Genomic DNA, 60,821 nt, shown 5'->3' on the forward strand with positions numbered 1-60,821 from the left:
AGTCCAGAGAACGTACGTCGAGCGGCAGTGCAACTCGCGAAAGAGATCTTCAACGAGGAGGAGCGAATAGACTCCTGCCTTGCAAGGATGGACAAGCAGCGCGTTGCGGAGATTCAGAAGAACTTGTGGGAAATACGCCCGACGCCAGCGAGGAGGAAACAGGTGTGGAGCATGGCGCAGAAAGCCATAGACATGAACACTATCTCAGGAAATGCAGGAGGATCAACAGACTGGGTGTGGCTGAACGAGCTTAACACAGGCGCCTGCAGAGGGAGCGAGCGGCGAACCGGCGCGGCGGCGGCTGGCGCGGGTGTAGACGAACCTTTCCTTTCTCTGTTACCTTTCTATGATTTCGATCTTCCACATAATTTTAATCGTCTCTTCTTCTTCTCCATGTACAGATTGTAGATATTATGCAGATTGTTGATATGTTTGTATGTTTCAATGTATACAGATTATAAATTGCCTACATGCGCCTTTTCAGTTACCGTCTTTTTTATGCTTCCTATGTGCATATCTTTCACATTATCTTGCCCAACATCTCTATATCTTCTTATTCCTGCCTCTTCTGAAGCGTCTTTTCTTCTCCTTAATATACAAACTGTATATTGATATCTATGCATGTGTCAATATATACACTGACAGTTTGACGAAGATACAATGACGATGTGCAGTAGACACGTATTGGTTATGTCTGTATATAGTGTGTCTGTATATAGTGTATAAATATTGTTATCATAAGCCTTTGCATACTGAAATACTTTTAAGCGCATACTTCTGAACTGTCATGAATACAGAATTCACAGTAAGCAAACATGTATTTGAATAACTGTAATTGCTCCTATAGCAATGCATGACAAATAATGTGTGTGCACGTGGTTGACTTGAAAGTTTATCTGTGTACTTTTTTTGGTTAAGAATATGTGTGTGTGTGTGTGTGTGTGTGTGTGTGTGTGTGTGTGTGTGTGTGCAAGTGTGTGTGTGTGTGTGAGTGTGTAGCCAAAGTGCATAGCAAATGCCATTGGAAAGCGAATGTGAACAAGATCTGATACATGTCACCAAACCCCCCAAAACATCAAACTTCATGACTTCACGCAGATTCACATCTTGTGATACAGACAAGACAGTTTTTGAAATGTTGAAATACGTTACATTTCCATCTTCATTGGTCACAGCTGAGCAAATCTATTATTTTCTACTAGTCTTTAAAAAAATGGCATCAGGATGCCCAGTTTTCAAGTTTTGTGGAATCCACGCCACTCAATCACAAAAATAGCCCTCGTTATAATCGATTCCTTACATGAATATTACTCAGAAAAGTAATAACATTATTTTATTCACGCACGTATGATGTGTAGTTCAAAAGATATATTATAGAAGACCAGTACAAGCCTTGTATCTGCCATGCATTCATTTGGTAAATATGCTGTGGTGGCAAGAGCACTTCACCGGAAAGGGAGAAAGGCAAGACATGTGAAGTTGAGTGGGAGCAAGCACATTGGTGTACAACCGACTGCCACTGCAAGACGCAGAAGCTATATAGGAAGGGGAGGGTCAAGGCTACATGCAGGGCGGCCATCAAAATCCTCCAACATTCCCGAGCATGGATATTCCTACCCCAATCATCCCAGTCTTCTGCTGTGCTCCCTCTTCCACGCAGAAGAAGAGTGCCAGCCCCACACAGTCTAAGCCATGCTGTCGCTAATAACCAGTCACTTGGTATTCATAACTAAATGATTGTGTAAAGCTGATCATAACATGGACTGATCCTATGAGACATTTTCTCGATCTCCATTTTCAGTTTTAAGTGTTATATAATTGTAGAATCTTCTGGAAGTAGGTTACTTCCATTTTTTTTAAAAGGAGAATGCAACCCAGGCATCATGTGGGCTCTTAGTGAATAGAGATGACCAATAAGAGGAAACAATGAAAGTTTGTGGAAAATTGGACAATTTGTTTAAGAGTTCTGAACTTTGAAAGTTTCAGTAAATCCCTGTTATGGGGATCCTTCAGTTGGCAACTTTGCCAGCACCTGTGAGGTCATTGTGGACAACTCTTAATTCATTTTGTACATAATTTTTCCACCAAAAAAAAAAAAAAAAAAATGATTTATATGAAATTTCAAGTAAGGAATCAACATAATTCTTCCCAAAAGTGCTTTCAGAATTGATATAGCCATGTCATACTCAAACAATAAATCAAAAGAATCTTTATTTTTCTTGAAAATAGAGAAAAAGTTAAATTCTGTGTACAAAATGAATGGAGAGTTGTCCATGATGACATCACAGATGCTGGCAAAATTGCCAATTCAAGGATCCCCATTGTAAGGATTTAATTAAACTTTCTAAGTTTATTACTCTTAAACAGACTGTCCAATTTTCCTCAAACTCTCACTATTTACTCTTCTTGTTCTTCATTCACTGGAAGCACACTGATGTCTGGGTTGCATTATCCTTTAATCTGCTCATAATCATAGAAATATCTAGAAGAAATATCATTATTCATAGCTTGTTGTAATAACGAGCACACAAAGAATTATTGTAATTGCTAAATATCTAGAAGAACATTCTAAATCACTCTCAATGTCTTGTGATACAGTAACTTGCATTAATATGATTTGCAACAATTCCTGTGAAAAGATGTTAAAATAATTGGATGCATACATGTGTCTAAGCTTCTTGAATACCAGTGATTCATTCTTGTTTTGTTTTGTAGCCCCAGCTCATTCCAGTATGTTAATCACATTTCCTACTAGAGCTTTCAACATACTTGACCTCGTATTGCAAAATGGTCTATTTATAACAGTCTGTAGAACTTATGTAATTTAACAAATAAAGAATGTAACTTGTTTACAGCTAAGCCCAGTTGAGAAGAAAAAAAGGGATAGATCGGGAATATTCTAGTTGCGGTACAATTTGTATACAGTATAAGCTGGGAGATTTTTCATATTGGGTCACAATTTATCCAGAATCTATGAGAGGCTAGATCCACATTAACAACTTGTAATACATTGTAACGTTCTGATCTTTATGAGAACTGGCATCGTGGCATAAGTATCTTGATGTAATGGAACAATCACGATGTATTTACTCATGTTTATCGAAGTCCCGCTTATAATGAGATGAAATTAGTGCTTCCATTTGAGAAGACCTTTTTTTCAAAACAGGAACTTTATATTGGGACGCTATGTCTACGTCTTTAATTAGTTGTAAAAAAATTATTCCTTATTTTCAATACACTCAACAAAAACCATGAAACTTATTCAAGTTTTACTTTGGAAATGTGTTACTTAATGTATTTGCGAATGCAATTAGATAAACCATTAAGACAGGAATTTTTTCTAGATCAGTATACACATGTAAATTAATATCTTTTGTTTATTTTAAAATAATGTGTATTCTATCTCATCTTAAGATTAGACAGGTTAAAGTTATGCAGGATTTGTGAAGTCGTATTTCATGAAATATCTGTTTACCTAAATATTTTAAATGAAACGTAGCTTTTCGACTTGCACTCATGAGATTAAATGGTTATTTGTTTGAAGCTATTCTTCAAATTTGTTGTACATCTACTTGTAATAACCATCGTTTCATTTATGTATTGATTTCAGATTCCTAACATGGCATTACCTCTAGTTTTAGGCAACGAATGGGCAACGAATGGGGTGGGGATGACCATAATTGTGTTATACCACTTAGTGATGACAGCAGTGGTAGTGTTTGCGAATGGGGTGGGGATGACCATGATTGTGTTACATGTATACCACATAGTGATGATAAAAGCAGTGGTAGTGTTTATGACAGACTGATAATAGTGGTGATGGTGGTGAAAATGAAGATTGTAATGATGTGATGATGGTGGTGGTAGTGATACATGTATGATGATGGTGATGGTGCGGACATCGATGGACGGTGATAATGATGACTTGTGAACATCCTCTTCTCTTTCCCTATACATGTATATATCTGTTTTTTCCTTCCAACCATCCTTTACTTCTCTTTCCTTATGTATTTCCCTGTTTTTCTTTAATCGATTCTCTTCTCTTTCCCTATGTATTTCATTGCTTGTCCTTCCATCTATCCTCTTCTCTTTCCCTAAGTGTTTCATTGTTTGTCCTTCCATCTATCCTCTTCTCTTTCCGTTTTTCTGTCTTTCCTCCCATCTATCCTCTTCTCCCTTTGTGTTGCTTTGTTTTTCCTTCCATCCATCCTCTTCTCCTTCCCCATTATTTCTTTGTTTTTCATTCCAACCATCCTTTACTTGTTTTTCCTTCCAACCATCCTCTTCTCTTTCCCTATTATTTCTTTGTTTTTCATTCCAACCATCCTTTACTTCTCTTTCCTTATGAATTTCTTTTCCTTTACTCGATCCTCTTCTCTTTCCCTATGTATTTCATTGCTTATCCTTCTATCCTCTTCTCTTTCCCTTAGTGTTCCATTGTTTGTCCTTCCATCTATCCTCTTCTCTTTCCCTATGTATTTCTTTGTTTTTCCTTCCATCTATCCTCTTCTCTTTCCCTTTGTGTTTCTTTGTTTGTCCTTCCATCCATCCTCTTCTCTTTCCCTATTATTTCTTTGTTTTTCATTCCAACCATCCTTTACTTCTCTTTCCTTGTGTATTTCTTTGTTTTTTTATCTATCCTTTTCTCTTTCCCTATTATTTCTTAGTTTTCCTTCCATCTATTCTTCCTTAAACCTCGCACCTCTACCATTATTCTTTGCACCAACTATCATACTTCATCTCTTAATGGAAACCTCCCTTAAACCTCACACCTCCGCATTATTCTTTGCCACTAGCACTGGTAGAGGTCAGTGTTCTTTGCACCTACTTTCATGTACACAAAAACGTACGCATATGACATCAAACATGCATATTCATGACTGCCACTCTGCTATCGATATCGAGCGTGGTCTTTGAGCAAGTCGCTCCGTGGAATAAAATTTGCCGATCTGACGCGTAAGTGGTACGGAAAAAAAAATCCCGAGCGGGACTGTATTTCTTTCATCTCAGTATCTGAGCAGCTTCTTATATATCCAGGTAGAAACTTGAGCTTCAGGATCTGCAAGAAAATAAGAATTAACTAGATGGTGAAAAATGCAAAGTGAAATATGGCTACAAATGCAAAGATTGGAACATAGCAGCTGCAAAAGGTCCTATCCCCTTTCATTACAAGAGACTGTAGATTGCACCATTTGCAGTCAAAGCCCTCTAAAATGCATTTTTCTTACAGAAAGGGGAAGCCTTTGAAAATATATTTACCCATTCTCTGTGGACATATAATGCACCATCTCGACGCAGTGCACTATAATATGTTTGCCGTCACGAAACCGCAAATGTGACGCCGTCGCGAAACCGCAAATTTTACTTTGGAGGCCGACGAACACAAGAGCCCCAGAACAAAATACAGACCAGTGGAGAACCCTGTGTAGGGTTATATATTTGATTGCGGTACAATGTATTACAGGTGAAGGCAAAAACAGAGAGACATGTGGTTAAGGAGGATGAGGACAAGAACATCAATGGACTGCTGAAGAAACAGCAATTTGCTGGACCTGCGGGCCACGTCGTCTATTAAGGACATGTTGGACAGGCCGCGGAAATAGGTGGCCCATATCATCATTAGTGAGAAGATGAAAGAGTTGGAAATGCGGAGAACAGTGCTCAGCATCGGTTCAAGAGCGGATGAAGTACATTCACAAAAGGTACAAAGGTGTGAAAGATAATAACAAAACGAGCAGAGCCCTTAGGACGACCAATCAGTGGTGTGGCTAACCATCCTGATGAATGGGTCACTGTGAAAAAGATGGCAAGAATGATGAAGTCCTAAAGATGAAATAGTTCACATGAACTACACAGACTTCTATGAGCTGAACAGATTGTCAGCTCTCCTAATAAGAAACCGAAGAAAAGACATTGAGGGTGAGACCATTGATTACTTTAAAGTACAGCACATGTGCTATGCAAAGGGCAAGGCCTACTGTACCTAAGTTCTGCTATGTACATCTATGCAGAGGACTTCAGGGAGACGAAAGTCAAGATATCATTTAACCTTCAAATATCATGCGACACTAAAAGCTTGAACAGCTGTACAGTGCACCTTTCAGAAGAGCCTTGTTGGAAATACAATGATGGGAGCAAAATTCACTGTAATTGGTCCTGCTGTTTAGCAGTTATGATACATACAACGTATAATACTACACCATACGTTTTGTGAGGTTGTTATTTTTGTGAATTTTGCGAGTCATGTGCTATATTGCAAATTTCACAACACACAAAATTTTCTCTAGTTTTGACATGAATGCAACATGAACGCATGTACTGGTACACAGTACACAATACAAGACTACATTTGTAGGGTGCATGGCAATTCTTGCTATTACCAATGACGTACATAAAAAACTCCTGCACACGCTAACGAGCTCTGTCACAGGTGCACTGTGGGATATCCATTGTTCGCTTCCAGTTGTCTAACGCGAGTTGCAGTTCCCATATGATTCAATGGAGTTTTTTGTCTGCTTTTCCGTTGTTAGCCATTTTTTTGGGCTATAATTCAGCTTAAAAGAGTCGAAAGTGTCTTTAGAAGCTTTACTGATTTGCGGTCACTGAAGTCATGGTTCACTACTGCAAGGCTTCAATGTGCTGGTCACATGATGGAAAGCGAAGAAATCTTCAACAAAAAATACAGTGCACTCCCGTTATAACGAAATGCTCGGGACTGGCGGTTTTCTTTCGTTATAACGAAATTTCGTTATAACCGAACAAATACAATATACAATGTATAACAAAAACAAGGAAACCACGCATACATCATATTCTGTTTGTTGAATTTTCATCTTACACTGTGCAGATATGTTGAACAGGATGGTACACTGTATACCTTTTAAATTTCGTTTGGATATTACATTAAAGAGAGCATAAAATTGACGGAAACTGCGCGTGACGCATGGAGCGAACACACCATGATGTAAAGCGTTCGCCCATGCTTGTTCCGCTACGAATTTTCGAAAGCGATCCGCATTTCGTTATAACGGAGCACATTTCTTTTGTTTTTCTTTGTCCGTGTGGCTCGGAAAAGACTTTGTTGTAACGAAAATTTCGCTATAACTGTGTTCGTTATAAGTGAATTTTGTACCAAAGACATTAATGGCGATAATTTTGGGACCAGAAGTTTTACTTCGTTATAACGAAATTTCGTTATAACCGTGTTCGCTGTAACGGGAGTGCACTGTACCTCTTTATAAAGACAGAGCGTGTTGTAAGTGTATGTGCAGCCAAAACCGGGGCTAGTTTGCCACATGAGCTGTCCCATAATGCATCTAAAACGCTGCTCTGCGCACGGCACCTACATATTGGCAATACCCTCAATTGCTGTACTCCAGGATCGCAAATTTAACCACTGCAAAAATTGTTGGAAAGTCTTGATTCATGAAAAATGAGATTAGATAGATATATTACACATGTAAACAACAACGAAGATAAACATGCAACGTTGTACACTCTAGTATCATTGTGGTAAAGCCGTAAAAGTCGACATTTACACACATATGTACAGTGTAGCCATAACAATAAAAATATTGTACTTGTATCTATGACACATTTATCACAGTGAGATGCTGACAAATATTACACATCACATCACCGAACAATGAAGTACTGTAGTCTGTATATGACATCTTTGCCATTTGTTGTTACTCGTACGTGGCAAAAGATATATAAAATGCAAAGAGAGCAGAGAGAGCTGAAAACCAGAGACAGAGATAGATGAGATATGGCACTCTGGTCTCTATCATACACATGAGTGAACCATTTGTACAGGCCATCTTATCTATCAACCTTTAGATCTTGGCGTACACAACATCAGAGGCAGTGGTTAACTCTTAATGTGTCACGTTCGCACACCCGATTCAGTCGACGGCGTGCCAACTTTGCATATTCCGCTCAAACGCACATACCTGCCCAAACCGATCCATAAATCGCCAAATGCCACAGTACAATGAAAGCTTTTCTCGCGATTCCGTTCCTCACATATATAGCTTGCATTTTATGTGGTGATTGACTAGCAAGCAGTGTTTCCTACTGGATTTGAAATTCTAAAGGCACAAACATGATGACGTCAAACCTTGTCTTCCTTGACATGACTCCTTCTACAGCTTATATGACCCTGAGAATCACTCCTCCTGAAACCGGACTCTAAATGCACTGCAGTGGACGGTGTAACAGTTTCAGTTTCAGTAGCAGTTTTTCCACTTCTTTGACCTGATTTCAGAGAAATGTCATCCTCTTTGCTTGTATCTTTGGAATTTCTGGCAAGATTTACACGTCCCACACTCCTTGACTTGAAAGTTTCATGGGTAGAAGTGGAATTTCTCTTTCTGTGATGCCCCAAGGGTGAAAATCTTTGTAGTTCGCGGTTCTCATGTTGTGCTCCTTGCCGATTTCCCGATACGACTCCACGAAGAGTATTTCGCAGAAACCTCTTATTTGTGGTAACCTTTCTCTTTTCCCTGGAATTAAAAAAACAAAAAAACAAACAACAAACAACATATGTTGGCAATTATTATGCAGTGAAGGCAATAAAATATATAATACAGCATTTTCTTTCTCTTTGCCTACAATCTGTAATTACGGTACAGTAACATGTACCCCAAATATCCACAAATCATCAGTTCTAACCCAAAGGGCATTGGTATTCACACGGTACATCACCTGAATGGTTAATGCTCACTTGGACTGATGACATTCTGTATGCCACATTTCACAAAAGAAAGGGCATATTATTAGAGACGCACATTATGGTTTATTGGCCCACTTACACAAAAAGCACAACTGCTCTCCGAGTACAGCATTAGTTTATTAGGCCTCTCTTTTTTTCATTGGTCTCACATCCACCACGCTTTCCAGCACTTAACTAGAGTATACATTGTATAAGAATTATATAACAAAACTGAACACAAGAGCAGATTTTAGTGAGCTTCATAACACAGCTAATAACAAGCAATTCTCAAGCAGTCATCTGCAAATGCCCTTCCAGTAAATTTAATGAGTGATGATACTGTTCTAAATGGTTATTAATACATGTACATGTAGCTTTTTGATTTGTTTTCATTTTTGTCTTCTGCTTATTTTTTTTCTTGGGAGGGGGGATTAACACGCCAGAATGGACAACCAAGCCTTTCTCACTTGCAAAATATTACCATAGTCCAAGTTAGTTGGCCTGTATTGTCCACATATGAATACTTACCAGCCGTACGTCCCCATAGATGAAGCTCTTTCCTTCCCTCTCTTGGCTTCTTGCAGTAACTCCTGAACAGCAAGACTGATTTACATGGAGAATCTGTTAACATTATCAAATCTTGGTACATTTTTTACATCTGCCAATCAGTAGATACACACATTAGTCAAAAAAATTACAGCAGGCTAGAAAGGAACTGTATAATTCAAGTGTGATTTACCTCCCCCCCCCCCCCCCCCCCCCCAATCTGCTCACACAATTAAAATGACAGAGGGCTTTCAGTCTTAGTGGCATCAACAGCAGACTCTTGTTGCATATTACTCTCCTGGCTCCCTTCTTGCCCCCATCTTTCCATATATGCTCAGTTATATCTCATATATTTTTTTTTCTCAAAAGACATCAATAAATGTAGTCAATGCAATACCATTCGAGAAATACTATTGTGATACATACAAGCTAAGTCCAAACCCAGTGCAGGATCAATCAGTACTTGAATACCCACCTCAGGGCCATTGAACAAGGGTGAACATATCAATGGTACCTGTATCATTTTAAGAATTACATTCCTAAAACTAATAATCTGCAGTGCAAATTTGCGGCAAAACAGCCCCCAAGAATAGTTTGAACATAAAGAGTAAATTTCAGTCAGTTTATTTTGAAGTCTGCCCTTTGTTTTTCTCAGCCATTAACTTTGTGGCTACAAAGATGCACTATGCTGCATGTTAAATTGCCACAATACGTACTCTGTACATATGCAATATGAAACTTGTATAACTATTGTACATGTATTGTATTCTTACCTCTCCAAATCTGTGTCTGCCATTACTCAGTGGCCAAGTCTCAAGGCAGCATCAGGAACTGTAATCTAGAATCTGTAGATAAGAGATGAAAATGTACATGTATAAACGTTACAAGACTTGTATTCCTTGAGTAAATAAACCAACAGGAAGGCTCTACAACAAAGTAATTCAAAAGTTTCTATTACAGATAAGAAGAACAAGTCTCCGGAAGGCTAAAAGTGTCCACTCATAGCAGTCATAACACGGGTGTTGAATAATTTTAACACTGTAGAGCTAGGTACTACTGTGTTAACCCCGGTCTGTTACTCTATACACATTTACTACTGTGCAATCTGGAAACATGTAGCCTTGAACCTTGAAGTAGCAATCCCTTTCAGCAGTTCCTTGAAACTATCCCGGGATGGTAGAAGTGTCGTGCGTCAGTGAGAGGTGACATGGTGAACAGGATGATTTTAAATGTCACTAATGTACAATAAAAGTGACGGTGCATAGTGCTAGTAAAAAAAAAAAAACGCCTTTGTCATCATGGGAATAAATGCCAACAGGTCAGCCAGACTTTTTGGAGGTTTTATGTATTAATATCAGACTTGTCAACAGGAAACCTCTCCTGTAGCTGAAGTCACAGGCTATTACCGTACAGCTGACATTAATAAATACTAATAAAACACCTACGCTACAGCTTTTACCCACATTTCAGACAAAGAACTCTTGATCTGTATTCTGTATGTAAATTTAGGGCATTATATATCGCGAAATAGGTCCCCACTCCATTCACCGCAATTCATTTTGTCATATGACATAGCCGGAGACTTCTTTCTTTCAACCTCCATACCTGTAGATCTAGTCTATACAGTGGACAGACTTTGCACAAAGGTTCTAGACTAGTGGAGACGCACACGCAGAAGGAGAGGGGACCGATATCACAATTTGGCCGTCTAGACAAATACACTTTTACATTTGTGTCAAAAAAAGAAAAAAAGAAAAGAAAACACAAGGCTGTGGCAGGAATTCGTACTGCTTACTGGGCTGTATCCCTACGGCTACGCGCCTACCAGACAGGGTCTCTCCACTACACTTGCTATCAGCGCCCCGCCGCCCGGCCGCGGCCCCGAGCAACCGGGGTTACACTCCTGCCAAATCCGAACAGTACGAGAGCTTACCTGCAAGTTACAGTACAAGGTTTTTACAGTCAAATAATGACAAGACAAACCTAACAGCAGATTCACGAATTAGCAAAAGGATGCCGTTTTCGAAAGTGATGATAATATGGGTTATTTTTAAAGCACTTACGTGTACAAAATCGTGTGTCTTCACCAGGCATTATTTGCAGCACATTAACTCTACTTGGGATACTGAGTAATCGTGAACAAGTGTTATGGTAAGCTTAATAAGTATGGAAAGCCACTTTATAGTTCGGTGGTACTGAAAAAGGGCTCACACCCATAAATATTTTCCCATTGGGATGTGTGTTAAAAATCAAATTTCAAAAAATTCTGTAAAATAGCTGAGAGAAATGAGGTGTTTCAGCTTCACTAACCTGGATAAGTGAGATATACCCTTTCACCCATCAAATTTTCAGGGTGGATTCTTCAGCCCAAATTCTGTCCAGGGTCCGCAAAGCCAGACTACGAGTTCTTGTCACTCAAAAAAAAATCACCTACTTTCCGTGCACGTACCCAATGAAATATAGTCCCCTCAAATTCCATCAGAAAAGCTTTCATCTTCCAACCAAAATGCAGTTTGTAGAGGAATATTCATACTCAATATCTACAGCTATTCAGTTTTTGCCAAACTACATCATTGATTTTTAATTAATTTTTTTCTTCATTTATTTTGGTATCTTTGGTACGAATTTGTGAAGGGGTCTGGGATATTCCATTGTATTTACGGGTGTGAGCCCTAAAGGCCTCACGCTCCTTTTCCGGGCTCCCATAGAAACCTGTGTTAAATGCAGCATATTCCATAAATCATAAAAAATCAATCGAATCGTATAATTTTTTAAACTGAAGGCAGATGAAGGGAAATTTTCTCTGCTTTCAAGCAAACAACTTATTTTGGGATGTTTTCCAGCTCTAAAAAAAGTTGAGAGCCTCCATACGAGACTAGTCATCCAGTCACTCTCAAAACCGATAAAAATAGCAAATTACCTCATACATCAATAAAAATTTATTAAAAATACAAAAACCCTGATTCATTCAACTTCTTCAGAGCCCGTGCAGAAGCTCCTGTCCTCAAGCAATGTCAAACACCACCAAAGGTGGCAATTTTCTACTTGACTGATTTTTAATGATTTTTTTTTTGTGTGTGTGTGTAAAAAATAGCATTACCTCATCTTTCCCTGTAGGCAATTAATGCGCGAGTTGAATTTATAGGAGCGTGAGGCCTAGTACGTAGATTTACTTCGTAGTTGTATCACAAAACATCCTACAATGGAAAAAGTTTGCAATAAAGCCTGAAATATAAGGACATAATTATCACTATTTTTTCTCAATAAACCATAACTGTAGACGGTTTAGTATGGAAAATTTATCATAACTATTGTTCACATTTTGTATATTTAACAATACATATCATCAATTACAATACTGGTTCAAATTTTCACACTGGTTGTTTCTATCCCAAACTCACATTTTACAACTATTTTGAAGCATGAACGCTTGATTTTTAATGGTTTCATCTGCAAATGGTAAATCATGCCTTTAATGTAACGGACTTTAAAAATCGGGAGATTTTAATTATAACTGTTTAATAAAGATGTTAACAAAGTTATTTCATTGTTTGGTCGAGTGTAAACAGTACAGTTCTTAAATAAAGGAAGATTACGTTATTGACTGTGTTAGGAATAATAATTATCATGAATGTCACTTTTTCGATGCAATAAAGCGGGAAATACTAGTAATATGTCGGGTGGGCGGTTGCTGTTATACAAATGAACTGGTAAAGGTGAAATTTAGGCATACAGGCGTTTTATTTTTAACATTCTATGTTCAGAAAAAAAGCATCGGTATTACTGTTGGTGCTCTGGTATAGAAAACAATTTTGATTACATCTTTTATAATAAAAGGAAATTATCCAGTATAGTGTCTGATATTCGTTTCCCAATGATGCAATGATGCAAACTTAACATCAACCCACATGATACATATAACAATCCAAGAATGATTGCGCTAATACTGTGGCTGACAGAGAATGACAGCCTGGTCGATACTATTTTGATGCTATGGTCTCAGTACGCTTTATCTAAAAAAAGTTCTCTAGTCAATTAACTGAAAGTTATTATGATTTATTAAAAACCCTGCAAATGGAATCTTCTGTGAAATCTAGTTCTGGGAAGTTGTACGTTTCTAATTAAGTTTATGATGTTTATGTAGACTGCGCTTTATAACATTGGCAGCATGGATGATTGACCTCAATTTCATTTATTTCATTTATTGTTTCTACGTGGTACAATTAATCAACAAATCACTCATTTTTAGGAAAATATACATTGATTCATCATTAATCATAATGCGGCTAACTTTGCACATGAGAGACAAAGAAATCATCGTGAGAGAATACAGAGATGATATAATGGGGCAAATTAAAGTACCATACAAGAGGATCCCCAGAACCAAAGCAAGCTTGTTATTTGGGGTCCCATTAAATACACCAAGATATTGATAAACACTTCAAACAAAATAACGGCTAACTACTAACAATTACAGCACACATTTATTTCATACAACAAAATTATTGTCATGTAGGCCTCCACACAAGTAATGCTGAAAAAAAGAAGTGATATCGATAATGGAAGATAATGATAAAGAATAATGAGATAAAGAAATATAAGTCTCCTCGTTCATTGTACATATTGGTACGATACATTGTACAAGTACAACACAATAGCTGTTGGTGCATTCACCCTCTGTTGCCAGGTAACGTCTGTGTGAAGCAAACGGACCAGTTATTTACATGAAAATACATGTAGAAAAAAAATCCATGGCAAGTCTGCACGCAGAAGGCAGAGTATACATGTAGAATGAAGCTGCTCTTGAGACATATTATAGTAACAAAGAATACATTTTCTGATGTAGGGGAACCCGGGGTAAAGAGGAACACAGGGCAAAGTGAAACACCCCCATTAAACCTATGTATATTCAGTCTTGAATCTAAAGCTCATGCACCAAGATCCCTCTAGGGATGCTCCATCTTTTGATATCAGAGCGATGTAAATAAATAATTGTATGTGTGTCTTTAGGGAAAATATCTGTCTTGCGCACCTCAAAACCAACAATTGATGATTAATTGACAAGTAGCTAATAAACCAATCAAGGTCAACGTCCCTTACACCATAATGCTGCAATTTTGAAATATAAGATACCATGATCTAGAGTATTAAAAGTCTTGCTGAGTTCCATAAACACTCCAAACACGTGCTTACGGTCCACCAATGCGCCCGACACTCTGCCGTATAGTTTTAAGAGTGCAGCATCAGTGGAATGTACTTTACGAAAACCATAGGGGACCTGCTGATCATGATTAAGTATTTTTTTTCCGGAGTTATGACAAAAATCCTAATCATGATTACTGTGGTCGCCGTTTGGACCCTCAGGTGTTTGCGTGTTATACTCGGAGGAAACCTTTGTATTAAAACGCCTGTAAGAGAACTTGTGACTTTGACAGAAACTGTGATAGGTATTATGCATAATAATTGTTGTTTGTGTGTGGACAACTATAGTGTTTTACTCGTTCATGGAATACATCAGAGGGATAATTAGGAGACGGCAACTGAAGTCGACTTCAAATTTATTTGGAAAATAATAAATCATCACATTGCATGCCTCTGTCCTGCATGGGTTCTGATCCTGATCGTGAATCGTCGTGTTTTGCTGGCAAACATCGAGTCAGCTTTCTCGAAGCCACTCAATCCTCACAAGTGCTACCTGCATTTTTCTACCAATGATGTGGTGTCTTCCGCACTCGCCAATTGTGTTTGTATTCTCACTCTCTTAGGGTGGGATTTCACGGAGCACGCGAACGATTTGCGAAGGACGCGAATGACAAAATCCAACATTCGGAAAAGTTTTTCTCCGAATGTTTTCCGACAATGAAGCCGAAAACTATTCTTGCGCAATTTGTGCGAAGTTCCCACGACGTATGTGCGATTGTCGTGTGTATCATTGCTAAAGTACAGCATGTTACGTACACGAAGAACACGCGACGGAAATGCGAACAACGAAACATTTTCAATAATCATGGGAGAAAATGTAGCAAGGAGAGGTGGAAGCAAGAAAAAAATCAACTCAAAAAGCTTTCTTGAGTTGATTTTTTTTTTCTTTCCTGTATTTCTCCTTTCTTTTTCTCTCATTTCTCTATCGTGTGTTTGCCTACATTTTTTTCCCCCTAGGACGTATCTCCACTAGTAAAGCATTTGTTCCTTTTTTTTTTTTGCAGTTCCTCCAACACATAATCTCTATAGTTCAAATGAAATTTACATACTTAAAGGGAAGGTAAACCCAAAGAACAATGTGGAGTGAGTGAAAGCAGCGACATTAGTAGAACACATCAGTGAAAGTTTGAGGAAAATCGGACAATCGATGCAAAAGTTATGAATTTTTAAAGTTTTGGTGTTGGAACCGCTGGATGAGGAGACTACTAGAGGATATGACGTATGAGTGGACAACAATACAAAGAAAATATAAAGGAAATTCAACAAAAATTCACTTTTCTAGAATTATGAAAGAGCAATGGACCAACCGCTTTCAGAAAGCAGGAAGAATAATTGCTACCCTTAACATATGTCAATATCAAGTTGATGGAATTTGTAATTTTCATGAAAAATGGATTTTTGCAGAATTTTCTTTATATTTTCTTGGTATTGTTGTCCACTCATACGTCATAACCTCTAGTAGTCTCCTCATCCAGCAGTTCCAACATAAAAACTTTAAAAATTCATAACTTTTGCATCGATTGTCCGATTTCCCTCAAACTTTCACTGATGTGTTCTACTAATGCTGCTGCTTTCACTCAATCCACATTACTCTTGGGGTTTACCTTCCCTTTAAGATTGATTTTAAGTGAATTCTGCGATTTTTTTTTGTATATCAAATATTCTTTCTCTTTGCTAGTCTTTAATTTCTTTCGTTACTATAGTTGTTAATATTTAATTGTTTGATGTTTAGATGTATACTACGATTTTTATTTGTAGAAAACGTACAGGGCATACATCCCTCAAACGTGCGCTAAACGTTCGCGAGAATGTCTCAAAAGGTACGCGAACAGTTCGCGATTACGTCGTAAAATGATCGGAAAAACTTCGCAGATTTCGCGTAACATACGCGAGACATTCTCCGAAGTTTCGGAGTCTGTTTGGGGTTTCACGAACATTTTGCGAACATCGCGCGTGTCTTGCGAAGGTCTTGCGCATATGACGAAGCTTTAAAGACACTTTCGAGAACAATTCACGAGCAAATCCCGACTAAGTGTGCGGAAAAGGTTCGCAAAAAATTTCAAACTTTTTTGAAATTATCGCCGAAGTAAAAACGACATTCGCGAACAATTGACGACGCTTCCGAACCCTCACGTTTGTTTGGCGATCTTTTGCAGACTAAAATGCGAATGCTGGATTTTGCCATTCGCGTCCTTCGCAAATCGTGCTCCGTGAAATCCCACCCTTAGGGTGGGATTTCACGGAGCACGCGAACGATTTGCGAAGGACGCGAATGGCAAAATCCAGCATTCGTATTTTAGTCTGCAAAAGTTCGCCAAACGGTCGTGAGCGTTCGGAAGCGTCGTCAGTTGTTCGCGAATGTCGTTTTTACTTCGGCGAGAATTTCAAAAAAGTTTGAAATTTTTTGCGAACGTTTTCCGCACACTTGGTCGTGATTTGCTCGTGAATTGTTCTCGAAATTGTCTTGAAAGCTTCGTCATATGCGCAAGACCTTCGCAAGACACGCGCGATGTTCGCAAAATGTTCGTGAAACCCCAAACAGACTCCGAAACTTTGGAGAATGTCTCGCGTATGTTACGCGAAATCTGCGAAGTTTTTCCGATCATTTTACGACGTAATCGCAAACGGTTCGCGTACCTTTTGAGACATTCTCGCGAACGTTTAGCGCACGTTTGGGTGATGCATGACTTATACGTTTTCTGCAGATGAAAATTGTAGAATACATCTAAACATCAAAGAATTATTAACAACTATAGTAACAAAAGAAATTAAAGACTAGCAAAGATAAAGAGATGTTTGATATACAAAAAAAATCGCAGAATACACTTAGAATATATCTTAGCTATGTAAAATTTCATTTGAACTATAGAGATTATGTGTCGGAGGAACTGAAAAAAAAAAATCAAATGCTCCTTACTATAGTGGAGATAGGTATTAAGAAAAAGAATGTAGGCAAGCACACGATAGAGAAATGAGAGAAAAAGAAAGGAGAAATAGAGGAAAGAAAAAAATTCAACTCAAGACAGCTTCCACCTCTCCTTGGGTACATTTTCTCCCATGATTATTGAAAATTTTTCGTTGTTCGCATTTCCGTCGCGTGTTCTTCGTGTACGTAACATGCTGTACTTTAGCAATGATACACACGACATTCGCACATACGTCGTGGAAACTTCGCACAAATTGCGCAAGAATAGTTTTCGGCTTCATTGTCGGAAAACATTCGGAGAAAAACTTTTCCGAATGTTGGATTTTGTCATTCGCGTCCTTCGCAAATCGTTCGCGTGCTCCGTGAAATCCCACCCTTAGCAAAATGCCCCGGCAAAAGCTGATGAATACAATTGCTGTCAGTCGGCGGTGCTACTGTTATGTGCTGCATCATGGAGTTAAAGCTCCTTGGCTTACATCAATGGACGATCATGCAATCAAGAGGTGAATAGGACCAGCCTAGGGTATACGTGTATTGTAACATTATTGCCTCACAAACAATCCATGTGGCTACCTAAGGGACATCGTGCATTCACGCTCACGTTATTATGCAGCTCATTTAAAATGTCACGCTATAATCGAGTGGTCTTCTTTGACATCATGATGAACGCATGTCTCACCTCGATATCTTTAACTCTAATCGCGGCGGTGAACGCCGAAAATCCTCGGGTGAGAGTCAATGAGGGAATCCTCGTCGGGAAAACTGTTCGCTTCAGCGACGACACACACATTAAGAAATCTCGTGATATCGACGTGTTTCTGGTAAGTTGCATCTTGAAGTCAACACTAGGGTTCAAAGTCAGGTTGTCTCTCTGTTTTTTTCTAAAACTTCCTCGACCTTTTAAAAGCAGCTGCTTGGCAGAGTTCTTTAGTGATTTCCCAGGAAATAATAACAAAAAATAGAACTCGAACGTTAAAGTACCACGCTTAAAGTCAGTAGTATGCATCGTCTATTGGACACCTCTCCTTAACTTGCCAACCTTCCCCACCAAATCAATGTTACTTTTTGTTCGAGTGGCTGTTGAGGCGGTCTTTGACTTGGTGGTTCCGAATGTCACTCTTTCCAACTGAATTAAATGAATCCTTTTCTACAAGATTTACTCCCACTTTAGGCCTACTTCTTTATCGATAGGGTAAGAAGATGGCAACATTAACGGGAATCTTAATGATGGTTGTCATACGACCATCTTGGAGAGAAGTCCTAACCACTAGAGGATCTTCTATTACGGTGAAAAAAAAATCCCCATTCTTTATAAATAGTTACTCTTTCGTTGATATATTATGATCAAACTGAACAAAAAAGTCTGTAAGCTTCTGGGACCCTATACGTCCTGCAAGCAATGCTTCTATGTATAAATTCCTCATATTTCACATTAGGCCTAATTGTCGAAATGTTGTATCCGACCATGTGCACATTCAGACGATTAACTCGTAATCATTGAGCAACAGAATAAACAATTTCTATAGCTTTGTTCTATCAATCGTCAAGCAATACATTGTGTTTGTAGTCAACAGAAAAATCAAACCGTTTGTTTATAAATTATATGCCCCTTTGTTCGATATGTCATGATGTTGCATCACAATAATTGTGTGTGTGTGTGTGTGTGTGTGTGTGTGTGTAGGGGGGTGAATAGATAATACAGATAATAATTGCAGGCATTACAGGGTATTATCTCCAACATGTTCTAATTCTTGTAGTTATATTTTTGGTTGTTGAAGATTCATGATTCAATTTGACCACAGGTTTATAAAGAGGCATGTCATCGTTTGATAATACACGGTATCTGTAACGTTTTTTTTTATTATTTTGCTTTCCCTTGGCATTTGATATATTTTGTTTTCCTACGGCAGGGAGTCCCTTTTGCCGATCCGCCAGAGCGATTCGCTCCTCCGCATCCCAAGACACCTTGGGCGGGAGAAAGGAATGCCACCGAATTCTCGTCGGCGTGCCCTCAGAACCAACTCGAAGGTGTAGACCGGTTCTTGACCTCAGAGGACTGTCTCTACTTGAACATCTTCGTCCCAAACCCGAGGGTATAATTAGTTAGATATTACTATCAGTTCATAGTTTAGAAAGAAACAGAAATGTGTTGATGACAATTTATACGAGGATCGATACATGATGCGAATGGACGGCTTACTCTTATAATCTTCACATTAGAAACGTAGGAATTAAAATAGAATGGCACAAGTGCACATACGCACATGATGTTCATACACCATCTTCTTAGAGAAAGTTCTTACAAAATGAGGGAATTATTGCTTGGTTGAGTTTTATCGTCTTCATAATGGTATACTTTACTTGCAAGCAATAGACTGTACAGCATATATTATAATTACTGGAAGGGTGAAGATAACACCGGAATCAGGAAGAACTGTTTATGATCCCGCAGAGTATACTCACTTTTCCCATTTCGTGAAGGACCTATTGTAATATAATGCACTGGAAAAGCAGAAATGATAAAACATCATCAAACAATTTAAAGCTTTCAGGATATTTTCAAGTTACCATTTTACAACGTCTTCATGTCTAGTACGCGCGTGGGTGACTTTCTTCACTGTATTCGTCTTGCAGCAAGCTGGCATTTCCGTCATGGTGTGGATTCATGGTGGGGCATTCAGCCGCGGCACGGCCATGACGTACGATTACAGCGGCATTCCATTGGTCACTGTCGGTGACGTCATAATGGTGGCCATGAACTACCGTTTAGGAGTCTTTTCGCAGTTTTCAACAGGTGTGATATCAATCGGCAAGGCAACTTGCCATGATGAAACTTGATGAAAATGATGAAAAATGATGAAAATAGAGGATAATTTAGAATAACTGTATATGCGAAAAATACCAGTAAAACCTAACATCTTGAAGCTTTAAAGAGAATGATAGATTGCAGAAAATTTGCACACACCTTGTTGAATCAGCTGTACACTTTTGAACTCTATGACAGTTCAATTCATGAAAAACAAAGGAGACAGTTGCGTAATGTTTTGAATATCTAAAAACAAGCACGTAGAAATTCGAATGAACGATGATTTCATCACAAGTTTTGTGAATAATACATCCAGAGTAGTTAGAATGCTCTCGAAAATTATCGATGTTACGAAAGTTTATCCGAAAATGATATTTTAGTCATTCGCACAATACTATTAGAGGATATATATATATATTTTTTTTTTTCATTATTTTTTTTTTTTGCAGACTACACATGACGTAATGAGAATGAGTGCTTTGCTGTGATATGAAATGTCCAAATACGAGGTCTCCCTTTCAAATCCTGCATGGGGGTGACAAAGTGTTACAAGTTGTACCATGATGTCTCGGGGTCATCAACGAGCCTGACGCCCAAGTGTCATACGGCCCACGGGCTCGACATTGAAAAAGGGTCCATGATTCCGACAATGGGCAAACAAGACCCACGAGTCCAACACAAAGCAAAAAACAAAAACAAAAACAAATGCCCAGGAGAGTGAAACTGCTAACACTAAGTCCTATGATATAGGCCTAATGCGTGTCGGACTTGTGGGCCTTATTTGCCTATAAGACAGTGTCGAACCCTTGGGCCCTATTTGCCTGGTGTTGAGCTCGTGGGTTGTGTGACTCGTGGGTGTCGGACTCGTGACGTGCACCCGATGTCTCTCCACACCAAAATGTTTCTACTTGGGTGCCGGGTAGCGGGCTGTTGTGGTAATAATGATGATACTAGATGAATAAAGGGGAACTGCAAACTCTGAAGAGGCTGCCCTAGGAGAACCAAACATTATTATATTTGTTACGAACATAATCATTATTACCATCATTATCGTCATATTGGTACTATCATGATTATCACCAATTTGATCATTATTGTTGTAGTTATTGTAATTATTGGATACGAGTATGTTACTATTGTGATCATAATTATCATTACTATTGCCAATGATTATCATAATTATTAGTGCCACCACTATGTTTTTGTTCCATTCTTCCCCCTTTATCTCTCTTTCATTATGGCTATCTTGTCAATTTTCTCATAATCTATATTTTTCAAGAGGACGATGTTGCTCCAGGAAATTACGGAATGTTGGATCAGGTTGCAGCGCTAAAATGGGTCTACGAAAATATCGAAGGTGAGAACCATCCAACTATAGAGACTGACTGATATACACACAAAGAAAGCTTAAAATGCCGATGTACTTTTTCTTACATGATCGGAAAAAAACCCACAAAAACTTGCTTGCTGAGATCAAAGGCCAACGCGTTGCAACGTGAAGATTGGTTCACCTCATTCTGTACCAGTGGTAATTGATTGAAGATAGAGGTGCGAATAATACATTGAAATAGCTGAAGAAATCCACCTGCATTTAATGATTGTTAATTGTTAAAATTGATCTCTAGTGCCTCTTGATCTCTTGTCTTTGCAATCATCACATGATGTGGATGTATTTGCCGCTGATTGAGTTTTCTCCATACATTGTCATGACATGTAGACAATGCAGTTACTGAACTTTCGTTCACTTTTATGTCTGTTAAATGGTCCATGAAAAATAAGAGAAAACTGATTTGAAAATCATCACATTCAGAGCGCAGTGTGAAGGAGATATCTCGTGGTCCTTAGCTTTCAAGCCCATGGTATTTTTCAAAAACGTCTAATACTTTATCCTGTGCGTGTGCGCAGGACTGAACCCAGTTCAGCCTGACTTAATCACAATGATGATCCTTGCAGCGTTTGGCGGGGACAAAAACAAGATCACCATATTCGGACAGAGCGCCGGCTCGGCCAGTGTCAACTTCCACATCCTTTCGAAACTCAGCCGTGGCTACTTCAGCCAAGCCATAATGCAGGTATTAGCTCTTCATTGGATTCTTTTTTCGCGAGCTCGACGCCCACGAGTCAGCTCACGAGTCATAGCCCGCGAATCATACAGTCCACGAGAGTTAAACAGCTCACGAGACATACAGCACACGAGCTAGTCGCTAAGTGAACGATGCATAGATCTGGGAGCTCAACATCAAGGGAAATAGGTCCACGAGCTATAATACCATGTATACAATTCACTACATACGAGCTCGACACTAAGAAAAAAAGGGCCTACAAGCTCGATACTCATACAAACCGTAACATATACGGTGCTTAAATTACGTAATGTGGAAGCTCGTGGGCTGTATGATTTGTGGATGTATAACTCAATATGGACTTTTTTTTTTCCCAATGTTTAGCTCGCAGGCCGTATGACTCGTGGGTGTCTGGATTCAGATTTTCTCATATTATTCAATGAGTTATTATTGACATAAGTGAGTTTTTATGTTTCTTTAAGGTGTTGGGGATTGCTATAGCTACGGAGAGATTGGTGTATTTTATTTTGTGTCAACCATACGCATTCCCCACCCATCGTCTACTTATGTAGTGCTCCTTACCTTTGTAACAGAATGAAAAGCATGCGAATGCCTTTCTTGTAGAAATTATTCTTTAGCCTTGTTTAGTATTGCTACAAACATTGTCCTTCTCGTATTCTTCCTTCTTCTTTTTTTTTAATGTATCGTTCGTAGAGGACACTAGCAAAAGTAGTATGCCAACGCCCTTTTTTTCTGTTGTTCCATATGTGTAAAGCTTGTTTGATTTTATCTCAATTTTTCGTTTCACCTGCCAGAATTTTTTAGTCTTAAGCAGACTTTCTGATTTTATTTTGATCGCCACGTCACGTTCCTCTGTTGTGTCATGTGAAATATGAAATTTTGAATTTTGAATAATCTTTTTGATATGAATTTAGTGTTTTGTATAATAGCAGTATACTTTTTGATGAGTGTAATATTTGATTTTTCTGATTGAGGTTTTGTAATAGATAGTAAGGGAATAAGAACAGGTTGCAGTAGGAAAAGTGAAGAAGAGGATGGTAAAGTTTATAAGGCGGGGGAAAGAGAAGAAGAAGATGAGTAGATGAAAAAAAAAGTTGTGGTTAGTTAAGTTATTTGTATGAACAATAGAGATTATTTATGAAAATGAGATAACTGATTTTAATTTTATATGTGTAAGATCTGAAATTTTTTTAAAGTGTTTTTATATGAATATGATTATATATATATATTTTTTTTTTGACAGTGAAGAATATAATCGATGTTTTATTAAAAGTTATATCGCCCACGCACTCCGCGTTTTGTTATTCAAGTTCAGCCTTTTGCAGGCACGCCGAAACTTTCTCTCTTTTGATAAAACACTCAATTTTGTTATAAATCGCATGTGGATTCATTATTGTTAAGGTGGGTTCTTTTTTTTCTTTCTTTCTCTCTTTGTAATGATGTGTTTGATTATGGGCCCTGCATTCATTCATTATTTCTGATTTCATCTCAATTTTTTTTTTTTTTTTACTTGCCAGAATTTTTTAGTCTTAAGCAGACTTTTTAGATCAGTTTAAGTGCCATATATTATGTTCCTCTGTTCTGTGATATGTGAAATAAGAAATTTGGTAGTGATATGAAACCAGTGTTTTATATAATACATTGTATTAGTATTTTTGATGAATGTATATTGATTGATGTTTTGTAATAGAGAGTAAAGGGTATTTTGATTTTTAATGATGAAAAATGATAATGTGTGATTATGATAAGGATAATTTCAGGAAATAAGAAGAGGTTGAAGGAGGGAAAGTGAAGATGAGGATGGTAAAGTTTATAAGGAGGGGGAAAAGAGAAGATGGAGGAAAAGAAGAGGAGTAGATGAAAAGAAAGTTGATTTTTTAGTAAGGTTATTTATTAAACAGAAGAGATTATTTATGTAAACAAGAATAGAGATGTGAATAAGTGTAATTGTATTTTTTTGTTGTTGATGGTAAAGGTTATCTTTATTGTGCAATAGCTAATATTTCTAATGTATGTTTGTATATTTGAATGTATTCATGATGATCCTTGTAAAATGTCCGCAATTCAGCCTCCTGGCTGCAAGAGATGTTATTCAATAAATACCTTTCTATACCTTTTTATACCAAGAAACATGTACAAGACATTTTCTTATGATGTATTCCTTCTTTTTACAAGAGCGGCAATGCCTTCAGTCGGTGGGCCTTCAGAGACGACCCAGACAGGGAAAGACGACTATCAACAGATCTTGGGATTGCTATGGGCTGCAATACGTCAACATCCGTTGCCATGGTAACTTGTCTCAGACAGCAGGACGCCGAAGATCTTCGAGCAAAAGCCGATGAGGTATACACGTTCCTCGGGAGGACTGGCTCATTCATAAAGATTGGTTGTTTGTGATATTATTTGAATAAAGATGGTACTGGTAACACTTTCCTCTGTTCTCGATTATTATCATTATTGATGACACCAATAGGGTCAGTATATAAAACATTAATTCGACTGTCATACACTGTGTAGATTTACGATATTGATTGAATTATTTATCATACTGATAAAAACACAACGAAGTTGTTTTAAATACTGCTATCAAATTGTTGTTATCTCCTTCAGAATTAAAAAAAAAACTTTAATACTAAATGAACTTTTTCCTCTATCATGTCTATGATCTTGTCTTCTTTCGAAACTCAAATGTATGCCTTGAAAATCAAATATTATATCAATGATAGTAAGCCTTGTAGACTCATTCCGTGGCGTACGAAAAAAAAGGATGATTAAATGACACTGTCTAATATACCATCTGTCTCTCCTTCTTCCTCACAATATCCTCCGTGATCATTTACAGTTGTATTTGGCAGATGGAGGTTTTTACTCAGTAACTCTTGACGGTACCTTCCTGAATGAGACTCCAAGAAATCTCTACGACAATGGAGACTTCGCACACGTTCCAATCCTTGCCGGCTTCAACAAGGACGAAGGCACCATCGTACCTTTTTTCCTGTTTCTGGAGTTTGTAGGGAGCCCTACACCTCCAACCATATACCGTGTCATCTTTGACGGGCTTCTTAGTTACTATCTGAATCGCTATAGATGGAACGATGAGATTCTTTTAAATGCCATCCACCATGAATACATTTACTGGACGACCGCCGATAATCCGGCTGCCGACTACTTCAGATCGATAGTCGATTTCGGAACTGACATCAACTATGCCTGTCCAACAGACTTCGTAGTTAGGAAACACGCCAATGCCAATCTTCCTGTCTACAAGTACCTCATGACCCATGAACCAACAAAGTATGACGCATAATGAAGTCAAATTCTCCTTAGTTCTGTGATGACAACCTTCAAATTCTTTAAAGTTCACAAATGACTTTATCGCTGTAATTATGTAAAGGCCTACTGGTCTGCTTGCGACTTATATTATTTGTATGCTTGTATATCAATACACGACATAAAATTCTTGATATGGTAATTAATCTATTACGTGAGTTTTCTTCTACTTCATGTCAGTTACCCGAAAGATTTTTTCCTTTTTTTTTCCTCTGATATCATGGATTGCATGTAGTCTTTCGAACAAAACCAAGCTTGACATTTGAATCTTAATCTGTTTTACTGAAATTAATGCGGTTCTGCCAGGTGTTTTTTTTTTTTCAGGCATCACACGTCTACTACGATTAACTCCTTGAATCTGTCATATTCCCTTTGTTGTCCGTTGTCGATGAAATGTTGATGTCTTTCAGTGGTAAATCTATGGGATGTACACTCTGCCACAGTGGACAAGATTGACGACTCAATGTAGAAATCAATGACATCATTGATATAAAGGGAAAAACTCAAGGAACTATAGAATAAGGTTGCATTCCAAACGATGACATAAAATATGAGTACTGGCAATGTAAGTTTCATGTGTGTTCAAGAAAAAAAAAGATGATTTTATTTTCACACACTCCGATTATATGATGCATGGTGTCATCGGCTCATAATATCTTGTTAGTTGCAGATGAGAAATGACATGAAATTTATCTTTGTCAATGACAAACAATTATTAAACCCCAACTTTGCATCCCTAGAAAATAGCATCAGTAAAGTCGTTACAACTTTCGAGTAATTCAATGCGAAGGATATAATCTGTTTTTTTTTTTTATTATTCTATTGAAAAGTGGAATCTGGCAAAGAAAACTCTTGAGTAATTTAATGCGAAGGATATAATCTGATTGAGTTTTTTTTTTATTAATATTCTATTGAAAAGTGGAATCTGACAAAGATTTGTTAGCAAGCCAATGTGAGATATCCCCACCTTATCTTTATTGTCACAGACATCACTGTTTCGTGAAAAAACATGAAAATCAAAGTTATCTAACTAGCGTCTTGAAAAACTTTAAATGAAGCTTTCACAAATCAATTAATTTCTTTCTTCCCTGAGTTGTCTGTTCCTGTCTTAAGCCGCACACTATACGATCCGACTGGTCGTACAACCTTAAGACCGGAAGTGTGACGTCACCGACCTAGCCAGTTTCCAGTCGTATAGTGTGCGGCGGGCTTTAGTCAACCATCAAAACTTTCGTGTTATCCTCCGTATACACAGGAGCAACTACCAGTATGGAGAGGTCTATCCGTCAACTCCTTGGCTTGGAGCAACACATGGGGAGGACCTAACATTTGTCTTTGGAGTACCTTTCATACAAGAGCTGTACACTGTTCGGGGTCACAACATGACAGAGGAAGAGAACGCCTTCTCCGTCAAATTTATGGAATTTTGGACAAACTTCGCCAAATCTGGGTAGGATATTTGTTGATTCTTTTTCTATTGTCACTCTTATATCTCGACAATATAAATATCTATATAAATGCTAAACCTTAATGATTAGGAAAAGAGTATTGAAGATTGCAATATGCGATAATCTTCTCAAGAAATATTTCCTTTCCGATGTTAAGAGCAGTTACTGTACAATGGCCGTCCTACACCCTGATGTGAATATCATTGATATGTACTTAATCATCGGTCTTAAAGTTAGGATTACCCAGTTTATCACGATATGGTGCTACATTGGACATAATGTAATCAGTGTTTTAGGGAAGTCGCCCTGGGCAGGGGTAAGATGTGAATTTATCAGTTAATCCTTTGTGTGCCACGTTTATTTCCTGTCCATTGGTTTGTGTTTGAAATTTGTACGCATTTGACTCATTGGCACAAAAAGGGTTAAGAGTATATTTTCATACCTGTTGTTATTTTGCTCCACTGAACGCAGAGATCCCAGTAGACCCAGTGAGGACGTTCCCCGAGGAGACGGGAAAGATTTCTGGCCTCTCTACACCATCCCTGAGCTCAGTCACAAAGAGTTGTCCCTTGTGAGCTGGGAGTGGGAAGAGCCGCTAGAGCGAGGGGATGTCACTTCTGGAATCACTACCTACCTTCTCTCATGATTTTTACAAGTAAGACAGACACAAAGCCACACATCATCATAATCATGCCATTGTCTTGTTGTATTATGTTTTGTTATAACAAAACATATCATCCCATTGTGGAATATTTACTTTGGATGGCAGGCACGATCATTCCGTTCAAAAGAGAAGAAAGATTTTTCCATCATTGACGTCATGGTCGTTTTAGGGAATATTCAAAATGATAGACTTTCCAGAAGTATAATATTAAGTCTTGTTGAGAATATTGTTCACTGTCTATCTTATTCAAAATATCTTTTACTGAGATGATACTAAAATACATGTGTGTGAAAACGCACAATTTAATCTAAACGTCAATGTCGGTTGGTTCATGTTCATGGTTCATGTAATTGTAGCTGAGACAACTACAGTGGGAGTAAGCGGCGATGTTGATGATAGGTGTTCACAATATTTTTCGATAGTGATAATCATTTGTATGGTGATATGCTTTGATGCATTCCTTCTGGTGTATATAATGTTGCAGGCAGCATGACTGACGAGGAGAGAGAATGGCGGGAAAGCTTCGACGACTGGAAGGGGGAGATGGTAGAATGGCAGCGGGTGTTCGAGGATTACAAGAAGGGGACCACCTGTAATAACTAAGATGCTTCCTATAGTGCCTGACTGTGAATGAAATACATTAACAAGAGAGCAACACTGGGTTTGTATCTGCTCTCACTGTTTTAGGAATAGATATTTCGTATTCTGTTCACGACCGAAAGGCACAATTACAACGAATTTTGATGAATATTAAATCTCAACTGCACAGGTGGAGATTTAGAGATTTATCCCTCTACGGGAAAATTCAGATTGTTAAGACTTATGCTTTATCTCAGTTGCTATATATCGCTAGTATAGTTTCAGTGCCAGATTCTTTTATACATGACGTGAATAAAGTTATTCATGAATTCATTTGGAGAGGCCCAGATAGAATAAGGCGCGATGTTTTAGTAAAAGATTATGAGGAGGGAGGTTTGAAAATGTGCTGTTTAAAGTCAATGATGCAAGCTCAAAAAATAAAATGGGTGCAGAGGTTATTTGGGTCATGTTCAAAAGGATGGAAATCCATTTGTTTGAATTTGTTAGCATCTGTAGGAGGAGAATTTTTGTTCTTCTGCAACTTCGATGTTTCAAAGTTAAAGATTAATGTTTCACGGTGGTTTTTAGAGGTATTAGAAACGTGGTCCCTCCTTCAGAACAGAGAATTAAGCATACCCAATCAAATAATCTGGAATAATAAATACATTTTGTTTCACGGGAAGTCTATGTTTAATACACATATAGTAGAGAAAGGTTTTTTGAAGGTAACTGATATGTTAGATGAATACGGCCGACCTCTGCGTTGGAAGGATTGTAAGGGTAAAGGTTTACAGTTTACTCAGTATTTCACTCTTCTTGATTGCTTCAAGAAGATGCCAAGTGAATGGAAGCTTTTTTTTCTTCGTCAAAATTATCACCCCTTTATTAAACCCCTGAGTATTATTCCTTTAATTTGGGTTAAGGGTAGATGGTTGGAATTACATAACGTAACAACAAAGCATTTATGTAATATATATCTGCATTTGAATAACCCTGGAAAATCTAGTGTTTTTGATCGTTTTGACGTTATGTATGACATTGGATTTGAAGAGGTTCAATCTCTTTTCAAATTACCTGCCCGTTTGACAATTGATACAAAATTAAGAATAACGCAATATAAGATATTGAATAATTTGATCCCTGTTAATTCGTGGCTTGTTCGAATAGGAAGAAAAGACGACTCAAGATGTTCCTTTTGTAAAAGTGAACCGGAGACAATAGAACATTTGTTTTTTGATTGTCGGAAGGTGTCAGTATTCTGGGAATCATTGTTTAAAGAGGAAAAAAGGAAAATTGATTCCTTGCAATTGTTTTCATGTCAAAAGGTGTTATATGGTGTTATACATCCGAGGAACAATTTTGTTTTTTCATACAATTTCATATTATTATTGGGTAAACAATTTATTTTAAGTTGTAAATATCAAAGTTTATGTCCTCAAAGGCAACATTTTGTGCAATATGTAAAAAAATATAGTTTGATTGAAGAAGAAATAGCTAAAAGCAAAAATAAATTTGATTTGCATGGAGCAAAGTGGAGGAAAATAAAACAAATAATATCTTTATAGAAAGTCAAATGCACTTCCCACTCTCTTGTTCTTTTCCCTTTATCTGATGGTCCTTTCTTTCTCACCGCGGTTTATACTCCTTTTTCTAATTCCCTCCCTCTCTCTCTCTCTCTCTCTCTCTCTATCTATCTCTCTCTCTTGTCATGGCATTCACGGTATTTTATGTTCATGAAACAATTGTTCTGTCCTGCATTATCACCTCAAAGATTTGCTGCGTCGAATACCCCCCCCCCCCCATGCCGGGAGAAAGGACAGGAGACTTCGCATCTTCAGCCCAGGGCTGGGTGTATAATAATGTTATCGTACAAAGGAAGTTACGGAGAGTGCATAAATGAGCTAGGTGAATAGTACCTTTGGTTTTTTTTTTTTTTTTTTTTTTTTTTTTTTTTTTAATTGTAGTGTGTGTTCTTACGCCTTTGGTTTTGTTTTGTCTGGTCTTTGGTAATATTTGGTGTTTCCATTGAAGCCTATTTTTTTTTCTTTTTATTTTTTCCCCCTCGTTTTCTGTGTATACGATTCTAGAACTATTGGTGTTAACGTGTATTAGAGACTATAGTCCAAAAAAGGATCAGACGCCTGGTAGTCTTACTATCATTGAATGCTATCAAACTTTTGTTTTGTGATTTCAAAAATGTATTTGTCATATACCCTGTGAAAAAACACGATGTTCTTCGATCTGATCAATAAAATCCAGAAATACAAAAAAAAAAACACTGGGTTTTCATAAGGTTCATATCAATATGTTCTATACCCACCTATAAGATCTACTACAACTATTATCTGCAACGTTTAATCTGTGACAGAGGTAGTATCAGGGTTTCAAAAACGATTATTCCTCTAAACCTGTCCTCCCTCCCCTCCTCCTCAGGTAGTCATCTGTACAGCATGCGTTACATTTTTTTTTCGGGGAAATGAGTATATTTTAGGGGTTTACTTCGGGGGAAAAATCCCGCAAAATCGTCGAAATAGGGAGTCTCTTTTAGCATTCCTCCCGGAAATGTTCCAGTTACCGGTAATTTAAAAATATTTCCAAAATAATCCTAAAATACTGAGTAGGGTTCCGAATAGGATCAGTGTCAACCCCCCGAAAATTCCTAAATAGGGAATGTGGGGCTTTTTAGTGTTTGCCCTAATCTCCTAAATGTGCTGATACTAAGGACATGTCGTGCTGCAAAACATACTGGTCCTGCCTTCTCTTCGCACAACATTTGGCCGCATGCACTGCACATACGTCATGGTGCTTTGCTAGCTTCCCATCCAAAGACCTCAATAGGGGGTCATTTTTCTGGCTTCCATTCCAAAAGGCCGTAATAGGGGGTGAAAATCCTAGCACCTTTCCATCCTTAAAGTGGGTATCCCTAAGAATTTGGAACAAGCATGGATTGTATGGTTGACCACCCGAGTTGGGGATTGATTCTTTCCTTAAACACCAGGAACTGAATACTTAAATAGGTTCATGCGTAAAAGCTACGGAATCAATTACAAATGAGCATTCAGTCCTTGCGAAAATTTGATGTCTATAAAAAGAATGTAAACTAGTGATTCTGAACATCAGAAGACACTTGTAACTTTATAGGTGCATTTAAATACTCCACTTTACCGTAATTGTTGTAATGATATCTTAAGTGAGTTCTTGACAATTTTATGCATGCGTTTGACTTCTTCATAATTATGCTCTCCTAATTGTGCTAATTGTTTGTTATTTGATACGTACTACGCATCATTTTGATTTCAAAATCTTTTAATAAAATCGTTATTTCACTATGATATATATTATATCTTATGATCTCTGTTTCTTTGCTTTTTGGTGGTTTCTCTTGCTGATGCATTTCACTCTGATTGTAATCTATATATTAACGCACGGTCCCTTAAAACAATGACTGTAAATTGAAAGGGCTTCCCTGCTTAAAGGACAAGTTCACCTTCATAAACATAAGGATTGAGAGAATGTAGCAAAATTAGTATAACACATCATTGAAAGTTTTAAGAAAATCGGACAATCCGTTCAAAAGTTATGAATTTTTGAAGTTTTTGTGCAGTAACCGCTGGATGAGAAGACTACTGCAGTGTATGAATAACTTAGATGTCACATGCGTACAACAATATAAGGAAAATATAGAGAGAATTTCACAAAATTTCATCTTTTGAAAAAAGTACACATTCCCTTGACTCGTTACCGACATATGTTATGGGTAATATTATTCCCCCTGCCTTTAGAAAGAGGCAAGTCAAGTGCTCTTTTATTATGCGAAAAAAGTGAAAATATGTTGAATTTTCTTTACATTTTCTTTATACTGTTGTACGCATAATTACTCACAAGCTGTAGTAGTCTCCTCATCCAGCGATTCCAACACAAAAATTTTAAAAATTCATAACTTTTGCATTGATTGTTCAATTTTCCTCAAACTTTCACTGATGCGTTCTACTAATATAGCTGCATTCTCTCAATCCTTATGTTTATGAAGGTGAACTTGTCCTTTGAAGAAGGATGAATTAGTACATGTTGATAAAGAAATAAGTAAGCGTTAAACACTTTTTTTTTGTCGTTACTTGCACATACGTCATTGTACGTGGATCCAGCATTTGCACTTATCATTTATACACTGTGTTCGGCTTTTGTCGAGCCCACCGGAGGTGAGGGGAGACTAAGGGATCGCCTGCGGCGTCCGTCCGTCGTCTGTCTGTAACGCTACAAAAACTTCATATAACTCTTTACTCTGGGCTTCAATTGCAATCAAACTTCGAGGGAAGAGGGATCATACAAAGTTTCACATTTTACCATATATGAAGGTCACCTCAAGGTTAAAGCTCGCAGGCAGGGGTCAATGAACTTTAGGGCCCAATGTTAAGTTTTTATGGTGCGTTTCTATTATGGGTCATAACTTTTGATCCATAACTCCATTTGTGATCAAACTTGGATGGTAGATGTCCCTTGGGGAGTGGATGGTCACCACAAGGTCAAAGGTCACAAGCAGGGGTCAACGAACTTTTAGAGCCCAATGTTAAGTTTTTATGGCGCGTTTCTGTTACGGGTCCTAACTTTTGATTCATAGGTCCGTTTGTGACCAAACTTGGATGGTAGATGTCCCTTGGGGAGTGGATGATCACCACAAGGTCAAAGGTCACAGGCAGGGGTCAACGAACTTTAAGGGCCCAATGTTCAGTTTTATGGCACGTTTCTTTTTTGCCATGAATTTTTACCCTTTTATATCTCTTTTTATCTGTTATATCTCTTTTTTATCTGTTATATCCTATTCGCGTACAATTTCTTCTACGCGAATGGGCGAGACACATTATGGCACTTGCCTTGGTTTTTTTTAATGAAGATTGGTACGTTTAATCTCTAAAGTAAATGCACACTCCTTATCTATGGTTATGTTGATGTAGTCCGTTGGAAATGTTACCGTAGAATACAAAGAATTCTTTAAACATTTCCACCCATGTGGTAAGGAGCTTTTCGATGATTCTATGATATTTGTAATGCTTCACTGGCAAGGTAATAATGTAATTGACAATCTTAATATCATGCGTTCATCCAGTTCATAACCAGGTTATCAAACCTATGACCTGAAGTTACCTATGATAAAATGTTGACTTAAAAATCTAAATGATAAAACTCGATAACATGACAACATCAATTGTGAGATGCAAGAAGAGTTATACAAATCTGTTTACAATATCACCACCAGTGCATGCGTGTGTTGTGACAAACGTGTTTCATAATGTTTGCACATCTCATAAAGTGTAACATGTGATTAGATTGGAATACACGTATATCAAAAACAATTTAACCATGTCCGTTTGCATTAATGTTAACGTATATATCATTGATTGTGACACTCTGCTTCTAGTGAGATTGACAAAGCTGCCTGAAATAAAATGTTTCTTAACGTCTTCGTCAATGTTTGGTATCATTTAAATTGATTAAAAGAATAGTGGAATATTAATCGCCAAGAGTGAGCTTCAGTGATTTACTAGTATCAGTTTTGCACAATACACTTTAGCATCTGTCTTGAATTAAATTGATGAGGATTAGAATTCAATGGAATGAAGCTCTGGAAATTGCCTGTCTAGAGTTAGACCAGGAAATCACCCCAACTATTATTTAAACTTTCACCCATGCACTCCTAATCAAATCAAATACTGTTGCTTTGTCACCTTGATATTCGATTATGATTATAGAGGAGCAAACAATTTCTCAGTACTGGGGTCCGTTTCGTGAAGTCATCACATGAAAGTTTTTTGTATTAATCTCAGAATGCCCAAAGTCGCTCATATTTATGAAGCTATGAAATACTTCCAAGGAGAAGAACAATCCATATAAAGTCTCTCATAAGTATATTTTATGGGTGAAAAGTCTCTCAATAGACTTCATGAAACGGACGTGATGTAATTTTTAAAAACTCGTTGAAAACTTCACTGAATGACACACGAAGGAAACACAGATTCTGTGATCGCTCACGAAGTTGCTGCTGGAGCCCGAGAAACTTCACCGGTGGTCACGATAAATTATAAATTATGATAGTTTAAGATGCCTTCATAAATGACCCCATGTTTATACGATCAGATCTCGAGTCAAATCAATATTTGCTTAATTTAAGGACAATTTGACACCTGCATATACCAAGATGCTTTTCACAATCAAAAATGGAAAATTATGAAAAGAATATACATTGTGAAAACCAGACACAAAATGAAAGGAAAACTCATAAATCTATATAAAAATATCCAAACTTACCAATTATCATTTTCATACTGTCTTGAAAAGAACACAATTCTATATTGAAATTACTCAAATCTAAGATATTCCCAGAAAAAAAGGACCACGGCGACGAAACGAGTATCAAATTTTGATAGATTTGACAGTTGGAAAACGTCATCGATTAAAAGGATTGATAGTCTAGTATAACATATTTTGTAAATAAGGTGACAAAACTTTAGCACTATAACGTTGCATAAAAGAACATGTTTGCATTTTATACATATCTTGCAATTTAAGGGTGTGTAATGTTTTGGAATATTTAGATAATGATGCTCTATAACCTGATATTGTACAAATTCGAATTGAAGTAAGAAAAGTTTTTGAGTTTGGCAAGAATACGTATTTCCACAGATAGAATTACATTAACACAAAAAATCACCATGAGCATGATAAAGAGCTTACAAAATACAACTTGGTATTAAATCATACTTCACTCCAATCTAGAATCCCAAGAAAAGAAGAGATTATTGTACAAACAGAATCAGAAACATTCTAACTCAACTTGCTATTCAAAGAATAAATCCACTCCAGAAATATATCAAGCACAGAGGAAAGAGAAAAAAAATCCCGACAGAATGATGCAAAAGTGATCAGAATCGGATGAGAAATAAAGAAATTATGATATTTAGAAATTGCATGTAAAGAAATGACAAAAATCTTATATTTAAGCAGTGTAAAACTACCCAAAATGAAAAAGAACAAATATCAACTGTGATATCTTTTTGTATTGGAATATGCTTTTTCCCTGTATAAGCTAATAATAACGGGGTCATCCCACGAGACCGACACCCACGAGTCATACGGTCCACGAGACCGACGTAAGAAATAGGTCCATGAGTCATACAGCCCATGAGTTATACGGCTCACGAGTCATACAGTCCATGAGTTCGACACTAGGCACAAAAGGCTCACGAGATCGACACTAAGCAAAGAAAGCCCACGAGACCGACACTAGGCAAAGAAGGCTCACGAGACCGACACTAGGCAAAGAAGGCTCACGAGACCGACACTAGGCAAAGAAAGCCCATGAGACCGACACTAGGCAAAGAAGGCTCACGAGACCGACAGGATGAACAGCGCCATCTACATGTCAAAAGGCTCACGAGACCGACACTAAGAAAAGAAAGCCCACGAGACCGACACTAGGCAAAGAAGGCTCACGAGACCGACAGGATGAACAGCGCCATCTACATGTCAATTGCAAATATGTACTTGTACAGGGTGTTCAATTTAGCGGAAAATTACATACTGGCGGGTGTAATTTTCGTTACGCTGTCGAGCGAGAGATTGCTACTTATAACTAATAACAGCACCATCTACATATCAACGACATTAAGTATGTATTCTTACAGGTGTGGCTTTTAGGGGGCAGTTCTGTCACGCTACGGGGAGCGACATTGTTACCATTTTTTTTTAATAGAATTAATTGTCCGCTTCATATGAACCCCCCCCCCCAAAAAAAAATGAAAAAGTGATAGAGGACAAGAACGATGAATGGTTTACTTTTAGATGCCATCATGCTATATTTAGTAGGCTTTCCTAATTTCTACTTAGACGGTGGACAGGATCCAATTTTTTTCGCCCTTTTCTTTCTCGCTTCCGTAAATGAAGCCTTATTAGATATCCTTTCTGTCTGCTTTTACCCGCCTGCTTAGAGTTCAATTTGTAAGTTTCTCTTTAACTTTAATATATGAAATTCAACGGATGAAAACGTTTTTTTTTTTTTTTTTTTTTTTTTTTTTTATCGCAGCGATTCACCTCGATTTCAGTAGCTTGTGTTTGTAAAACTATTCTTCTCAAAACAGTACTTTTTTCATGAAATAGAAAAGTTACTTTCATGGATGCATCTTCATTTTCCGAATTTTTAACGCTGCCTTAATTGACAATTACATTATTTTCTGTGATTTTTCATTATTTCAACACCTTTGCAGATGACTAGCCCCCCCCCCATATCATGTAAAGCAAGTGTGCACTACTACATTGACCATTTTGTGAATAATTTTCTTGTAGTGAACTTCATTTCATACCTGGGTATTTTTCTAGTTGGTTGATCTGAATGTCCACATCATTTTATTATTTTTTCTTTCTAAGTAGGTATATACCGGTATGGGCTTTGCAGACAGGGAAACAGGGGTGTTTTGGCATTTTCGAAAGTAATGTTGAAACATCCCATGCACTACTGAATTTTGTTTATTTTTTTCACAAACACTCACATACGCAAAAACAATTAAAGATCTTGAACCGTTCAGGGGGTGAGGGAGGGCAATTGACGGGGTAATACCCGAGCAACTCTCCTTGTCCATCTCTTATACCTTCTTTATGCCATTATCTGGACACCCTATACAATTAATTGGTCTCTAGGGGCGCTGTTCATCCTGTCGGTCCAGTGCCGTATATTAATATACGGCACTGTGTCGGTCTCGTGAGCCTTCTTTGCCTCGTGTCGGTCTTGTGAGCCTCTTTTGCCTAGTGTCGGTCTCGTGAACCTGTTTTGCCTAGTGTCGGTCTCGTGAGCCTTTTAAGTGTAGTGTCGGTCTCGTGGGCTTTCTTTGCTTAGTGTCGGTCTCGTGAGCCTTTTGTGCGTAATGTCGAACTCATGGGCTGTATAACTCGTGGGCTTATGTTACTTGATGTCGAACTCATGGGCTTAATAACGGGGGAATTTACTCAGTGTCGAACTCGTGGACTGTATAACTGGTGGGCTGTATGACTTGCGAGCTGTATGACTCGTGGGCTGTATGACTTGTGAGCTGTATGACTTGTGGGCTGTATGACTCGTGGGTGTCGGTCTCGTGACGTGCACCCATAATAACGACTTTTCCAAACTTCTGGTAATCATACCTGCAAAATTGTGGGGGCATGACATCATCAACTCGCTCATTTGAATATTCATAAGGACCGGTCAAGAAATGTTTTCCAAAAAAACAAAAAAAAAAGTGAAATTTCAAAATGTAATTTGTTCCGTATTTTTTACCCGATTTTTGTCATTTTTGGAAAGTTCCGTAGGGATTTTTCTCTTTATTTTAGATTTTTTTTTTGGTGGATTCTTCTTTTATACAACTAAGGGACTAACTGCAGATTGTTAAAGTTTCACACGTGTTTCAAAAATTTTCAAAGCCTTATCATCAGTATTAGGCCTATATCACAAACCATCGTGTTTGACGTTTTACTTATACTAAAAGTGAGTTTATTGCACTTACTTAACTGTTCTGTTTTCATTGTTTAGATGACCTATAAAATCCGAGTTCAGTATCACCCTTCATTGGATTTGTGTTGCTAAAGATATCAGCCACATCCTTCATGCCCGCGGGTTTCATGCATGCTGGTCACTTTCTGGTAATGAATGCGAAGGAGTGCAAGAGACGTTAAGGCCGTGTCACACCTTTCCGGGCAAGCTACGCGGGCTTGTGGCGAGGAGGTAGTTTCCAGCACGTAGAAGATTTACCGCGGGCGAACAAGAATGTTTGCAATTTTCGCACTTGTTTCTTACCTGCTAGACGCGTGCTACTTAGCTTCTACTTGCGTGCATTCCGTGTGACCTGCGTGAGAGCTTTGAAACCGATCCGTTTTCTGTTACGAGCGACTTATGGGTACTGAGAAGTACCTGTGTTGGAGTTGCCTGCGAGGTGCTGCCGGTAAGGGTCTCCTACTGGTGTTCTGCGTGTATATCTGCGAGCGAACCCCCACTACTCACTCGGAACAAGTTTTGAGCATGCTTAAGGCCTTGTCATACCGTATCTGGGGAAGTTTTGCGGCTTGACTTGAGGGGAAACAAATTTGCTACCAGGAGCTCTCAGCAGTTGGTCCGCACCTGACAGTATACCTAGCGCGTATCTCGATTTAACCGCAGCCAAGTTTTGAGCATGACCAAAACTTTTTCCGGGTGAGTCGCGGAGATGCCCGGAGAGGTCCACGCAGAACGCAAGTAGGAGGCCCTTAACGGCAGCACTGCGCAGGCAACTCCCACGCAGGTACTTCGCAGTCCCCGTATGCAGTTAAGATAATTACATTCCGTGGGACTTCTGGTATTCATTCGGAGGAATTCCTTCACTGAGTTGTCAGCCCCCACGCGACTGGTACGAAGGTCACACAGTATACCCGCAAGTAGAATTTAAGTAGAACGCGTCCAGCAAGTAAGACACATGCACTGACTCGCCCAAATCCTTGTGCGCCCTCAGAAATTTCCGGTATGCTGGAAAATCCCTACAAGCAAGAAGCCTGCATAGCTTGCCCGGAAAGGTGTGACAGGTCCTAAACATGGTTGCGGGTAAAAAGATTTGCGTGCACACCCCCGGGTGACTACGGGTGAGATACGTGCTAGGGCTCATTCCGGTGACCTCCCATCCGTATATGCGGAAATGCTTTAAAGAGGCGGGCAGAGGTTGCAAGAATATGTTCAACATGTATGGGAGGAACATGCAAGCAAACGAGCGGGGGAAGGAAGGGGTGGAAGGGAGTTATCATTCTCCTACAGGAGGAAGCTTTGCATTGTTATGATTAAAATTCAACGATAAGGTACACACTTTCGGCGGAATACTTGGGAAATCTTACATCACAAAAGCAAGAATATATGTTGGTTATCTACTTGGGTTGAAAGAAACAACTGTACTGCAAAACCTTGCCGCCACTGTTATATACCGTACAATCACAAACGAATTTAGTAACATGTCTAATAATCATGTACGCTGATATGTTTAATTTGGTATTGTTACACTGCATGAGTGAACCTATTTGCAGTATTTGTGATTTGTAACAGGGCTCACTTGAAAAACAGACCCTTGGGCCCTGAATGTGAATACCCTGTTCATTTGTTAATAAAACCTGATAAATGAATGAATGAATGAATGAATGAATGATTGAATGAATGAATGAATAAATAAATGAATACATAAATTAGTAAATGAATAAATAAATAAATGAATAAATGAGAAAATGAATGAATGAATGAATAAATAAATAAATAAATAGATAAATCGAGAACCGAGTTTTGAGATTTTCAACACATTTTGTCCTTGCCCCGACAGGTTTTACTCTACTCGAGGAGGTGGCACATAAAATCCTTGAGGGACAGATATTCTTTCAGTCTCTCCCTCTATCTTTCTGTCTGCAATCCTAAAGTACTTAAAAGGATGGTATAGTTTTGGTTGAGATGAGGGATTCAGATTTCAGGGGGTTTTTTGCGAGATAATTAGAAACCACGTATGAAACATTAAAAACCACCCAAAAAAAGAACAAAGAGATATTCGAAGTTTATTTGATGAAAATCGGTTTAGAGATCGCTGAGACATCCATGAAACAAAGTAAAACAAAGTGGTCCCAATAACTCTTCAAAAAATAGATCGGCAGTTACAACGCGACGATCCCGGCAAAACATACTTCTACACAAGATACCATGCGGCACATGCAGTTTGCAGGTTTACTTTCTATCATAAACAAGGACAAGCTTTCTTCTTTTGTATGTACAGTAAGAGTGGCACCAAAAGTGGGTTCGATTGCTGGAGTTTACCATGACAAAAGGATGAAAGGCTTGACGTCAGAAGAAAAGTAACCCTTTCCGTATGGGACAACACAATTCGAGCAGGACAGCACCCAAGGGAAACAACACGAGTGCAACAGCATGGACGATTCAATAGCACACACACCCGTGGTTTTCCAATGAGACTTTTGATCTATACACAGCTCTCAAAGGGTGCCCTCGCTGCCAATTTTCTCGACGCGAAGATTATCTGGTCGAAAAATCATGCATTCACACTCAAACATTTCCTCAGTAAGCATCCTTTGATTCTAAGTGCAAATGATGGCTATGCTAATCTACTACGATTACAACATTATACCAGTGACAGTTTTTTTGTGTGGTTGTTGTTGTTTGTTTGTTTGTTTTTTGTGTGTGTTTTTTTTTTTTTTTGGGGGGGGGGGTGTAACATGTAATGGTACCAAAAGTATTTGAATGAGCAGGGTTTTTTTCGCGCTGTTCTAGTATACAAATAATGACTGCTATGAGGGGCACAGTTAAAATAATGGGCCCAAGGTGATGTCAAAACCATAACTATGCCCGAAGCGAAGCTGAGGGCATAGTTATGGTTCTCACATCACCGAGGGCCTACATAATTTTAACTGTGCCCCGAATATAAAGCTGTCATTATTTGTTTTATATACCGAAAATATAGATTCTTCTTATCTGATTGGTTAAAAAGGTTACCTGAATTAAACAAATCTCTTTTACAGCACTCGTAATCAAAGCTGATCGACAGCGCGGCGGTCGTATCATTGGCGCGTACATAATTATGAGCGATCTATGTGTGCGGGGTTGCGACTGTCTCCAAACCTATTTACAGGGCACAGTAAGATCATGATGTCATTTTGATCAAAAATGGGGCACAGCTATTTTCATGACTCCACTTTTAACCAATCAGATGAGAGGAATCTATATATGAGGTATATAATCCCCGATAGGCGATCATGGCTCGTCAGGACAGTGGGCGCCGATCTGCGACCATGGTGTTGAGCGTGGGACGCACAGTGTAGTTCTTACTGTGTTTGCTTACGCGGTTATGTAAAGACCAGGGTGTGGCTGTAGAAAGCTCAGGCTCAATCTTTTCGTTTTAGTTCTCTCGCTTGTTTTATTGAAACAATGTATTAAAGCATTGGAGCTGACTCTGCCTGAAGGAACTCAGCTCAAGAGGTTGTGGGTGTACTTCGCTGCCGCCACCTGTTGTGCCTCACGCGAATGGCACAGCCACAGACGATGATTACAGCTTAGAGAACCGGGTTCAAATTGTACAATGAAGACATTTCTCATTTCATTGGCAATTTTCACTGTCCTCGAGGTGGTGGGTGCGCAAAATCCTCGAGTGAGAGTCAATGAGGGAATCCTCGTCGGAAAGACTGTCCGCTTTAGTGAAGACACGTTCATCAATAAGACGCGCGATGTCGACCTGTTTCTGGTAAGTCAGCACTATAAAACCGACAGACGGTCATTCTTTATACACGGCCTTCGCCTTCCGGCTTAGTTGGGGGAAAAATAGCTAAAACAAGTTTTGTAATGAAAAGGGAAATTCCGGCAGTCCGGTGTAGATGAAAGGTTGTCTTAAAAGAAGGAGTAAGGAATTTTTAGCACAACAATGAAGACAAAATGAAAATAAGGAAGTTCTGACATTTCGAAGTTTCGCTAATTTTTCAGGAAACAGTTCTGGGACAGTCAATATAACATTTTCAAACAGTAAAGTGATGTTGTCATCCCTTGATAACTTGCTACAATTTGTACATAAAATTGCGAAATTTTCAGTTTTTCACTTAAGCACAGTTACAAACCAGTTCCTAATAAAGTATATCCGACTAATCATTAGTCTGAAGTTAATCAACCAGGAATGACATCATTTTTTTTTCTATTTGATTAAAAGAAACGATGAACTTTCACCATTTTTTTTCCCGCATGACCAGTGGAAAACTTTGAATCGATGACATCTTCAGCTCACTCATATACGTATTTTCATCAACTGCAAGAGAACTGTTTGCAGGAAATAGCGAAACTTCACAGTTTAAACTTCACAGTTTCATAACTTCCCTTATTTTAATTCAATTTTGATCCAACTTTCACTATTGTATTCGTTATATTTCACTCTTTCCCATCGAACTAACTTATGATTGTCTATAAAGAAGAAAAATCAGTTGATATATACGGTGCATGCATTTTGTATAGCTGAGAGGAGAACCTTACATCATTGTCTTTGTCAGATGACAGTGTTTTAGGGAGCCACCGCGACATTATCTCATGTTTATGTGAACATGGATAAACTGACGTCAAGTTTATCTAACTTTCATTTATACAGGGAGTGCCTTTTGCCGAGCCTCCAGAGCGATTCGCTCCTCCACTACCAAAAGCTTCGTGGACAGGCGAAAGAAATGCTACCGAGTTCTCGGCGGCCTGTCAGCAAGATCCGTTTGAGGCTTACCCCGTTGTGTCAGAGGACTGTCTCTACTTGAACATCTATGCCCCTAGCCAACGGGTAATTACCGTGTAGTATACGATATGGAAGAAAACACATACTTCAAAACAACTATACACGTGAATGCATATCCATATGTTTTACCAGGTAAGAACTATCTTACAGAATACAATGCAAGAGTCAAATATCTTACATAAACTTGTCATCAGCAGTGAAAGAGTAACAACGTGAATCTCTCATTTTGATGGAATATACCACGCCTGGAAGCTCCTGGAAAGAGTAAGAATTCTTGCGTATATCTGTGACGCCTCTTTATGTCAGATATAGTGGGATGATAATGCAATGACACCCTCTTGTAACAAGTGAAGTGCTCGACCTTTCCTTTGACTTATCTTTCTTATGAAATGGACGGCATTGGTTTATGGTGTTCTTGTATACTTCATGAAATAACAGGACAAAACAAACGATCAGGAACTCACACTGTCACTGACTATGCAGGTAGCCTAGCTTGTACACGTACAATAAAAAAGGTCAACATTCTGTAACCAGTCACCTTGAAATTAAAGCTGGTTTAAAGTCTTTACAGGCTAAGATATAGGGAGAGAGACATCGAAGAGTGAACAGGTGAGAAAATTTGAACAGTAGTTTTCACAAATGGGTTTTACTAAACCCCAAACATGTAGTTTGATACAATGTTTTTTCTGCATTTCTGTCATGAAACATACTGTATAACAGAAACGAATGCTACAACTTCGGTAGGGGTCCTATTTACTCAGCGCTGTCATTGTTTCTGCGCTGTTTACAGAGAAATCCCTCTAGGAAAGGGAAAATGCATACTAAGAAGTGAGCAGTATGAAGGAATGAAAAGTTAAAATTTTATGTTCCAGACGTTCGTTAATCCGAAAATGAAATAAGGTTCTTCTTTCCGAAGGTTCGTCATTCCGACTGACTGGAAAGGAAATAGGTATGCCATTCCGAAGACTCGTTACTATTTGCAACTTCTTTCCATTTTTTTTTTCGATTAACGCACATTTGGATTAATGAACCTGATTTCATTTTGGATTGACGAATCCTCAGGATAACAAAAAAAAAAAATCCGCTGAAAAAACTACTTAGTTTGTGATAACACTTCAGTTACAATAACAAGTAGAGATTGTAATAACTATGAACTAACAAAACCAAGCCGCTCCATACTGAATTCTGAAATTCCCATAGACTTAATACACAGGCCGCCAGGTTCCCGTAGAGGAAACGGGTTAAAGTTTGCATAGAATATAAATGGGCTTTTACATAATTGATAGACTAGCGAGAAAGCTAATTAGATAACATTGACATTAAGTTTATTTTTGTGTCTTTTACATCATTTCAATTGTCAGTGACGTCAACTTTCCTCATTTCTCATTTTATTCTTGCAGCGATCTCATATTCTATACTACTTTCATACTCCCATATTCTACCTCTGATAATTATGTACAATACGCGGTATATAGGCCTACAAAGAATTTATTGAGTTAAAGGAGACCTCCGGATGATTCTCAGATTTTTACATTTGAACAACTATAAAGTAGTTATACTGAGAACAGAGTTTCAGAATTTGTGATAATTGGGATGAAGAATAAGAATATTTTCACAATTTAGAACAAATTGCAATGAACAAGGATGATGACATGGCAGAGTCACCATAAGAATGCATGAGTTGGGGCTCAAGGAAGCAGAACAAAAGAAGAAGGCATGCAGAGATTATACACAGGTGAACTCGCAAGCAAGCGGTATTATAATGAAATTACACTGCTACATTTCTGAAATATGTGAACATCCTATGTCAGCATGTCAGCATCCTTGTTCAGCGTAATTTGTTAAAGGTTTTTCAAAATATTGTTTCTCTGCTCAAGAACCACAATAAATTCTACAAATCTATACATGGAGTTGTCGATTTATGTACTACATGATGTGAAATTACGAAAATCGTCTGGAATGTCCCTTTCATGTGGAATTACGAGTCTCATACCTGCTGCTCATCCTCATTGTAAACGTTTGAAAGAAGTGACGTCATTCATACTTTTTGATCATGCAGCAACCAGACACTCCTGTGATGGTGTGGATTCACGGGGGAGGTTTCAGGAGTGGAACGGCCATGACGTATGACTACTGGGGCATCCCATTGGTCACTGTTGGTGATGTCATAATCGTGGCGATGAACTATCGCGTAGGAGTCTTCGGACAATTTTCAACAGGTGCGCTCTTTTAAGTATTTTGGTGATTGCATATGGGCAAGTGGATTGTTGTCATTTATTTTCAAATTTAGTGTAGAAAAGGAAACTTCAGTTTATTGAATTTTCTGTGAAGATTTTTTGTTTCTTTTGCATTTGTCCTATCTAACTGACGTTGAATGAAAACATATACATGTTCTGCATTTCTGGGTGTGCGTGTGTGTGTGTGTGTGTGTGCGTATATCTTGTCATAGGTAATGCACTTTGTTTTTATTTCCTGTGTTTATAGACCAATGAGACTTTCATTTTTCGGCTGTTGTTCAGTTTACATTTAATCATGATTTAATTCTTGGACTCTTCAGAGGACGATGTGGCACCAGGAAATTATGGTATGCTGGATCAGGTCGCTGCACTGGAATGGATTTATAACAACATCGAGGGTATGGACTTATTTACAATTTCATCGCTAAAAGATATATTCAATTTGATTGACAGATTTTCATCTCAATATAAACCTGGCAGGAGAAATATTCAAAGCTAATAAGCAAATTGAAACATCAATGTATAGATACTTACAGCCAACCAAAAACCCGTCTTACGGGGTAGCTAAGATTTGACTGCGTAAATGTAATCCAATGTAATCCAAAATTTAATCCATATATTGCAAGCATGTCCTGTACTCAAACCCTCACTTAAAAAAATCATCCATCAATAACCACCTTTAGGTCTACTCTTAACCCTGTTCCAGCCTTTGATGGTGACAAAGATGACATCACGATTTTTGGGGAAAGTGCCGGGTCGGCGTGCGTCAGTTTCCACCTCCTTTCCAAACTCAGCAGCCGCTTCTTTACTAAAGCGATCTTACAGGTGAGTATTGTAGTCCAACTGAAATTTAAAATGGTAACAAGCAAAAGAATAAAAACAAAGACGAGCATTACCATTGAATACCAATGACTGATAAAAAGAGGCGGGCGAAGATACAAAATTATCAGACCAAGATCCCATTACTCATACAAGCGAGTTAAACTCACAACAAAAAGTAACTCCCCCTTCATCAAACAGACATGACCTTTGAAAGAATAGCTTTTGAGTAAAGCAGAGACATTCCTACCAGTTATTAGATAACCTTTGTGTGAACATGAGCAGTGGCGGATCCAGAGGGGGGCGCAAGAGACGCACGCCCCCTTTATTTATCGTTAAAACAAAAGAAAAAAAATGAACCCCGGAAGTGGCACCAGAAATACTAGTTGCGCCCCCTTTACAGAATTCCTTGATCCGCCCGTGACACCTGCCTGATGAGAGTGATCCGCTGAGTCCTGCATGAGTGCATGCAGATTTAAGACAAAATGGTCATTCAAATAGAAAAAAAAAAATGTTTTCGAGGGAGTCTGTTGTTCTTTCATCATTCATTATTTGACCTCTTTATGCCACAATAGCAGTACAAGTTCCACTGATTATACTCAAGCACAGTACAACAGTTACTACTCCCTGTAATGCTCACACAGCATGTCTCCTAAATGGTAGTAACAAGATCAGGGCCCTGTTGCATAAAACCCTTACCGCTTGACTTACCGCTCCTTTCTAGCGGTAAGTCTTCAAATCAGCGGTAAATTCTATAATCCTTGATGCTGATTGGCTGTGACGCCTAATTTTGACGGTAGTTACCATTAAAATTCAATGGTAAGTTTTATGCATTGGGCCCCAGATATGTTACTTCTTTCACTGAATATATAAGCTGTATATTTTGCAGTTACAGGAGGGTTGAACATAACCATTTTCCTTAAGATTATGTCCACCTAGTCGTAAAAAGGTCACAATATTATGGGACACTTGTAACCTTTGAAAAATGACCATTTGTCTTTAATTCGTCCTTGTTACTCTTGCATACATCACTGAACAGATCATTCTTTCACACAAGCTTTTATAGTCAAGCTTATGAATATCCCTGCGAGATCATTTTGCGCAAAATTTTTTCGTTAATTAGGAAAACTATTCCAATCAAGGGGATTTACTTTTTTGTGTGTATATACGCTGTATATAATTCATATGTATGCATACTATAGCATGTGTGTGTGTGCGTGTGAATGTCTTCGTACGTATGAATCGAAACACATAGAAATGAACTGGTAAAACAGCAATATCAACGGTGCGCAAAGTGAGAACCTTGCTTTTATATTTAAATAAAGTTAGTTGCAGTCAACACTGTATCAACGGGATCAAAGTTTTTCTCCTTCTTTCATTTGAATAATGAGCCCAAAATCACATGACATCTATCTGCTTCCGTTCGAACAGTCTTTGACTTAGCATTGTCTTTTTTTATTTGTCTGTTTATTTCTGAAACAGAGCGGCAGTGCCTTCAGTCCTTGGGCCTTTAAGCACGATCCAGATAGGGAAAGGAGGCTGTCCCGAGAGTTGGGGGTCGCCTTCGGGTGCGATACATCCACCTCCGAAGTTTTAGTCGCCTGCCTAAAACTCCAAGAAGCTGGTGAACTAGGAACGAAAGCCAATGAGGTAAACTATATACGGTAAACACATTGTTGTATTGTCGGTGATGTTTGATTTGCAACCAAGACGTACACGTCGTTCAAAATCATGTACCTTTACAAACCTAATTAAAGTATCGTCCTCATAGCAGAATAAACTAAACGGGTTGTTAAAATTAGTGACGTTTTGTTTCAAAATAACTACCTGGCAATATCAATTTGAGAAAATATACATTGAAACACAAATATTATTTTCTCTATCAGACAGACGTGGATATCAAATTATATAACCATTATTGTCCTCAATGAGAAGAATTTTCTTCATGATCAATATGAATATTAGATATGGTTATTAACAGAAATTAGAAAGCTACGAAATTGCTGCATACTACTTTTAGTTATGCATTTAACCAATGTCTCAAAATTGGCCACGGCGCCTACGAAATAGATTAATTAGTGACGTAATAAACCCTCAAGGTCCAGTGCCGTGTGTCAACTGGTGTAAGGATAGGTATTGTCACAATTTTGTTATCATTTATTCCCTCCCTTTTCTCTCACTCTCTCTTTGTGTCCTTGGTATCTCCGCTGTCTCTCAACAGCTGTATAATCTCGACCTCGGTTACCCAGTTACTCTTGACGGCACATTTCTGGAAGACACTCCTCTGAACCTGTACGAGATGGGAGACTTTGCGAAGGTACCGCTACTCGCGGGATTCAACAAAGACGAGGGGACTTTGATTCCGTTCGGCTTTCTACCAGCCTATATCGGCAGCCCAACCCCGCCTGCGATCGATCGCACAACATTCGACTTCATCGTCGTAAATTATTTCAGGAGGTATGGTTTGAACAATGATATCATTGTTGATTCCACCAACCAGGAGTACATTGACTGGACCATCGCCGATGACCCGGACGCGGACTACTTTCGGTCCGTGGTCGATCTGGGAACCGACATCGAATTTGGCGCCCCAATGGATTACGTAATCAGAAAACACGCAAGCGACGGAGGGACGGTTTACAAATACTTCATGACCCACGAGCCTACTAAGTACGCAGTCGGAGTTATACTTCTAGCGCCAAAACGTTTGGCCGGTTTGTGTGTATGTGTGTATGTGTGTATGTGTGTGTGTATGTGTGTGTCTTCTAGAATCACCTCGCCTTTTTTATTGTCGATAATATATGATCAGAATGTCCCAATTGCAACACGTATTTCATAGACAATTTTGCAATGTTAAGCTGGCATTGGATACTTGTTTTATTTTAATTGCCCCTTGTTACTTTTATGTGACATGTCCAACCTTTTTATTGATTTAATTCAATAATCATTCCTTGTAACCCATTGAGATGTATCAACTTCTTTTCGTGACATATCCATAACCAGGAGCTTTGTTCAGTATGGAGAAAGCCTCCCCTCTACCCCGTGGCTTGGTGCTGGCCATGGAGAAGACTTGACTTTTGTCTTTGGAATACCTTTCATAGACGAGCTGTACAACATCAAGGCACACAATATGACTGCGGAAGAAAACGCCCTCTCCGTGAAATTCATGCAATTCTGGACAAATTTTGCAAAATCAGGGTAAGCTTTTGGTTACAGTTACCAATTTTGATATTTTCATTTCTCCTTGCTCTTATCAAATTTGCAATTGGATTAACTTCGAATGTAGACATCGTGAATGAGTTAGGCGTAAGAAAATTCGATGCTCACGAGGATGATTGCAAAATGATAATAAATGTTATGTACTACAATTTTTTTTCAGTTAACAGGTGTGGGTTAACGTGAGAAGAAGAGTTGGTAGAACACCCCAGCGTGGTTTGAGGCAAGTCGGACTATACTTAGTAATCATGTTCAAAAGTTAAGAAGTTTTTAACTTTTGGTACCGCCTGCGCTGAAAAAGAAGAATCCAACCATTTTTGACGTCACAGTAGGACAACAATATAGAGATAATGTAAAGGGAATTCAAAATATTTTCATATTTCTGGCACGAAGAAAGAACGCTTGGCTTACCTCTCTCAGAAGACAGGGGAATGATAGTCCGCCTTTCTATTGTGCTACTTTATTACGACTGCATGTTTTATAAACTGTGACCGTTGTGTGCTACATAGGCCTAGATTTTCATGTATAGATTTTTACACAGTTGACGGGGTGTAAGGTAGAAGACCTGCGGGTCATGGTCAAGATTACCTACAATCTTGCCACTGGCAGCCATGTTTGTAATGTTACGATCTAGGCCTATTTTACCGATCTTTGATAATGAAGAAATGGTTGATTTCGAATTTCTACCGTTGAATAACCTCTCTTGTAATTACGTGAATGCATACGAATCATGTTTCTTTGCCGTGTAACTGAACGCAGAGATCCCAGCAGACCCAGCGAGGACGCTCCCCATGGAGACGGGGAAGATTTCTGGCCTCTCTACACCATCCCTGAGCTCAGTCACAAAGAGTTATCCCTCGAACTGGGAGTGGGCAGAGCCGCTAGAGCGAGTGGATGTCGCTTCTGGAATCACTACGTACCTTCTCTCATGATTTTTACAAGTAAGACAGACACAACGCCACAAATTATCATACAAAATTAATTTAGCATTGTTTAGGTAAAGAGTTCTCTAAACACATCCAAAAGTAGTATTTACCTGAGACAGTTTCGACGACGGGCTGTCATCTTTCTCAAACAATGGCTAATTGGCAACTTATGATTTGGCGCCAATCAGCAATTGGTTGCGATTGGTATGCATCCCGGTTCATGTTGCGGGGGGGGGGGGGGTTCTTTTAATCCAAATGGCCTCCCTGATGCGTCTATTCAGGTCCTGGCTCTCTCTCGCTATAACCGCGACCCCTCCCAGTTGATGACATGATTTTCCTTCACAGCATGGTCAGTTATGGCAGACTTGTATGTTTGGCTTGCGGATGCCCTATGTGATCGTGTGTATGATTGTCCATCCAATTTTTGGCAATCCTTTTTGTGTTCGTCAATTCGGGTACTTAATTTGCGACTGGTTTCCCTGATATATTTGGCTTGGCAAGAACGGCGAGGGACGACAAACACTCCCTGTGCTTTGTCCATTTCTTTGATTTTGTCCTTTAGGTAAACCAGTATGTCCCTAAGCTTGTTACATGGCTTTATTGCTTTAGAGATACCACGTTTCTTGAAAATCCTGCTGATTGCCTCTGACAATATAGGGGATGACTACCGGATACTTCTTGCGATTGGTTACGTCTTTCTTTTGTTGTTTGGTGGTTGTTCTGTTCTGGTTGTTCAAAAGAGGAGACATAAATATACGAGTTAGGCGAAAGGTCATGTGTGATGGAATCTATTTTGTGGGGGATCCTGAATTGACCGTACGAAGCAAGGCACGATGTCAGAAATTACTTTGTAATTGTTTTGTTGGATATTGTTACATTTCATAGAGGCAGAGGGACGATACGAAATAGCGCACGATGTCAGAAATGCGTTGATATGTCGTAATTGCTTGGTGACATCGTTTTGCGCGTATATTTGCAGAATGAGAGTGTCACCATTTTAATACTACGCCATGGAGTGTCAATCATGATAACATCCAAAAAATCTTTAATTCAAGATATAATACAGAAAACTTTATAACCGGATTTTGCTTATAGCTATTAGAAGCACTATCGTTAATGTTTGCATGTAAATTTAGCATGATACTATATTGCTTTTTATGTTGTCTATAATATTGCAGGCAGCATGGCTGACGAGGAGAGAGAATGGCGGGAAAGCTACAACGACTGGAAGGGGGAGATGGTAGAATGGCAGCGGGTGTTTGAGGATTACAAGAAAGGGGCTACCTGTAATAACTAAGAGGCCTCTCATATATCTACTGACTGACTGAATACTAGTAACTGAAAGAGACACACAGACAAGAGAGCAACACCATGATTTAATACTGAATGTCATGCAGGATGTATTATCATAATATTGTCATGATTATGACCTTGTGAAGAGTTTCAAGTTCAATTTTAATTTCAATTTCAGTTTTTTTTCATATTTCTCTATGAAAAATACATCAAGTATAACAAATTAAAATAATACATGATAACGAATGCAGCTAGTGAGCATAATAGAATATTTGAACGTACAGATAGGGGACAATCCATGAAAGTTGGAATCTGAGAATAAATGCAAAAGGATTATGATGGAACTTAAACCACACACATGCATCAGCAAATCAAGGAATAAAAAAAAGATACGAACGATAAATTAAAGCTGATATTGTCTTCTTTGTATGCAATAGGGCCTATCAAGTTAAAATATATGTGTTGAAATTTTGGTTTGTGTGTTTAAGTATGTGTTAAGAACATAGTTACAGAATATTCCAAGGACTGTCACGTTACTTCGATTACAAGTAGGTCTAATATGATATTTGTAATATCATTGAAAACCACAGAGAGTGGTTTCAACTTTCTATTTAGAAGGAGTTTTACTATAATCATTTTTTGTAATGCTTCTTGTCAAGTTACTGATCCTGTCACTAATCTAGTCAATAGTGTAGTTGATTATCAAGTTATGCGCTAGTAATCTTAGATATATTCATCATCGAATTGTTCACTTTGAATGAAGTTGGTAAAACGTTACATGACATAACATTGGTCAACCCCTTCTGTGCCGGGATCTTTGGTCAGTGGGTACAATCCATGGGGTTTTCTGAGTCAATCAACATCTAAACAACACAGAATCTTAATCATTTTAGTAATAAATGCAAGCAGAGGTTCAAGAATTTCTTTACAATATAACTGTCAAAACTATATAACACCAACTTGGACTTAACATCCGTGCGTTATAAAATGTATGAAGGAGATGATGTATGACATGGATTTGATTTGATTTGATTTGATTTGATTTGAGTGGAATACTTGATTTAATTCAATCAATTAATTTGAAAGACGAATTCAAGTCCCGTTCAAAGGACTATAAGAGGAGGATAAAGTGCGTGGGCCTATATCATGGGCACAACCAAGGTAGGGAACTCGGAGGAACCAGGGATTCACTGGTTGCCCGTGATCTAATCCAATGATCGAGCTGCAACAGCCATTGACAGCTCTATAGATATCTGGTGTAACTAAATAAACCTGCTCGTGTTTTATGTCTTCATCTCGCAATAAACGATCAATGTGTCAGTTGAGTCAACGAGATATGACAAAAAATTTAAAAGCAATGATAGCAATTCATAATCCCATCAATTTTTGCATCCTTAAAACAGATTGTAATATCATACTTAGTGTAACAGTTACTGATCTACAAAGACTGTCGGTAAATAAATACCTCACTTTCTTATACACTTCGAATTGCATGAAATGTAGGCCCTATCACAAATTTCCGTAGTCCTTTTCGAGATGTGAATTTAAACCTCTAACATGCAAGATTTACGTCAATACCTTGATGTCATGTACATCGGCGAGAGAAAGTACTGTTGAGATTTCATGAAATTTGCCTTTGAATATGAATTGGTTCATAGATTTGTAATTTTGATAACAGATTTTGATATATTTCATTTTGTACACATGTTATATCAATAATCCCAAACGAAAATGATGGCGATTATGTCATATGATGTAATTAAGTTTCAGTACTGTATCATATTCCCTTTAAACGAATATAATTTGACAATGTGTACTTCCTCTAAGCGTGTATTTGGCAAATGTTGTGGATCAAACTACTTCTCTTGTTTTCGAGCGATTAAAAATGGCTCAAATTAAGCACATATTTTTAAGTTGTTTATGGCACAGCTTTTAACAATATTCTAAAGTACGCCGTCATAGTAACAGTACATGATAGCCCTCAAATCAGGTTGAAAGGCTTGCGGATCGAATTTCTTCTCCGTTTTTGAGCAGTTTACAAGAAAATGGTTAATTCACGTATATCAGAAACAACGCAATGTATGCTGTGCGAGATATATCTACAAGAGTACTGAAAATGGCGATGTCATAGTAACAGCTCATAAAAAACAACTTGCAGATTACATGCAGATTGAAATACGTCTCCGTTCTTTGTTTCCTCTATTTGGAAGAAATTTAGCACACGTGATGACTGTGAACTTAAATAGTGCGGGACAAGTTTTAGATAAAACATACATGCATTATGGTTGCATTTTAAACCAGCCTTGTAGATAAAACTTCTTCCCCAGCATTTACGCTATTCAAATCAAATTGATACACTAATCTTGTGGAACTTGATACAAAGTAGTGCATGACAAATCAATAAGTAAAGAGTAGGGGTAGCTGTCCATTGTGTCCCCAAGGTTTGTAAGTCATTCTGAATTGATCAGTTTGTAAGAAATTCAGAAGAAAATACACACACGCGTTATTAGAATATGAAATTGTACAAGGCGTATTCTAAAAAAAGTAGCAGAGGGTGTGTCATAACTGCATATTCAGGCCTTAAATCATGAAAAGCGAATAGAATTTATCCAGGTTTGGGACAAATGCGACTTCATGTAAAGATATCTCGGACACACTTTCAGAGAGTATTAGCGGAAAATGTGATACCATGGTCCAATGGCCCTAATGAATAAACAATCTTTGCAGCGTGAACTACTACTACTATAAAATGAAACGTAAATTGTTTGTTAAAGTTTTCTTTGTTTTATTTGGTTGTTATACGTTAAACATTTGACACCATTCACAATTATACCAAATGTTGGAAAGTTATCATCATGTATATGTATGTGTAGCAATTTATATAGTGTACTCATCATTTGTAGCGCAATCGTTGATTATTTTTGCAGAAACAGGTTATAATTCTCGGCAATGTCACCGGACTGATGTAATTGACGGAGTTTTTCATTACCTTCAGTGATACCAGGGAGGTGAGACACACCTCCCTGGTGATACTTAACTTTTCTAGTGTCAAGCCAGAAGTACCCCATGATAACTGTTACCTCGAGATAGCTGTCATTAGTCTACCCAAAAGAGGCTTTCGTTGCAATATTATAATCTACGATGTATATAGTTATATATGAGCGCAAGGAGTATATTCCCTGATATGCATGCGTAGTGTTTCCTTTAATAAAGTTGCAATTGCAGCTAACTGAATTATTTATCTTTTTGTCGCATGTGTCCCGGATTGTATTACAATCAGAAACAGGCAATAATGGCATTATGATATGGAAGATTAGTAGACGAAAATGAAACATCATGTGGATTACAACTTTATACTACCATTTTAATGTCCGCACATGCATACACGCGGATATTGAATGCAACTTTTCATTCATACATTCATTCATTTATTCATTCATTCATTCAGTTGTCAGCACATGCGTTTGTTGTTTTATGATGTAATAGTGTCGAATTGGGTCTTCCCAACCGGACGAGGATTGCATAGAAAATAAATATGAGGTACTTTAAATTTACAATTCATATTTCGATTTCAAATAATTTAATATATATATATATATATATATATATATATATATATATGTGTGTGTGTGTGTGTGTGTGTGTGTGTGTAATATATTTATATACAATTCGTCCCAGAAAGAAAAACGATCCCTAAAACATAGGCTTACTGTGTGGAAGCAATAATACGCAATACGCGTATGTGCCTTTCTATGCCAATGAGTCAAATGTGCACAAATTTAACACATAAACCTATGGACAGGAATTGTAGCATGTAGAAGGCTTAGAACAAAAAAAAAAACATGTTCAAAATAAACTTTGACGCTCTTTGGAATGATGCATACTTTACACAAACTAATTCATTCATGCGTCTGTATAATGTACCATGATTTTGAAATTTCAATATCAAAAACCTTTCGTTTCACTAATCGGCTTTGACACTCGGTAGGACTACATCAGAGAGAGAAATACATAGATACACCAATCTCCGTCTAAGAATAAACAAAAATCTTAAGTAACCTTAGTGTTTTGAATCACTTGAGTGCGTAATTGGAAGAAATAGAAATAGATATTGACAAATATTCTTTTACTCAGGTTTAAAATTATCCTTTTTTATTTTTCCTCACGCTCCCTCTGCCTCTTTGTCTGCAATCCTAAAGTTTCCACCAGATGTCTTCTTTGGTTGTCATTTCTCTCCGAAAAAGGAGAGCGGCAGTAACAGACGATCACAACAAGCACGTGCAATCGTGTAGCAAAATATCCAGGTCTACTTTCAAGCACGTACGTACACAAGGACAAACAGACAAAGGCGTATTCTTCGGTTGTATAATGTGCAGCGTAAGGTAGGGTCGATTAGAGGAGTTCACCAAGACAAAAGGATGAAAGGCTTGACCAACAAAAGAAAGATGATCCTCTTCCAGGGACTGATAATGTAAGCAGCTTCCAGTTGTCCAGCAGGACAGCGCCCGGCAAGAACAACACAAGTGGAACTGCATAGACAGCACACGCCGATTCAATAGCATACACACGGGTGGTTTAATACCAATGAGACTTTTCATCTACACACAGGTTGCAAGGGATGCGCTCGCTTCGAATTTTCCCGACCCGAAGAAAGCAGAAATGTATAATCCAATTGAAAAATCATTATTTACTCAAAAATATCCTATATGTGGTGCAGACGATGGCTTTTCAGCTACGATTACCTATGTGTTACTGTTACTTAGCGCAACACATTATGATACCAAAAGTATTCGCACGTGCAGGGATCGCGTTGTTCAACTGTGTTCATTATAGTCCCCGATCCCCAACAATGGCACACAGGACGACAAGGTCGCCAATGGGCAACTAGGCCTTCATGTATGGCACACGAAGAGTTATGTAGTGCGTGAAACGCACAGAATACGATTCAGGCAGTCAATTGTGTTTGCTTATATTATGCGGTTCTTACGTTAGACCACGGTGCAGCTGAAAAAAAAGAGCAAAAGGATCGAAATCCACCATTTCGTTACAGTTCTCTTCCTTGAAACAGGGTACACTGTACTATTTAAGCATCGGAGCTGGTCCTGCCTCGTGGAACTCAGCTTTAGTTTGTGGGTGCACTACCGCCACCTGTGGCTTATGTGACTGGTGTACAGCCAAAGACGATTATAACATATCACTCAAGAATTGGGTTCAGATTTTACAATGAAGGCAATCGTTTTTTCCTTGGCACTTGTCACTGTCCTCGAGGCGGTGGGTGCTCAAAATCCTCGAGTGACAGTCAATGAGGGAATCCTCGTCGGAAAGACTGTCCGCTTCAGCGAAGACACGTTCATCAAGAAAACACGCGACGTCGACGTATTTCTGGTAAGCCATTATGAACCGCCATATACGGTTCTTTTTGAAACGCCATCTTAGTGTTTCTCCGAAAAAATAACTTTAGAAACACTTTATACGCTTTGCTTAAGTAAAGTAGTTTCTCATTGCTGTAGGGAGAGAGAAAAGCAGTTTGAATTATTCATTCACTTTCTCTTGTGGTCTTTACAGTATTAATGTAATGATAGGAGGGTAGATCAGATTAATGTTACGATTATTTCTTCTACAGGGAGTACCCTTTGCCGATCCACCAGAGCGATTCGCTCCACCACTACCAAAGGCTTCGTGGACAGGCGAAAGAAATGCTACCGAGTTCTCAGCGGCCTGTGTGCAAGATCCATCCGTGGCTTACCCCGTTCAGTCAGAGGACTGTCTGTACCTGAACATCTATGCCCCTAGCCGGAGGGTAATATCAGCTATTACAACATTAGCATTGCAGGTTTACCCTATCCCCCACTCGCACACAGTCATACACGCAATGGGTGTGTGTGTGTGTGTGTGTGTGTATGTGTGTGTGTGTGTGTTTGAGTGTGTGTACTATATCATTATATGTTCTGAAAGAATCGACATGTTATGATAAATGGAAGTCAAATGAAGTATAGATATGGGAGACAGCGAAACCATCGTTTCTAACGAGTAACAGTAGTAGTAGAGTAGTAGTAATAGTTGAAATAGTAGTACATGTAGTAGTAATAGTAGTAGTAACACACTAGCAGTAGTACTAGTAGTATAGTAGTAGTAATAGTAGTAGTAGCACAATAGCAGCAGCAGTAGTAGTAGTAGTAGTAGTAGTTGAAGTAGCAGTAGTATAGCATTGCAGGTTTACCCCATCCCCCCACTCGCACACAGTCATACACGAAATGGGTGTGTGTGTGTGTGTGTGTGTGTGTGGTTGTGTGTACTTTTTACATTATAATAGATATATGTTCTGAAAGAATCGACATGTTACAATAAATGAAAGTCAAATGAAATATAGATATGGGAGACAGCGAAACCATCTTTTCTAACGAGTAATAACAGTAGTAGTAGTAGTAGTAGTATAGTAGTAGTAGAGTAGTAGTAGTAGTAGTAGTACCAGTAGTTGAAGTGGTAGTAAGAAGTAGTAGTAGTAGCAGTAGTAGCAGTAGTAGTAGTAGTAGTAGTAGTAGTACTACTACTACTACTACTACTACTTGTAGTAGCAATACAACCTTGGGGGAAAAAGACTAATGAAAAAAAAAGACTAAAAATGCAGCGAAAGCAGACGACCATGTTTTACATGAACTTAACTTACTCATCACCTTTGGTACTGGTGGCTTACTTCATTTTACCATTTCTATTTGCAACTGTGTTGAAGCCTACGGGAGTGCTACGCTTTGATTTATCATCTATTTTTGAGGATTGAAAGTGATTGTTCAGGGTTTTGCATAATGTTTTCAGCTTCAGATTACTTTATATGTCGTAAAACTGGAATTTAGGCTCCCGGTACGAACGGTACTAACGCCATAAATGGTGTACGCTGGGCATACGTTAGCTCAACTTTATACCCTATAGTCAGTGGCGTATCTAGGGAAAACGGCGCCCGGGGCAAGCGCGAAAATTGCGCCCCTAATTTCTGAAAAAGAGTAGTGTTCAACCCCAACCCCATCCCAGTAGGGACTTTAAGCAAAGTCCACATGATATGCTTTTCAAGCCCTTAAAAGGGGTCTTTTGAGGGTGATTTAAATGTAATGAATTTTGATAAATTTTGGCGAGCGAGCGCAGCGAGCGAGCCAAAAACTTTTGTATTTCAGCTGACAAAACACGGAATTCTTGTCATTTTTTGCTTATCAAATCTTACAATTCTAATCAAGATAGTGACGGCCTATATATAGATTATGATTTATCTATACCAACAAACTGAGTACTTTAAAAAATATTCTAAATCAGGGGGGCATTTCATGAAGCATTTTGTCAGACAACTTGTCGGACAAAATTTGCTTTCAGCCAATCAGAAGCAAGGATTTCAGTAGCTTTTAACAGTTTGTCTGACGAAATATCTGACAAATTGCTTCATGAAATGCCCCCCATGTACTCGCGAGTGAGCCGAAATTTGTATATTTCCGCGTCATCATCACATTTTGTTCTTATCTGCTTTTTGTTTTGATAAATTTTGGCGAGCGATTGGCGAGCGAGCGCAGCGAGCGAGCCGAAAAGTTTTGTATTTCAGCTTACAAAACATGGAACTCTTGTCATTTTTTGCTTATGAAATCTTACAATTCTAGTCAAGATATAGTGACGGCCTTATAGATAACGATTTTTACCAACAAACTGAAGCCTTGAAAAAATACTCTAAATTAGTACGAGCGAGTGAGCCGAAATTTGTATATTTCCGCGTCATCATCACGTTTTGTTCTTGTCTCCTTTTTGTTTTGATAAATTTTGGCGAGCGAGTGCAGCGAGCGAGCCGAAATTTTTTTTTGTATTTCAGCTTACAAAACATGGAACTCTTGTCATTTTTTGCTTATCAAATCTTACAATTCTAATCAAGATATAGTTGCGGCCTTATAGATAACGATTTTTACCAACAAACTGAGGACTTGAAAAAATACTCTAAATTAGTAGGAGCGAGTGAGCTGAAATTTGTATATTTCCACGTCATCATTACGTTTTGTTCTTATCTTGTTTAATTTTTTTGGCGCCCCACCCCCCGTATGTTCGAAACCGTTGGCGCCTTCTTTTGATCCAATTGGCGATCGCTTCAGCACGAAAGAAATTGCAGCCGCTGCTCCGAGAAACATTTTGCCTGCTAAATATAAAATGACATGTGTGGACACAATAGACATTGTCATTTTGTCCGCGTCATCATCACATTTTGTTCTTACCTTCTTCTTCTATATAAAATTTAGAGAGCGAGCGCAGCGAGCGAGCCGAAAATTGTTGTATTTCAGGTTACATAACATGGAATTCTTGTCCGAGTCATCATTGTATTGTTTTTATCTTTTTTTTTTATTTGGTTTTCTGCCCCCCCCCCCCCCCAACCATTCTTCCTTCCCCCCCCCCTTTCCGGTGAGTTTCTTCCTCTTCTTCTTCTTCTTTTCTTTTTTCTTTCTTTTTTTCTTTTTTTTTCTCTTTTTTTCTTCTTCTTCGTTTTTTTTTTTGCGCCCCCAAGGAGTGGCGCCCGGGGCACGTGCCCCCCTTGCCCCCCCCCCCCTAGATACGCCACTGCCTATAGTGTGATAGGGTCTTTAATCGCTTTCTTCTGAATTGGATTACAATCGTTAGAGAAGACAATTCATCACAATCATATATACCCTGTTAGTAAAGCACTGAGTTAATGTTTTAAAAAAACTACCCATCCCATACACATGCACATTTTCATCATACATTATGACTGTGCTTGACAGGTGATGTTATGTATGATATTAATATTTATACTTTTTCTTTATTCTTGCAGCAATCTGGCACTCCTGTAATGGTGTGGATTCACGGTGGGGCTTTCAGTAGTGAAACGGCCATGGGATATGAATACAGCGGTATCCCATTGGTCACTGTTGGCGACGTCATAGTAGTAGCGATAAACTATCGCTTAGGTGTCTTCGCGCAGTTTTCAACAGGTATGCCCCTTTTCAATACCTTACGAAAAATGTAACCATTATCCCTTTTTGTCGGGTCTTTTGCTTAGATTCGAAATTATCTTTATTTAGGAACTCACCATAATGTACTGTAAAGTTTCATACTTTGGTCCACTTTTCCTAGTCTTCCATGAGAAGAATCTGCAAATATTTTACAAGTTTTGTTTGCATCTCTCATTATCGCATCACTGGTATTTGGTCTTTTACCATGTTTTTGTTTTGTATTATCTGTACATGTGAAGAGAAAAAAAATACTTTTCAGCAATTCCTCAACTTCAAATGAATTCATTGAAGAAACAACCGAAGAGAAGAGGATCGAAAAAAAGTGTTTGGTATACGTACACTGTTTTTGTTTGTTTGTTTGTTTCTCGAGGTTATAGGTACACCTCATATTTATCATTAGGGACAACCTGTTTGTTGTCCACTAGTGCATTAATTGAATAAAATTGCTGATTGATAACCGATTGTGAACAACATGGATATCCTTTTTTTCTTTTCTATTCTTTTACCTATCCATCCTTTCAAACTTTGTCTCATTCTTCGAGGAAAAAAAGAGCTGAATAAGGTATATGATTTGAATAAAAATCGAAATGCTTGAGTGTTAATGAAAACAAAGATATAACATATGTACAATGCAATTGTATGTTGTACAGGGCCTACACATTCTTGACTTATCAAAGAGATAAGCTAGAAATTGTTGGAAGTCTGTCGTCTGGAGAAAGTTAGATGTATAGATCAAAGAATCACATTCTCCTGG

At 38.3% G+C, this 60,821-nt stretch overlaps 2 protein-coding genes, 1 long non-coding RNA gene and 1 pseudogene across 3 annotated transcripts in view; 3 read left to right on the top strand and 1 right to left on the bottom strand.

Annotated features, from left to right (window-relative positions):
* Nucleotides 1–8,406: 8,406 nt before the first annotated feature.
* On the bottom strand, nucleotides 8,407–10,107 carry LOC139709454 (uncharacterized). The gene is made up of 3 exons (XR_011709400.1): nucleotides 10,033–10,107; nucleotides 9,242–9,316; nucleotides 8,407–8,504 (listed from the first exon to the last, which is right to left on the bottom strand). It is a non-coding gene; the product is annotated as an uncharacterized lncRNA (long non-coding RNA).
* A 7,903-nt stretch (nucleotides 10,108–18,010) lies between these two features.
* On the top strand, nucleotides 18,011–28,322 carry LOC139709458 (acetylcholinesterase-like; annotated as a pseudogene).
* A 13,085-nt stretch (nucleotides 28,323–41,407) lies between these two features.
* LOC139709459 (acetylcholinesterase-like) lies at nucleotides 41,408–51,081 on the top strand. Its single transcript, XM_071621424.1, has 10 exons — nucleotides 41,408–41,569; nucleotides 42,455–42,631; nucleotides 44,646–44,805; nucleotides 45,144–45,221; nucleotides 45,530–45,648; nucleotides 47,125–47,292; nucleotides 47,864–48,312; nucleotides 48,646–48,840; nucleotides 49,618–49,799; nucleotides 50,963–51,081. Exons 1-10 carry the CDS (start codon nucleotides 41,408–41,410, stop codon nucleotides 51,079–51,081), a joined length of 1,809 nt encoding a protein of 602 aa, XP_071477525.1.
* A 5,219-nt stretch (nucleotides 51,082–56,300) lies between these two features.
* LOC139709460 (acetylcholinesterase-like) overlaps nucleotides 56,301–60,821 on the top strand; it is a 16,082-nt gene continuing 11,561 nt past the window's right edge. The window contains exons 1-3 of the mRNA XM_071621425.1: nucleotides 56,301–56,462; nucleotides 56,701–56,877; nucleotides 59,887–60,046. Of these exons, the coding sequence (XP_071477526.1) occupies nucleotides 56,301–56,462; nucleotides 56,701–56,877; nucleotides 59,887–60,046 (499 nt within the window). The remainder of the gene's footprint in view (nucleotides 56,463–56,700; nucleotides 56,878–59,886; nucleotides 60,047–60,821) is intronic.

This window comes from Diadema antillarum, unplaced genomic scaffold (genome assembly GCF_040938485.1).
Source record: "Diadema antillarum isolate AM-2024a unplaced genomic scaffold, OU_Dant_1.0 seq00001437_RagTag, whole genome shotgun sequence".
Lineage (NCBI taxonomy): Eukaryota > Metazoa > Echinodermata > Echinoidea > Diadematoida > Diadematidae > Diadema > Diadema antillarum.

Bases quoted from the DNA above. Each gene is read 5' to 3' on its own strand.
- LOC139709459 (XM_071621424.1), top strand. From the start codon at position 41,408: ATGAAGACATTTCTCATTTCATTGGCAATTTTCACTGTCCTCGAGGTG. The intron at 45,649-47,124 runs GTGAGTATTGTA...TTTCTGAAACAG, and splicing joins TTACTAAAGCGATCTTACAG to AGCGGCAGTGCCTTCAGTCC. The intron at 48,841-49,617 runs GTAAGCTTTTGG...AACTGAACGCAG, and splicing joins ACAAATTTTGCAAAATCAGG to AGATCCCAGCAGACCCAGCG.